General features: G+C 40.4%; 1 protein-coding gene across 3 annotated transcripts; it reads left to right on the top strand.

Annotated features, from left to right (window-relative positions):
- Nucleotides 1-8,353: 8,353 nt before the first annotated feature.
- angpt2b (angiopoietin 2b) lies at nucleotides 8,354-35,990 on the top strand. 3 transcript variants are annotated; one of them, XM_072674829.1, is made up of 10 exons: nucleotides 8,354-8,632; nucleotides 17,325-17,480; nucleotides 18,368-18,489; nucleotides 21,941-22,167; nucleotides 22,409-22,533; nucleotides 27,717-27,818; nucleotides 28,875-29,041; nucleotides 32,742-32,872; nucleotides 33,226-33,365; nucleotides 35,988-35,990. In XM_072674829.1, the coding sequence occupies exons 1-10, from the start codon at nucleotides 8,354-8,356 to the stop codon at nucleotides 35,988-35,990; spliced, it is 1,452 nt and encodes a 483-aa protein (XP_072530930.1). The 3 variants fall into 3 exon arrangements, with proteins under 3 accessions (XP_072530930.1, XP_072530929.1, XP_072530928.1); XM_072674828.1 differs by lacking the exon at nucleotides 35,988-35,990 and having other exon boundaries at nucleotides 33,226-33,747; XM_072674827.1 differs by lacking the exon at nucleotides 35,988-35,990 and having other exon boundaries at nucleotides 22,379-22,533; nucleotides 33,226-33,747.
- Nucleotides 35,991-60,948: the final 24,958 nt, after the last annotated feature.

Here is a 60,948-nt window from a genome sequence, read left to right as displayed (position 1 = left end):
CCCAGAAGGACTTCAAGACAGACACAAAAGTTGCTAATTGTCTCCTGAGCTGGTTAATAATGTGAACTATAAAAACATTTCAAAGGCATACATTTGCTGGTTAACTTGGAGTACGACTTATTGCTTGCCATTGTAAAAGCTCGTCTTGTGCTCCTTCCTGCAGGTTCAGTGACCTCAACCTGGCAACCCGCTTGAACTGTGCGTGTGGGGAGGCGGGGCAGGGGCAGACAACTCTCTGCAGTGTTTTGAAATTTGACTGCGGGAGCAATTTTAAATGATTGCTGTCATTTAGTACTTATTGTACCTTTAATTGATGAATTTCTCTTTCATAATACACAAAGGCATAGATATAGGGGGCTCCAATAAATCCTTCAACTGTAATATGCTTTGTATTACTTAACGACACAGAACTGGTCGTTTGCCCCCCAACTGTGCAACACAGGGAGCATGTTAAAACTCATTAAGTCTGACACACAAAACATGTTCAGGCCCACAGCATGTCTTCAGTAGGAAACATGCTGTACCCATGCTAGATGAACATGCTAAGAGACTTAATATGACAGAAAGCAGGGTTGTGTTTAGCTGCCTACCTTCCCAATAGCTGTGCTTACATAGTTAGTGTAATTATTCACAGAAGGTTTACTGACCTTAGTGGAGGCAACTCTAATCTGTACTTAGAGTAATCCAGCACCATAAATGAGGATGATGATGATGAATGACTAACATTTTGAGTTAATCCTCCCAAATAGCTTGGAGGTCAGTTAGCCAAGGCATGCCTACATGTGCAATCATTGAATTACTACAATTATATTTCACCTATTACTGGAATTGCTAACAAATCGCTTTGAAATGGTTCAGAGGCCAAGTTTATTATGAGCAGCGTTGTGACTAATGAGGGTCATTAGGGGTTTAAAATGGAATAAACAGGGTTATTGGTACAATGAGACAATTCGAAAAGTTACTGGCCATAAAGTAAGGGATGAGAAACAAATGTGGACACCATTTATCCTAATGGGAAGGAGTGAAGGAGAGAGCATCAAGTGTCTGAAAAATCTGGAGCTCTTTTTCTTAATGCCTTGTTTTATGAGCTCTATTAAACTGTCTATTTACAGCTGGCTGATCTAAACACTGAGAGAGTTACGATCTTGGTCTTGGGTCAATATAGGCTTTCAGTGTGGTGCAGGGGGCTTTAACATCACCTCGCTGTGGAAGGTTCACTCCCATATGGTTATTGTGTCTAATAGAGAAGACAAAGAAAAGAGACACGCTTTTAATGAATAACAATAACCTGACTCCTAAAATCAGATTATGTTCTCTGAATATCCAGAGCAATGTCCCTTCCGCTGATCGGAAAAACCTACATGGACAAAAGTATTGGGACACATGCTCATTACTCAATGCTCAATACTCAAGGGTATTAAAAAGAGTTTATCCTGCCTTTGTTTTTGAATAACTGTCTCTGCTGTCCAGGGAAGGGTTTCTACTAGATTTTGGGCAGTTCTTTGAAGATTTGATTGCATTCAGCAATAAGGGTCAGTTAGTAAGGTCAGGATGCTGAATGAGCACCACCCCACCTCATCCCCAACTCCTCAAATCATCCCAAAAGTATTGAATTGAGCACCATTATTCCAGAACACAATTCCATTGCTCCACAGCTCAATGCTTGGGGGCTTTATACCCCTCTAGCACACAGTAGGCATTAGACATGGAGGCAGAAGGTTCATGTTTATCTGCTCCAAAGAGTCCTGTTCTATTGGCAGTACTTCTCTACAATGACTAGAAAGAACCCAGTGAGTGTGTCGGCTGCCTTTGAAAAGAGGCGGTGGCTGGCATCGCATTTGTTGGAAGAGACATGTGTCCTTACTCTTCTAGTGTCGGGAGCATTGCTGGTGCTAGGTGGAGCTAAGAATGGGTCGGTAAATTGTCAGTTCCAAATTATAAAATGATAAACAAATGATATATATATATATATATATATATATATATATATATATATACATATATATACACAAACATTCATATGTGAAACAATATGTTATATTTGTATATTTATTCATGTATTTACTTATTTATTTATGTATTCATTCATTCCTTAAGTCCATGCTACTGAGGTGAGCATCAGCCCTGTTAGAGAGTAGCCATTACTATTTCTTCAACCAATTACCAATGTAATTCAAGAAGGCTAGAATAGGCTGAATGCCTCTCTTACTTGAATACTAAGTAGGCAGCATTTGTTTCAGACGCAGCCATATTGGTCAACATCTTACACTAACACAGCTAAATGCTAACAACTAGCGGTGAGCCGACAATATCTTGGCAGCATTAGGATGTATTACTGCCTTCGTGATTCAGTTACAGTCTTCGTCTTCTTAGGCACAGAATTAGGAGACAGCATGGGCAACAAGGCACTGAAGTCTACTTTACCAATACATTGTCAGACCCTCTGATAAAGCAATAGCAGAGAATTTAAAACGTGAAACGTTTTTCAAACACATTGAAAAAGATGCCCTAAAACTGATGTATCGTGCTTCATGGCTCTTACCGGGTGAAGCCTTATGGAAATCCACTTTGTGAAGATTTTATTGGTAGATGAGCTCAACAGAGCAGCACTGATAGCAGTACAGTAAACAGCAGATATACAGGCTGCTCTGCTGCATTCAGAGATGCTGGACTCACATCATTTTCAGAGTGTTAACAGCTGCAGAAATGGCTGGTCCTGGCACGCATTTAATTTTTCTCATCATTGGACATCACTGGATCGTAGCGGTGTTCTGATAAACTGCCTAGCTAATGGATTTAACCCAGAGATGGCACAAGCCAGCCAACAGTGACTTAAATCAGAGGTCAGGAGGAGAGCAGATTGATTTCTGAAATTTCTTTGACTTCCTCTTCTTTCCACACTTTGAGAGCGTACTGGTTTTTAGTTCCAGTGTGGAGTGATAGGTCCACTGAAAAAGACATTATCTGGCAATTGAAGGGTCATTTTCCTCAATGTTGAAACAACAAAGGTGTCTCTGCTCTCCTGCAAAACTGAGCTAAGAGCCAAGAGAATAGCCAAGTCCCTGCTTGCCCTGTAAGACAGGCCAGTCCGTGTCACTTAGTGAAAGGACCAGCTGGACAAATTTAGGGTCTTTGGGGAACTAGAGAAATATAAACCCTTCTAAAGCAGGCTTAACTAAATAAAAGTGTTCATAGGGGACTGGACCCCTGGTATCAGTCTTAGTCCACGAAACTAGAGAGGACTTGGACTTGGCCTGCTAAATAACAGCTAGAGTAATACACTATGAGACCTTGGACTGTCTCAATAAATGAGTTGGATAATTGACAAATCTGACACTTTTGAAGTACTGAAGTAAAAAGTTGCAGACTTTCGAATGGGAATACTGTCAATACTGACTCAATGTATTCCCATTAGGAGAGTTTTTTTGTGGGAAAAAATCAGTTAGTAACAGTGGAAGGTCCTTAGTGACCAGTTACATTTATTCAGTCATGTGTACTTAGTATTTACAAATGCTAATAGGTATGGGGTATGTAATTCTTACTGTAAAAAGTAAGTAAAAAAGATCAAGTAACAGATTTTAGAGCATTGTTAAAATAACATCAACCTTTCAAAACTTGTCAACCTTTCTCTTAACTCACCATTTTCATTTCTGCGTCTCAGCTTGATCAACAATACGTTTTAAGTTGATCCTATACATTAGTAGTAGAACTCCCCCAATGATGTCCAGTGACGTCCATGTCCAAATGTCCAAAAATATGACTTTTTTTTTTTTTCACCCGTCCACAGGTAGTGCTGTTGAACTACACATAAATATAAACACACAACCTGTCTGTCGTGTACTTTAAGAAGAATTTAAAAAACAGCACCAGGAGATAATAGCTGTGTTCCAAAGTCTAGGCTGCAGCTAAAGGTAAGGCGGGTGCTTGGTAGGACTGTCCTATGAAAACTGCCTCTTAGTAGCCTCTTGGTCACGTAAATGGAAAAGTCTAACCAGGCTGCTTAGTGACGTCACCGGAAAGTTGCTTTTTAATTTGTTCACAGAAAGGAATTGTAATTATAAAAATGAATTCTAATTTTTTAACAAACTCTGCTCTGGAAGCTTCATTTTCTGTCATTTCGTTGTGCTGTTTTTTCATTTTTTGCCGTGTTGTATGTATGCAGAGAACTGTGGAAAACCGAGGGCCTGAAGGATACATCAGTTGCATCCTCAAATCCTGCTGTTTATGAACTCTTTGGAGTTTATAAAAAAAAAGAAATGAATGAGCCGACATTAATAGAGAAACAGTAAGGATTCTTCATTTTACTAGGGTTAGGGTTAGAATAAGTGTTAAGATTAAGTTAGGGTGTATATTAAGGGGAAGGGGAAGGTTAGGGTGTAGATTTAGGTTTTTTAGTTTTGATTATAGTGTAGTATTTTCTTCACACTTCCTCTAAACGTAGCAGTGAGTTGTTTTACAGGAGACCGTCTTTATGAGACATGTAAACTCGGAAAATGGCTAAAAATGTTCTCACTGGTAGCCTTCATGTTGTTGAAAGGAAGTGGAGGCTGGGGGATTTGACATTTTAGTCTCTGGGTCTCAAGGAGACAGGACATCTGTTAAATATTGCAGTGTTTTCCTGTTCAACTGTGGTTTGGCTTGTTTCAGCAGCCTTCTCGCCTGGAACACACTTCTTAGGATAGAGATATCACCCTACAAGCACATAAGACTAAAGCATTTCAATGAGAACAGTTAGGCCTCGAACACGTTTTGCACACACAGCACATACTTTTGTGTGCTTTTTTCTGTCTTTGATAATTACAGTAAATCGTTTGACTAATCCTACTGAGAAAAGATACACAAGTGTTTCTTGTGGAGTAGAGCCATGGCCATGAGCTGTTACATGAACGAACTCAGTGCTCCACATGCTGCATTATGCTGTAGTTTATAACAGTGGTTTACAGGTTTTGACACACAGTGCACACTCATAAAATAGTGTAATGTGTTATATTGTTCTGGTCCATACTTTGCAGCAGGATGTCATTAGGAAAGCACAAAGCTCAGCATAAGACTTCATATATTTAGGCTACAATGCTTAGTTCAGTCTTACCCTCAAAGCAAATGGTCAGTAAGTACAGCCAGGTTGTTCTTGCAGGAACAAAAGCAATGAGCAGACTTCAGAATGGCCCCTGAAGTCTCGCTGCAAGTCAGAGTACAAAAACGATTCTGCTCTATATCTCTGGAACTGTCAACTATTAAAGTGAAACGAACCATGTCACATTCTCAAGTCTTACCACACACGCTCTGCAGAATTTATCATAGCCTTTAGCTGTATTAATCTTTTAGTCATAACATTTCCCCACTTGCGATCATGCCAAAGAGCTAGCGAGCTTTGATCTCACTCAATGATGGATCATATGATGATAAAAGTTCAAACTTCCAAAAGTTGCAAAACATTTGAAACACATTCGTTGCAGTACCTTCACCCACCAGGCAAGGGATCATTAACCAACTCTAGAAAACTGTTTTCATTAACTGACGAGGTAAAGGATGTAATCAGACAAATGGGCCTTCATGACCCTGGTGAAGACATGTGAGAAAAGGGCAAGTAAAAAAAACATGAGATGGGAGAGGGGCATGAGAGGGTTATGTTATGGTACTGAGGGGAGGAAGGGTGTAGGAGAATGAATCCTTGCTTGAGTTGGCAACGGTTAGTTTGTATATGTGCCCAGATGATTACACTGGCTAGCAACGTTTTGGCTTGTGGAAACCATTCATGAAATACACAGATCAGCCATAACAGTAACACAGTCTGTATCACATTATGTAGGACCCCTTGTTCTGACAAAGCAGCTCTGGTTCATTGATGCATGGACTCCACAAGACCTCTGAAATTGTCCTGTGGTATCTGGCACCTAAACGTTAGTAGTAAATCCTTTAGGTCCTGTAAGAAGTAAGGGGGGCTCTCTATTTCATCAATGAGCCTGGGGTGCCCATGACCCTGTCACTGGTTTACCGGTTGTCCTTCCTAACAGCACTTTTGGTAGGTACTGACCACTGCATACAAAGAACACCCCCACAAGATCTGGGATTTTTGGGGATGTTCTGACCTGGTCGTCTTGCCATCACAATCTGGCCTATGTCACAGTAGCTCACATTTTTCATGGTTCCAACTTCATCAGCTTCGAGAACTAAGTGTTCACTTGTTTACTTGATGCCTAATATGAATATCCGCCTCTTGCCAGGTGCCATTGCATCCAGATGATCAGTGTTTATCATGTCATCTTTCAGTGGTTTTAATGTTATGGCTGATTGGTGTATATGGCAGAGTAATTTGGGAAAGTGGTATTCGCACTTTAAGCCTCCCCTAAATGACACCTTGTACACAAGCTGAGAGATACAGACCCGTCATCTAACGTGAAAGAAGCATGTGGACTGACACAGTAGAGTAATATTACAGGATTTTGCACAAATATGAGTTGATATTGATAAGTCACAAATATAACTTGAAAATGAGCTTTACACAGTTCTCGTGAGCATTGTTCTGAACGCATTTACTGAAGTTAGCTGTGTGCAGAGTCTGTAGTAGAAATGGAGTATTTAGTGGAGAATTATGACGATTTTGAAGTTGTTACTTTAAGGTAAATATTGCTACATGATGTTGCTTCAAACCCATCCATGGCAGTGAACACACACACAGAGCAGTGGGAAGCCAACTCGGCACCCAGGGAGCAGTTAGGAATGAGGTACCTACTTGGGTACCCTCCCACTCCCCCCCCCCCCCCCCAACACCACTCCCCATTCTCACTTCCTGCAGGCCCCCGGGGGCTGACCCTGCAACCATCTCTAACATTTAGGCCAGAGCTGTCTGATTTTAGTGGAGTAAAAAACTTGATCTTTTCTTTGACAACTCCATATGAATCACGGGGCAGCTTTCAAGCATTTAGAATTAGCTAGACCACAGCAAATGCTTGCTTGAATTGTAGGCCACACACTATGGCTAAGATGTTTGATGACATTTGTTCTCTCTCTCTCTCTCTCTCTCTCTCTCTCTCTCTCACTGAACCCTGTTTCTAACTCAAATGTGTGCTCAACATGATGGTGCATGGCCATGCGCCTGTCTTACACGAGAACACAAGTGAACTATGGAGAAAATTACCCAGTTAACACAGTGTGATGAAAAGATAAGGCTTGATAGGTTTGATTTTCTTTTTATTCAAAGTGCAGCAGTTTCACTGTATACACACTGAATGACTGGATGTCTTCAGTGTGAATCACCTGACTGTTTGGTCTGAAAAGTCGGCATTCTTTAGTTAAACAGCATGACTTATTTGTCAGAGCTTGTCATTTGTTAAGTTAAAATGTAGTCAGAGGGGAGTGGAAGAGGAATTATGACTTTAATGGGATTTGCTATGCAGCAGGTACTGTAAGATATACCTTACATCCATACGTTCAACTGCTTTAACTGATACAGAGATGCAGTGGTATAGGTAAACAATAGCTAGAGGTTTGAGGGGAAGAGGAGGAGGAGAAATGAAAGAATGAATGAGTAAGTGAGTGAGTGAGTCAGTGAGTCAATGGGAAAGTGAAAAAATGGGGGGTTGGGGTGAGGAGGGGCCAGGGGGGTCTAATGAGAAGAGAATGTTCTCCGCTCAGGCTACTGAAGTGGGTGCCGGACGCATTTTTTGTGGCCTCTGCTGCCAACTCCTGAGAAAGGGAGGGTAAGAAAGGAGAATTAGAGAGAGCGAGTGATGGAGGGAGGTTGAGTGATTATGTGTCAGAAGAGGCGATGTTAAGGTAGACTACTACTTAAAGAGCTCTGGCACTCTGGCCAAAAACCCATGGGTTCAGGAATCGACTCCTCAGGCAAGTCGCCCAAGAGCAGCTTCAGCGAAAGAAGGGGGGGAAACTGAAAACAATTCCGAGAGTAAATAAACACAGAGGGTGTTTGCAGCATGTTTCCTGTATTGAGCCGTCCAGAGCACAGAGTGGGTAAAGACTAGGAAGCGATCACCCTGTCCCATCTGTCCTGGCTCTGCCGCACTTTAAACCACTGTAACTTTTTTGGCAGACAGCAATTTGCGAGTGCGAGTGCAATGTCATAAAAGACATCTCCCTGGAGCGCTGCATCAGCTACGGAAAATAGGAAAGAGAAGAAAGGCATGGAGAAAGGAAAAAAGACATAAGTTGAACTCTGAGAACAAGAAGACTTGCTGGAAAACGAAGAAAAAATCCAAGGAAAAGTTCTTTGAGGAGCTTTCTTCTTAACCGACCTGTTCCCAGTGGAGTACATTCTCTCGCTCTCTTTTCTTTCTTTTTACATTTTTTTTCTTTGCAGACGTTCTGTCCGTAACCTCTGTCCACCTTTCCTGGCATGGGCTGGCTGCTGGCTCTGGGGTCGCTGGCAGTAGCGATGGCTGTGGTGGTTGGCTCAGAGAGGAAGAAGCACCAGGTGCAGCATGGCCCCTGCAGCTACACTTTCATCCTGCCAGAGGTGGAGCAGTGCCAGACCCGGGACTTCCAGGTGACCAACTCCCTGCAGAGGGATTCGCCCTTGCCCCCAGAGACAGCCCAAGCTGAGCCCACCTGGCAGGAGAGAAAACTGGAGAACCTGGAGAGCGCCACTGAGAACAACACACAGTGGCTGCAGAAGGTACTACTGACCCACTTATTATCTTGGGTCTCATTTCTTTCGTTTCTTTCTGGATGTAGTTTATTCTTTCTGCTTAGGGTTTGGCTCACTTTCAGCACTCCATAGTAATTCTGATGTTATAATCTACATGTCTCAGGAGTTTTGTCAGGAATGAACTTTGTGTTCTGATTTCAGAAGCTAAATTTAGTTTGTCAGCAGTGCCCTACAACTCAGTTTGGTAGGAATGATCTCCAAATTCTTAGTGTAGAACATTTGATTGGTTGGTAGCACATACCAAAATCTAGAAGCTGTTTGAAGCTTTGTAAGCTGTTAGTCTGGGCTGAATTATAGTTCGCAAGAAATTAACTTCAATTTGATTTTCGATTTTTGAAAATATAGTTTTCAGTAGTGAATTCCAAATTCTGATTTTAGAACATATGTATAGTTTGTTATCAGTAAACTCTAAATTATGATTTTAGAAGCTTACGACTTAGTTTGTTTCTAAATTTAGGCAGTTACTAGTGTCTGGGCTGACTAATCATTTGTAAGAAATGAACTCCAAATTCAGATTTTAGAAGATATAGCTTATTAACAGTAACTCCAAATTCTGATTTGAGAAGATATAGCTCGTTAACAGTAACTCCAAATTCTGATTTAAAAAGATATAGCTCGTTAACAGTAACTCCAAATTCTGATTTGAGAAGATATAGCTCGTTAACAGTAACTCCAAATTCTGATTTAAAAAGATATAGCTCGTTAACAGTAACTCCAAATTCTGATTTGAGAAGATATAGCTCACTAACAGTAACTCCAAATTCTGATTGGAGAAGATATAGCTCACTAACAGTAACTCCAAATTCTGATTTGAGAAGATATAACTCATTAACAGGAACTCCAAATTCTGATTGGAGAAGATATAGCTCACTAACATTAACTCCAAATTCTGGTTTGAAAAGATATAGCTCACTAACAGTAACTCCAAATTCTGATTTGAGAAGATGTAGCTCACTAACAGTAACTCCAAATTCTGATTGGAGAAGATATAACTCATTAACAGGAACTCCAAATTCTGATTGGAGAAGATATAGCTCACTAACAGTAACTCCAAATTCTGATTTGAGAAGATATAACTCATTAACAGGAACTCCAAATTCTGATTGGAGAAGATATAGCTCACTAACATTAACTCCAAATTCTGGTTTGAAAAGATATAGCTCCTTAACCGTAACTCCAAATTCTGATTTGAGAAGATGTAGCTCACTAACAGTAACTCCAAATTCTGATTGGAGAAGATATAACTCATTAACAGGAACTCCAAATTCTGATTGGAGAAGATATAGCTCACTAACAGTAACTCCAAATTCTGATTTGAGAAGATATAGCTTGTTAACAGTAACTCCAAATTCTGATTTAAAAAGATATAACTTGTTAACAGTAACTCCAAATTCTGATTTGACAAGATATAGCTCACTAACAGTAACTCCAAATTCTTTGGAGTTTGGATTGTAGAAACTAACTTTACTCAAACAGTGAACTTCACATTGTAATTTTGGAAGCTAAATCTAGTTTGTTAGCAGTGAAGACCAAACTCTATTTCTCTGAGTTGAATTTGTGTTAGCAGCAGAATCCATATTCCAGTTCTAAGAAACTGAAATGTTTAGCGAAACATTACAAATGTAATTCATTCCATCGGCACTTACGTCATATGATTCTGTGGCTCTGTGATATCAGTGTGTGTTACGCTCTTGTCAGTGTTTACAACCACTTTCCTGAATGTATGAATCTTCCTCAGCACGCCAACAGTGTTGTCAGTGTCTGAAATGATCTTTTAAGACCATTGGGAAGTGCTGATCCCCAGTGGCTTGAATAGCTTGAAAGCCGGCAAGGATTTTGAGCCAAATGCATTTCTATCAGAGCAGCCGCACTTCAACCCCCCCTCCCCACCCCTCCCATAAATACAGCAACAATAACCCTTGCTCTGACCTACATGGTCCACACTTATCTTTGAAATACACATTTCAGTCTGGCTGTTTAATGAGGGTGTTTTGATTGTTCTCTGTAAACACACCAATAGTTAAATCCCGCTAATGATAGTGTGGATCATTGAGATTAGTCTCTGAGGTACAGGGGTGTTTTTTTATTATTATTTTTTGCTCTGAAGGTCATTTGCAATTTCATCAAAGCTTTTGCTATTCAGTGGCCCTCCACCCAGCTCCCTATTGAGTCTGACCATGTATTTTGAATTTGTTTATGCCTGTGTCTTTCTGCATTGTGTTTTCAATGAGAAGGTCATGTTTAACTGTAGTGTATTTTTAAGTGCATTGTTCCAAAACTCTTTACTCTTATTCAGTGCTCTTGTTCACACGGTTCTGCTGATATCACAGACTAACTCATATATTTGGGGAGCTGCAGCTGGGGATAGGCCTGCGGTCTGTCTGACACCCCGAGCAGGGTATTGGCTTCATTGTGCCACCTCCCTCAGGATTTCGCACACACACAAAATGGGGGGGTGGGGGGGGGGTGCTTTGATGCCAAAGCTCTGTGCACACTCTGTAATGCCAAAGCATGACAAAGGCGTCCAGGTATGCGCACATCCTCCATGTCTGTGAATGCGTGGGTCTGCTTTACGATTTTATTGAAAGGCTTTTAAGTGAAACAATATGGACACAAGCATGAGGAGAAATGAAACCTCCTGCCGTTTATCGGAAACTGTAGGATGGCCCTCAGGACTGGACTACTCATGGACTTCCATCAGCAGGTTAAATGTTCTCCAGACTGTAATTAGTAACTCTCTCTCTTTGCTGAGTACAGACAGTACAGATTGCCTTAGTGAAGTTCAAAGACTGATCTTTTTTGGGAGACAACAAAGGAGATTTAAGACCCAAATAGGGGCAGGGGTGGCTCAGTGGTTAGAGCACTGGGTTATTGATCGCAGAGTTGTGGATTCAAAAGCCAGGTCTGCTAAGCTGCCACTGTTGGGTCCTTAAGCAAGGCCCTTAATTCATGTCATTATAGTATAATGACAATGAATGTAGTTAACAATTTAGGCAAAGCAATGTAAAACACACAGTGAGGTATAGGTCTGTAGTTTCTTCATTGCAATAAACAGTAGGATTCTTCAAATCTGTGCTGCAAAAAGTCCATTATGCATGATGCGTAGGATTTCCAGGCTTCAGCTGTGCTTTGTTGAGTCATGCTGTTGTTTATATTTAGGATTTACAAAGTTAAAGATTTTTCAGAGCCAGCCTTGCACATACTGTGATTTTATGAAGGATCTTATATCTAAAGATCCACATCCAGTCTCTCTTGCTTATGCAAGCCTTTGAGGACACTGAAAAGAAAACATGTGGTCTCCATGCACTAATCAACACAGTTCTTCTGTGGATTCTCACTGAAAGACAAAAAATGTGCAGCATTTTTATTACAGAATGTTTATTATTTCTCTTTGATCTGCTGCGTGAGTCTTGTTGAACCCCATTTATTCCGGGGGTGACAGGAGCCATTGTGACTTTGATTTGATCAATAGATAAATAAAACAATAAACAAATTCCTATTCACATCCAGTCTTCCACTGCACCTTATGTTTCTTATTCATTACTGGGTGTGTTTGTAGGCTGTTTGATGGTGCAACATTTCTATAAACTAATAGTGACCATTACTTTACACATGTACACAGAATGTGCGTTTTGCTCCTTAAAACTAGCATTTCAATCAAATTTGACATTGGAATAAAAAAAAAAAAACGGGAATGTAGAGGACTTATACAGTGAGAAAGATTTGAAATGTTTAGCATAAATGGACAAATCCTAAGCGTCTGTTTTCTCTATTAGTGACTTAACATTATATGTCTAGTCACATTGTGCCTTACCTCGTAACAGTGAATTTGTAAAGAGTTGGTAGCTGTTACTATACAAATCTATACTATACGAGTAGTAGTGTAGAAGTCAAGACCACTAAATTACAGTCTGGAAGACATATCAAGTGAAGACAAAGATATTTAGTGGTCAAGTTTAAGACCGAGATCGGGAGTTGCCGAGACCGAGACAAGACAGAGACCAGATTAAGATTTTTTTCCATTTTACAAAAATAAAAAAAGAAAACTGATCAAGTTAAATGAGCTTGTTATTCATTGTATTTGTTTATTTTCATGCATTACACATGGTATATACTTATATATAATATTTTATTTTATAATATATTTTCTAAAATATACCATTAAATAATATAAACCCTAAATTTATTGTCAGTTAATATTATAGTCTTCTGTATTCTTTAATACTTAATCAGAAGTCACCACATAAAGCCAACTGCATTATTTATTATTAATGTGAAAACAAAATCTAGTTAGGGCAACATGGAAAGGAACAGTTGAATTATTAACATGTTAGAGTTCAGCACTCAACAACTCTGATCACTGCTCAATTTCATAGCACACCACAGTGCTCCAGTCATTATTATGGTAAATTAAAGTCATATCGAGAAGATCAATCAATTAAAGAAAACCACAGTAGATGATATGTGACTTGAAATGTACATGTGCAGATATTTAAACAGACTAATGCTGGAGTACTGTTACATCACCTAGCTTTAGTAGCCTGGTCCTGTTTCACCTCAAACACAGTGAGCTTCAGAAATGGTAATGAACTCATACCAAAAGTGAATATGTGCATGTACCTGACGTTTATGGGCACTCTCATCGCAAGGCATTCTGCGCTATATTATGTTACATGATGCTAAATTGTACTGTGCAGTCTGTTCGCTTTAATGGAGAAAGTAGAGTTGAGCTGGTTAGCATGTTGATTTTTACACCCTACAGCATGACTGTTTTACATTAACATTACTTCAGACAGATGCAGTGGACTCGACTGGTCTTGACAACATCCTGAGACCGAGACAAGTCCGAGTTCAAATGAGGTCCAGACAGATACGAGACTGAGACCACTTGTTTATGAGTACTACAGCACTAACGAGTAGAGCGTTAAATGAACTGGAACTTTCTGTTTGCTTTGCCTCACACCTTGTAAAGCCCACTTCATGCCAGGCAAGGGACATGCAGTTTCTGTTTTTCCTGTGATGGAAATCCAAGCTACAAACTACTCTATCATCCATGTATTGTTTAAATAAACATTATGTTGACAAATTCGAGCATAGCTTATTAAATTAGCATCAATGTAATCTCCCAGCCTACATGGGTAGCCCAACTGGGAACCGTAAAGTTTTGTTCTCAGGTTCCACGTTGGCTCCACATATGGATGGCCACCAGGGTTATTGATGGGACCAGGAGGGGTAAAACATGGGCCCAATCTGGGTTTTACATTGCATACAGGCCTAGATTGGACCCATGTGAGATTAAGGTGTGCTGTAACGATGGGGCCCACTTGAGAATCCCAACTTGAGAGTCCCAGTAAAAACACATGCATAAACCCACTCAGAGCTCATGCTCAACTCACTCCACAGGAGCATGCTTTACAGCGTGCAGTCCCCTGCTAATAGTCATAGAAATGACTATAAAATGTCATAGCGCCTCCTGCAGAACTGGAGCGCTCATTGAAGCAGCCAATATAACTAACACAGCAGAGAGCATGCAAGCTTGTAAACTTGAGAAGGTGGGTTTGACTTTTCACAGCCCTCTCGAGCTTTAATTCTCTAAAAGACCCTAACAAGACACAGGGACTATACTGTCCTCTAGTATAGTATAGATTTTATGTCAATCTGCCCTCTAGTATAGATTTATAAGCTTAGTTAGAGGAAATCTAATTTGCATATTAAAATTATTAAAAATGTATATCCTAATTGATAAAGATTATAAACACTTTTCTCTTGTTCTGGAAGTATAATAGGTATTAACAATTAATTAATTATTAATGAATTAATAAAACACCTTGTGCTTTTGCATTGACCATGCATGCTCTTCCAGGGAAGTGAAAATGAACAGCACACAATGCCTTCATCTTTCTCATCATTTGTCTGCTAGCTCGTCAGCGAGACAGAATGTAAAATATATAAATACAGTAATAAAAGTGCTTTAAAGAGAAAGTGCTTTATCTCTGTTTTGTCCACAGCTGACCACTCTGCTAAGCAGCGGCGTGTTTCTGCTGTAATGGAGATGTTTTGGATGGTGTTTCCAAAATGAAAGGCAGCTAGTAATTGTGATAAAACATCTTCACTGTCTGATGTCTCTGTTTAATGCTGCTTTCTAATCCATTGTAATCTTATCTGACAGAGCTCCTCAGATTGAGTGTCAGCCTCCATCTCCCTCAGTTTAACTGCCAAGATACACAAGCAGAGGGAGAGAGAGAGAGAGAGAGAGAGAGAGAGAGAGAGTAATAGAGAGAGACACACACAATGGGCAGTAATGCTCATTCTATTCATGTTGGACACGGTTTGTTGTCTTCTCATCCGCCAATGCCTCACTGGGCACTGAGTTGCTTTTGTCAGGGCTTGCTTGACTCATTAAACCTGTTCCAATAAAGAAGGCAGTATACGAAAGCAAATGGACAATTGCAGATATTGCTCCATCCTTCTGGCTGGTCACTTAACCTAATTAAGACCTCCTCAATGTTCTCTCTTATCCTCTGGGGGATGTCGCTGTGGCATATGTCTGAGGATGCTCTTCAAATTTAAATGCAAAAAAAGCATGAATATTAATATGTTTGCTGCAATGTACAGCATTCGCTCACTGCATTTCTTGCTTAAACACTGGCTAGAATGCTAAAAAACAATGACCCAGTGGAGAAATGTTGAAGTAAAAGATCAGGACATGTTCAGCATTACTTGGTACTATGGAAATGTATTTGTCTTCCAAATGCCAAAGCTTGAAAAAGGCCACATCAATCTGAAGGTTGCTTATTACTCACAGATGGATGGCGCCCCTACTTTACAGCTTGTCTAAAATTCATTATTTTTCGATTTCCACATGTGACAACAAAGAATTCATTAAATCAGATGAACGATCGGAAATCTCATCCAGAACTCACATGTGGACTTTTAGCGGTTTGAAAATCCTTGCTTATCAGAGCATATTCTACATCGTTGCCTTAATGTGCAGCTGTTGTTTGGTTACAAAGGAACACCATGGAGAAGGCTGATGAAATGTTAGTGCTCCCTCCTGCCCTCATATGAGTGTGTACTGAATTAGACTGTCCATTTTATCAAGGGAAAGCCAAGTTCCAACAGGAAGATGGATAGTTCAGTAGTTGCCATGTCCTAATGCTCAATTCCCTACACGTGTTTACGTTCCAAGACTGTCTATGCTTTCCAAAATCTTTTCCAAAATACTGAGGACATCTAACTTTGAGGCTCGAGACGTATGCATGAATTGCGCTACATCAACAAAAATCAGGGGAGGTGACACACCTCAAAAGTGGTGGGAAAAAATGTGTTTTAAAAAAGCGCTAAAACCTCAAGACAAGAGACAACTGGCCAATGATTGACAGACTAACTGACTGATTACAACTTTCAACACTACATACAGCCTCAGAGGTCATAGAGACCATTTTTAAAATGTGCAAGAATTCATATGTCTTGCTCCTGGGCTCCCCCTACAGCCAGGATGCGTAATGAATGCCTTGTGACATGCCTAAAGAGTGATATTACAGGATTTTACACTAATAAGGGTTACGCAGTTCTCATAAACGCTGTCCTTCCAGCTTCCTCAGAGTAACATAATACAGTTAGCAGCTTGTCAAACCTGGAGTAGCAAGGACAGAGATGCTGTTCTCCTTACTGCAAGTCAGTGGAGCATCCCAATGATTTTGAGTTATTTTAAGGTACAAAACGTCCAAACATACGTTTCTCAACATCAAATTATAATTTACATTACTGTGAAGTTTGCCATGATACATTTTTCCATGTGTTGATGTACTTTTGCTAAAATCTGTATTAACGTAATATATTTTATTACTTTCCATTCGAAAAGTGGTCAATTTTGTTCAGATTATGCATATCCTTTATGGTCATTGCAAAACAGTACAACATCATTTAGCCTATGAACTCATCGTGGCCAGTAAATTCACACACACGGAGCGGTGGGCAGCCACCTCAGCACCCAGGGAGCAATTGGGGGTTAGGTGTCTTGCTCAGGTGATGATTGCTGAGGAAGGAGAATGCACTGTTCCTTAACTCCCCCCACTCCAATTTCTGCTGGTCCAGAGGATCAAACCGGTGACCTTCCAGTCCTAAGCATGCCTCTCCACTGCTGCCCCAATGACTGTATTAACTTCAAGCAATGACTGTATGTATCCTATACATCATATGCTGTTTACAGTCAGTGGTTACAGCTCCTACATTATTGTAGCCTCTTGCCTTCATTTATGCAGCTCCTGGATTCTTTTAACAGTGGAGGCCTCCTGCGAGCACTAACCAGTGTAGTCTGTTAAAGGTTTTGCTTTAAAAGCGATTCGTAAACTATTCATACCATGGATGGCTTAATGGGTCAAACTCAGAGAATGTGTTAAAGGCAACAAAAAAATAGCAGTTCATTTATTGCATTGGCATGTAATTAATGTGCTAACTTTGACATCACTAGACAAGCAACTTATCTTCAAAATATATTTGCTGTCCAATAGAGAAGGGCTTTAAATCAATGCACTTGCTAAAACGTCTCTGGCTCATCCCACTGTAATGGATAATTCTGCTGTGAATAGAAGCAGATGCATATTTGGACTGAGACGGTGGTCTGAGCTCACTGATGTGTCCCCTGTCATATTCGCAGCTGGAGAATTACATCCAGAGGAACGTGCACTCGGAGATGGTGGAGATGCAGAGGAATGTCATTCACACGCAGACGGCCACCATGCTGGAGATAGGAACCAATCTCCTCAGCCAGTCAGCAGAACACACACGCAAGCTGACAGATGTGGAGACACAGGTGCGGCGTATGTAACAAGACCAACGGCATCTGCTGGCACATAAGACATGACAGTCACACATTAAGAGATGTTTTCTGTGTGATTCATATAACATAACTGCCCATGCCTCAGAGTGAGTCCAGGCAGCAGCTTTAACATGCTGCTCACATAACCTAAATCTCCTTATTTCTCTCAGACACTCAACAAATGGATTTGTAATTTGAACGAATTGAGCTTTCAGTATATAGTTGACTGAGAAAGTTTGTCTGAGTCTAGTTAACTGGCAAAATGCAGCAGTTTTAACACAGTTGACTGTAAGCCCGTGTTATTCACATCTACTGCAGCACTAGGTAGGGGGTGGACATGCTGATTGGTGTTGGGTGACAGACAAAAACTGTGAAAACTGCCTAACTAAAACAGACGTAGCATTCATCCTGTCCAAATTGGATTCTTTCACACTGTTGGGTTTTCTACCTCTGTTGTATTTTTGCTCTGTTGTATCTCTTTGTCAGCAGTCCACCATACACTGACTACAGCCTGAAAAAATATTTAGCTGATTTTGTCAGGAGCATATGTTTATTGTATTAGTCTAGCTGTACAAATAAAAAGAGTTGGGCATGTACACATGGTTAAACGATCACTCAGCTAAAACATGAAGCATCTGATAAGACACTAAACATATAAATGAAGGCCTTTTTAACTGCTGTTCTTCGGTCAGTCAGCAAGTTTAATGCATTATAAAACACCAGGGAGTGAATACATCTGGTCATGATAGTTCATAATCTCATTTCCAAATAGTGTCATTGAAATGACTAAAACAATAGCAGTCAGATTTCATGTCTCAGAAGGATTCAAGCAAACAAAAAAAAAAGAGTTTGAACTGGCCATAATCTGCCTGTGTTTGTAGGTTCTGAACCAAACGAGTCGAATGGAGATCCAGCTGTTGGAGTTCTCTCTGTCCACCAACCGCCTGGAGAAGCAGCTCCTGCAGCAGACCCAGGAGGTCTCCCGCCTCAATGATAAAAACAGGTAAGGCCCGCACACATCTATTGAGGTGAAACAGGTTGGGTGGCAGCCATAATTGAACATATGCTGAGTAATACATAAATATTAGAATAAATACAAATATTAATATAAAAATGTATGCTTTTACATCACTGTGTTTATTAAAACGTCTCCAAAGCTCTCCTCATAGGAGCACATAAGCTGTTCTTCAAACTAGCTCGCAATATCTCAACTAGTTTCTTGAGAAATTCTGTTTATTTTGATTGATTTATGTTTATCTGCATCTGGTATTATGTGATCTGATGTTTTTACAAGCAAGAACACTTTTATTGCCAAGATAAATGCTTTCAAGACTGCATTTAGGTGCCTAAAACTCTGCATGATATTGTGTGTGTATATATTGTTGCTGTCTAATGAAAAACATGTATCTCCAGAACAGTGACTTTACAGGGAAAAAAAATGTGAGTCTTGCCCAAGTACTGGTTATTGTGAAGAGTGGTCTCCTTGCCTAGCCAGGGAATCAAATCCCAGTCTTCTACAGCACAATTTTAACTTTTTCATACTTAATGAAATATACCTTTTTAATATTCATACCTAAGCATTTTAATGAAAAATAGACTTAAAGATTAAAGAAACAGAAATTACCAAAAAAAACTATAGATTATTGAGAGACTTGAAGAAACAGTGTACAGTTAAATTCGACCTATGTCTCATTGCTTCCAAGCACTCTAAATAAGAAGGAACTAGACTTAGGACCTCAGGACGAGCCTGATGCCCTGTCATGCTATTTACATCATGGAATCCTATCCATGTGCGATAGGAAACACAGTCTTGTCCACTGCAATGAGTGCACTAACATACATCATGTACGTAACATGCTGGGTTATTAACTGTGCCTTAGAGATGAACTGGATGTAGGGAGGGTGGGCCTTTTCATGCTGGTGAGTCAGAAGAGGGCCCCTTTCAGGGGTCAAAGTATTGAGGACAGGGCACTACTAGTGAAAGAGGAGTGCTTGTTTTTACTATTCTTTCCAGTTGTTTATCATTCCACCTCCCGAACAAAACGTGCCTAGAAAAATAGACCACACACCACCTGTTCCACATCTGCACGTGTTTTTCCTCTGCCATAGATCCCAACTTCGTCATGATCTGCAAATAAACTAAGGCTGTGGCTTCATTATATGCATTCAGCATGACAGATATACTAATGCTATTGCAAGGAATCAGTAAACAACGCTGTGAACAGGAAGAAAGCATTTCATTTAAATATCATTATTACTTTGCACTGTTTGAATATAGCACATGTAGGAATGGGTTTATAGAGTGATGGAGGGTAATAAGAGGATTTTCTTTTCATTCTCCTACAAAGTTACTGTTTTATTCCAAAGCAAATTACAATACTACACATAAACTGTTTTAAAAGCCCAATAAATACAATAAAACACAATAAAAACACACTTTTTGTTCCTTGGTAATGGTGGTTAATGGCCTGGATCTTTATACACTGATATAAAAACAGAGAGCTCTGAGTTTAAACCCGTTGAACTGTGCATGTATTAGTTTTTTTTTAAAGTCTCTTAAAAAAGTGACCAAAAGAATATGCTTGCATTAGCTGGCATGCTATCAAAGAATTCGCTGGAATCTTATCCAAGTTGGACTGTAAAACCTCAAAGCCTGATTGATGTTCCATCACCTTCTGTTCCTGAATGTCCTTAAGCATGAAGCCTGCTGGTAGCGTGAGCACAGTGAGCTGGGAGAGGGAATTAGGGAATGATGTTTCTCAAAGTGCCAAAAGTGGCTTGTTCAATCCATGTGGCTGGATTGTTTCAATAAATAACTGCCACAAAATCGTTAGCAAGAGTCATAAAGATCAGGCTCATAGGATTTATTGTCTTCATTTGCAGCACAATGTGTTGCAAACCCACACAGACTGTCAGAGTGTTGCTTTTGCGTTTGATGGAGAGGGCCAGCCACCGGCACCATCTGTGAATTCTGGGGCTGGCCAGGTGTTTCTAAGAAGTTTAGCTCTACCAGCCACTCAGTGCAGTAACTCTATCTGAGAGGTTTATTCATGGCACTGAGAGGTGAACGAGCAAATAATTAGAGTCATCTTCATGCGGTGTTAACAGAATATGCCAGTGTTTTTCAGGCTCATCTGCTGAATGTGTGCTGTACTATCAGTTACCATGACAATCTGTTGGTTGGAAACTAAATAACTAGTCTCATCTCTGGACCAATGTAGAATGTAGACGCAGCTTTGTTTAAAGACACCTTTGCATTCATGAAAGTGCTCTTTAACATTATTTGCATAAACATTTGCTGCCAGAATTCAGCAACTGCCCAAGGGCTGCTGCTAAAGCCAGTCAACAGCTTTTCAGTTCTTTTCCGAGAATGGAGAAAAGCCTGCCTCGAAATGAGTGTCTGTGACACTCAGCATGCTGTAAACGTGTCAGAGAGTAATTATGTTGATTAGGTCGCTGGGATATTCTTCAGATATGATTAGTGTTATTTTATCCATGCAGAAAATTAATATATGGCTAATAAAGGATTAGACATGTATTTCAAAATATATACACATACCTATATATTGCATACATAAATATTTCACATATATCTAATATATGTACCATACATCCATTTCTGATTGATAGGTAAATGCATGTCAAGTCGTCAAGTCAGATTTATTTGTATAGCGCTTTTTACAACTGTTGTCGTCACAAAGCAGCTTTACATAATTAGTACTTAATAAAGGACAGAGACAGAGAAGAACCCCCCGTGAGCAAGCCAAATGGCGACAGTGGCAAGGAAAAACTTCCTCAAAGCTGGAGGAATATGCATGTATGTGCATATATAGAGTAAACACATAAGTAAGTATCAATTATAGTACATGCACAATATGGACAAAAGTATTGGGACACCTGCTCATTCTTTGTTTCTCTCCTGGAACCAAGGGTATCAAGTGCTGATCCTGCGTTTGTTGAAGTAACTGTCTTTATTGTCCAGGGAAGAAGGCTTTCTACTAGATTTTGGGGCATTGCTGTAAGAACTTGATTGCATTCAGCAACAAGAGTGTTGGATGTTCAACACCCCTTCCTCATCCTCAACTCCCCAACTTATCCCAACCAGTTTTTTGTTTTTTGAGAACATGAGAATGTGGACATTATTATTTATATTGTGTCGAACGTGCATAATGAATGGATCAATCAAAATGCACCAAAATTACATTGGAATACAATCTGAAAGGATTTCCCCTTCTCCTGTGAAGTATATGCTGACATATGGCTTAAATGTATAGCCAATATTGGAAAAAAATGTGACAAATGTATTGCATATTGATGCATTGACTGTATATTCTAATATATTTCAAATATTCCATTTTCCAAATTTTTCATTTTCCCAATGGGCATTTCTGTAGGTGTGAGAAGTTTCTCTCAGAAGTTCCACAAAATGATGCCACTCTGTTTTTGCACCACAGTTACCTGGAGCAGCGCTTTGCTGCCATGGAGGCCAGACACAGCCAGGAGCTGCGGGCCATCCAGCAAGAGAAGCAGCAGCTGCAGGAGCTGCTGGACAGGCAAAGCCGCCTGGTCACCCTGCTCGAGGGACAGCTGGCCAGCTCCACCCGCAACAGCACTCTGCTCCTGCGCCAGCAAGCTACTCTCGCAGACACAGTACAGCGGCTACTGGCCATGGTCACTCACGGTCAGTGCCAAACTCTCATCAGCATGCATGAGGCTGTCTGGAAAGCGTGAGTGTGTTTATGGTAAACCTGACTGAGAGAGTATCGGACAGGAGGCTTTGTCTAGGGATTATGGGCTGTTGCTTCGTTCAACATGGGATTATAGGAAGTTGTTCCATTGCTCAATGTGTCTTCTTTAGTTAACAATGCAGAATCCCATATGTTTTATTGCAGAACCTGATGCATTCATTCTTCCCTTGCCAGATATTGCCATTTCCTCCAAAGAAACGACGGAAGCCTTTAGAGATTGTGCTGACATATACAAGTCTGGGATTACAGAGAATGGAGTATATAGCATTCATCTCACCAACAGTACAAAGACAGTTAAGGTAATGTTAAGGTACCTGTACTCTCTTACAAATAAGGGTGCTTTAAAATGGTCCTTGGGTGAACCCATAGAAGAACCTTTTTTTTTTAAGCCTTCATCAAGTGAAATTTCTTTAAATCTTTACAAGGTGCTTCACCCTCACACATCTCTTTTATTTATGGTTCTTTAGGGAACCAAATGTGATTCTTCTGTGATATCATGCAAAGCTTTGAGGCGCCTTCATTTTTTAAAGAAACCCAACATTTCTTCTGACGTGAAGGACTTCAGTAGAGAGGTTCTTCCCCCCTTTGCTGCAGTAACAGCCTCTACTCTCCTGGGGAGCCTTTGCACTAGACTTTAAACTATTGCTATGAGGATTTGATTGTAGTCAGCCATGAGAGATTTGGTAAGGTCAGGTACTAATATTGTTTGTTTAGTTCTAGATCACAAACGCCACTCCAACTCATTCCAGAGGTTCCAATGCTCCACAGTCAAATGTGAGTCGCTGCTTGACATGGGCATGGTGGATCCACAGCCAGAGCTCCTTTTTCTATTGGAAAAGATTTTATACGGAGATTGCTTGTGTACCCTAGTAAGGGTCTCAAATGAAAATCTGCAGCCACTGAAATACTAGGAAAGTGAATTTGAATTCTTCGCTCAATCTCTAAAGCAGTTGCTGGCATGAATCTTGATTATCTAAGGAACAAAGCGCTCCACAGGCAGTGTTGACATTTAGATTATTTTATTGTTTTCGACGACCACATTAAAAACCTGGCAGGACAAACTGTTTTAATATAATGCAGTTTAGAGCTCTGTTCTGCAAAGGGTGGAATGAAAATGTCATGCTGGGGATGAGAATGCTAAAATAAGAAGCCGGAGAAGCGTTCCCCCGCAGGCTCTAATGTAGGCGAGTCTGATTCTCAATGTAAAAAGCCGAGGGTCCCCAACTATTTCACTTTTGGTTGGAGCATGCTATCAGCTCTCACAATCAAATCTAATTTCTGACAGATTTCTGTGGTGCAGGAAAAAAAAAACATGCAATAAATTGTTTTTGTTATTCATTGCCTTCTCTCATATGCGCGCTGTGCGTTTCCACTGTGTTTCCTGTGGGTATAGGAGCCAGGTGTTTGGCATAGGTTTTGTAGTTGCATGCCAACTTTAGGCCTACAGCAGCTTTGCTATGTGAAAGCCAGTAGACACAGCTTTACCACCTTTTTAATCTATGCCATCTTTCCTTGTAGCAGCGAACTGGGTGGTTTGTTTCGGGTAGAGAAAGCTCACAATTGCTCCGCTTTTTTTCTTACTTACTTTCTTATTGCTATAGAAGTTCACCCACACCGAAGAAGACTGATTAAATAATGAAGACCAGATAAAATGCAACAAATACCAACAGAACTGAATGTAAAGGAATACATCTGTCTTTAGCTTACCACTAGCAAAAACATCTACCTAAGTGTGTACTCTCATATACTGTATGTTTAATCAAGACACATGGACAAAAGTATTGGGACACCTGTTCATTCATTGTTTTTAAAGGATACTAAAAAGAGTTTATCCTGCTTTTGTTTTTGGAACTAGTAGTAAAAACATTGAGATGCAATGTCTGCTCCTGTTCTATCCACCTCCACCATAATGTTTTTTTAGTACATCTCAATCTTTTTTTGCTGTAAGTATTTGATTGCATTCAGCAGCAAGAGTGTCCACCACCTCACATCATCCCCAGCTTCCCAATGCATTCCATAAGTATTGGATGGAGCACCATCCATCATTCCAGAGAACACAGTTCCACTGTTCCAATGCTTAGTGCTGCAGAGCTTTATACTCCCCTAGAACACGCCTGGCATATAGCATGGTGCCAATAGGTTTATGCTTATCTGCTCCAGAGTGCTATTTTTTGGCAGTACTTCTCTACAGGGAGTATGTGTATTTGCACATGTGTGTCAGCAATGGGTGCAAGAAACTTACAGTAGCTGAATGCATTAGAAGGGGTGTCCACAAACATTTGGATAGTGTATGAAAAGCAAAACTACATATGCAGCCTTGTTAGTGGCACAGACTAAAACACTGGCCCCATTGATTACTTGTCCTTATAGGAGTTCTTAAATGTGAAACTTGAACTTGAGAAATGCTTCTGTAATTTTAGTGTAGCGCTGTTTCTGTGTGTCTTTATGGCAACGAGCATGGTTTTCCCAAGAGTGGTGAAGGTAGGCCAGTGCTGAATGATTTGGCATTAGGTTACGTCTGCCATGTTGAAACTTGTGGAGGTGGATAGAACAGGAGCAGACACATTGCATCTCAAGGGATTATGCAAAGAGGAGGTTAAGCCATAGCTGAGGTGGAATAAATTCATCTTGTGAACCCAAAGGTAATTTGAATATGGAACATTGAGAATCAATCTGTTAAGCATCAGTGGAATGGAAAATTCCACCACATGAGTCGAACATTAAAGGCAGTATATTTGAAAACATTAAAGCATGGTTTTCAGCGTTTTCAGATTTCCGAATGCATGGGTCATGGTTTAATGCACTGACCGTGCCAGGGAATGGTAATGTATTAGTGTCCACTTATTTATAAAAAAAAAAAAAAGGAAAATAAAGAGCTGTTGCAATAGCCCGTTAAAGCTCACCCAATTTGTAGTGAAAACTCAGAAACTAGGGAGTATCATTATTACACTGAATACACTGTTTACTCATCTCAGCCATTACATTAAAACCACCTGCTTAATATTGTGTAGTTCTTCCTAATGCCCCCAACACAGCTCTGACCTGTTGAGGTAGGCACTCCGCAAGATGGTGTCACATAGGTGTCCGGCTGTATCTGGCACCCAGACATTAGCAGCAGATCCTTCAAGACCTGTACATTGTGAGGTGGGGTCTCCATGGATTGCATTAATAATGCTTGGGCATCTATGACCCTGAAGTCATTTCACCAGTTATCCTTCCTCTGAGCACCTTTGGCAGGCACTAATCACTGAATACCAGTAACCTGCCTGAAGTTTCAGAGATGCTCTGACCCAGTCGTATAGCCATCCCAGTTCGGCCCTTGTCAAAGCCACTCAGTTCCTTAAGCTTTCACATTGTTCCTGCTTCCAACACATTAAACTTTAAGAACTGACTGTTCACTTGCTGTCTAATATATTCTTGACACTCTTGACAGTTGCTGTTGTAAAAAGATTCACTTCACCTGCCAGTGAGTTTAATGCTGAAGCTGCTCAGTGTACATAAATAAATAGAAAAGAGAGAGAAACAAACTTTTATATGTTTTATAGTTTCTATCAGATGACCGCAGGGTTTCCAGTTCTTTTTTGTGTCATTTGTCAAGTTCTCAGTAAAACTTTGTTTTATTATTGCAGCATATAATGGCCTTTGTTTCAGAAATGGGCAGGAATATTAGCGGTTTCTGGGACAAGGCTAAGGCTCTCTGAAGTTCCCTGCTGTATATGATTCCACAACCTCCCTTACAAAACTCTTAGTAAATTTGATTTTCCTGTGGGTTGTTAACAGACTGAAACAACCTTCATGAGAGTGACTTGGCTTTATGGAAAACAATACTTGTCATGTAGGGGAAAACCAAATTTAATGGAAGAGGAAAATACAATAGTGGGAGTAGACATAGCCATAATAACAGCCTCTTCCCTCCATAAGTGTTCTCACACAGACAAGGGCATTATTTATTTCCTATTTTAACATTTAAAATGGCTTCTGTCAGGAATTATCAGCTTTTTAAAACATTTGTCAGGGCAGTACTGCTTTATTTCAACAGGTTTACAGTATTTAGCTTATCGTGATCCAACTGGAGTGAATGTAGAATGGCATGTAAATTACTTAGTGTTCCAGATGTGCTGATTGAGTGCAATATTTTGATTTATTATGATTAGTTCTAGTGGTATTTACATTATATAGTGGTAGTGGCAGTGTTCTTGGTAGCAGGGAGCAGTAGTGATGGTACTGGTGGTAGCTGCAGTGTTAATAGCATTGTTGGTAGCAGTAGTTGTATTGGTAGTAGTAGTAGTAGACAGAGCAGTGTTAATTGTAATTGTAGCAGCAATGGTGATGGTAGTGGTAGTAGTAGCCGAAATAGTAGGATTGTGTTAGTGGTAGAAGTAGAGGGAGCAGTAATAATAGTAGTAGTAGTGGTAGCAGAAGTGGTAGTGGTAGTAGTAGTATTAGTATCAGAGGTAGTAGAAGTGGTAGTGGTAGTACATGTAGTATTAGTAAAGGTGTTAATAGTAGTATTAGTAGTGGTAGCATTAAAAGTATGTGTTGGTAGTAGTAGTAGTATGGGTAACAATAGTATTAGTAGTGGGAGTAGTAGCAACAGTGGTAGTAAGGGTGTTAGTGATAGTAATAGTAGTAGTGGTGGTGGTAGTAGTGGCAGAAGTAACTGTATTGGTGTTAGTAGTAGTAGTGGTAATTGTGGTATCGGTAGTAGTAATAGAGGGAATAGTGGTAGCAGTAGCAGCAGCAGTAGTGGTTGTGGTGGTGTTAGTAGTAGTGGTAGTATTGATAGCAGTAGTATTAGTATTGGTAGTGGTAGTAGTAGCAGTTGTATTAGTAATGGTGTTAGTAATAGTACCAGTAGTAGTAGTAGTAATAGTGTTAGTAGTAGCAGTAGTATTGGTAGCAGTAGTATTAGTAGTGGTGGTGGTAGTAGTAGCAGTAGTAGTAATGGTGTTAGTAGTTGTGGTAGTGTAGTAGTGGTGATAGCGGTGGTAGTAGCAGAGGTAGTAAAAGTGGAAGTAGCAGTAGTAGTACAGGTAGTATTAGTAATAGTCTTGGTAGTAATAGTAGTAGCAGTGGTAGTGGTGGTAGTAGTAGCAGAAGTAGCTGTATTGGTGTTAGTAATAGTAGTGGTAATTGTGGTATTGGTAGTAGTAATAGAGGCGGTAGTGGTGGTGTTAGTAGTAGTGGTAATGTTAGAAGTAGTAGAGGGAGCAGTAGGAATAGTAGTGGTAGTAGTAGTAATAGTAGTAGAGGGAGCTGTAGTAATAGTAGTAGTAGTAGCAATGGTAGTGGTAATAATAGTAATGGAGGTAGAAGCAGCTGCTTGTTAAATTGAAAGTAGCAAGATATCTAGTAGATAATAAATATAAGACTGTTGTTTTTAACTTCACCATGACCTTAGATCTTCAGGACACCATAACCTTTAAGACATGGAAAACAATCATTTTTATGACTTCTGTACACTGTAACTCTGTCTCTCTAGGTATTTTGTGACATGAAGACCAGAGGAGGAGGCTGGACTGTTCTTCAGCATCGCTTTGATGGCTCGGTGGACTTCCACCGTGGCTGGAAAGAGTACAAAACAGTGAGTGCTGTTGTAAGCAGTGTCCCCCCCCCCCCCCCCCTAACTGGTCAGATTTGATTAATGTATCTCCCTGACCATCCTTTACTCTATTACCAAGGTTACTTGATCTTGGTTGTATTGAAAACACATTTCCATGACAGATTGGGGAGTGTGTGGGTCCTAATTATTTTTGTGTGGCATTTCTGCCACATGGAAAACTGATGGGTTACTGATCCTTGCTGACCCCTTTTTGGAGGGGAATTGTTTGGACTGTGCTCCAGTGTCACTTGCTGTTTTTACACCTGCATTGACTCCCTGTGAGTTGGAGGAGTCTACGCATTGATCTGAGCACCAGCTTTCTTACTCTAGTTATCCCCCAGAAAATCACATCTAGTATACTCAATAAGGCAAGCAGGCATTGAGGAGAGAGCTGAATCCATTATCCTTTTATGCACTGTGTCTGGTGTTAGTGATTCACTGCTGGGCGAAGCTAAATGCAACCCACTGGAAATAAAGCTCTGATTTAATGATACCTACCTGGGTTTAAAGCTCATTTTAAAACCAATGACTTGGACCTATAATATAATGATGCTCTGTCCTTAAGCTCTGCCTTAGATATGGACCCTTATTAGGCTTTTAAATGAGGCAACAGTGGTAATTTGTCTCACCCACTTCAGTAGATAAATTACTATGGCTACTCTGGGAATACCCAGCTCACAACAGGCTGCAAAGAGCAAAACAGTTTTCTTCCTTTTTGCTCTTTATTTATTTTCCAAGAAAATGTTTTTACAAGTGGATGATAAATATTTGGCCCCAGTTAGAGCGTGAGATTAGGGAGGCTCCTGTAGGTGTCTGATAAAGATCTGTGCTGAGGTGTTTGAGTGCCCAGCCACAATATTTAAATAACACTGGACAAATGTTATTCGTTTGCTGACCTAGTCAGACAGAAAGCACGTATGTTAAAGTACTTTGCCGAGGTGCACTTTCCCGGGGCTAAGTGCGGAAATGAACTCTCACAGCAGAAGCAGATGTATTCGGATGGCAGAAAAAAGTCTTGGATGTTCATCTATTATGCAGGGATTTGGAGACCCCTCAGGAGAACACTGGTTAGGAAATGATGTCATCCACCTGCTCACCACATCGCAAGACTACACTCTGCAGGTCCAGCTCAAAGATACGGAGGGGAACCCGGCCTACTCTCAGTACGACCGCTTCTACATCGATGGAGAGGAAAAGAAGTACAGGTACTACTACGCTTTTTAGGCTCATCAGTGTGAGGTGAGGGAAAATGACCCTTTTTCTGCTGTTTTTTTTTTGCAAACATCTAAACAGAATAGGGACGCCTAAATGGAAAAGCGTAGCATTACAATGAACACTTTCTCTACCAGTTTAGATCATTTTAACACTAATGGGTCTAAAGCAATTCAATTTAATGCCATTTTATATTTACTGTATTTTAAAAAATCTGTAACCCCATGTAAGCAAAAGATGCTCTTTATTATCATAGACAATTCAAATGTTATATATGAACATCATGTGTTAATATACATTAGAAATATGAAATCAGGGCTTTGTGATTTTATGCTTCAGTGTTAATAAAGATTAGATCAATGTCCAGCATACAATCAAATGCTTAGTTAAAAATAAAGCACTATAAAGAAAGGATGAAAACATGATTTGAAGAAATCATACAGTGTTTATTGAAGTTTCATCTTTCAGTATTATAAATATTTTAGTCTTGTGTGTGTGAACATAACAGTACCATATTCAGTTGCAAATCTCTGTTTTAAGTGTTGTTAAGTTGTTTTTATAACAACCATAAAAGACCACTGACCAAGTTGACATTGTGGTTGTTATAAATAAGGTGTGGCCACAAGAAAAAAATATTAAGGCAAGTTTTGTAGTGGCCAGAATATTAAATACAGAGACTACAAAACAATATATTGAGGCCACAAAATGATTTATTATCTCATGGCCTCAATATAATATCTTGTGACTCTCAATATATTATTTTTTGGCCTCAATATATAAGCTCATGACCTCAATATATTATCCTGTGACCTCAATATATATTATCTTGTGGCCTTAATATATTATCTCATGACTTCAATATATTATCTTGTGGCCTCAATATGTTGTCATTGCGTGCTACGCCAGACCAAGATGGTACGAACACTCACAGAGATGGTTCCAAAGCAAGGACGTTTATTCAAACAAACGAACATAAAACACCAAGAGTACGAAAAACATGAGCAGCAATGAGAGGGGAATAACGTGAACAAAACCGAAACGTGACAACACAAAGAGCAAACATAACAAACCTGGGACTGGGAGAAGTTGGGAGCTGAGCGGACACTAGAGCGACGCTCATTAACAAGACAAGGAGAGCTGGGGAACCAGCAGCTAGACAAAACGGCAAGGCCGACTTAACCTGAAATGCCTGCTGTGAGCGCGGGTCGCCTTGCTGGGACGTGGGTAGCCAGTGAATCCTGACAGTGAGCGAGCAAGCCTCGCTGATAACGTGGTTAGCAGGGTGACCTGCTCCTGAATCGTGGATACCCAGCCAAAGCTGACCGTCACACACCTCTAGTCGTATGGGGAACCTCTCGAGCGACCTCAAGGTTCCAAATGATACAATTCTTGGCATTGAACCATGGAGTTGAGGCTCCTTAAGTACCCCCAGTCCCAGGTGAAACACATGAACCAAACAAACAGGAATCAACACACTGAACACATAACCGAAAACGAGGCGGAAGTCCTTATTTGGACTGTGGGCGGCGGCTCGGAATCGGGGCGCGATACCAAGAGGCTGACATATGTTCTCTTTTGGCTACAGTGTATTATCTTGTGGCCTGAATACATTGTGTGCTTTGTAACTTTTTAGTCCACAATATTTAAATGATTTTCTTGCCTTAAAATGTTATGATATGGCACAAATATGCTCCTCTCATCTGGGAACATAAAACACATTTCATCCCAAAGAACCATGATATTTTGGAGGGCATATTTACATGGTTTGTACCTTGAGAGACAAACATGTACCTGTGCAGTGTATAAATAAGAGGCCTTCTAGCACAACTGTGTTCAGTTTAATTGTACTATGTTGTGTAGAATAAGGACTTCTTTATACAATGACGTCCCTCTTTTTTTTTTTTAGATGTTTCTCTTTGCCTTTATGCAAAAAAGGCTCTACTTATAGAACATCAGTCAAAACAATGAGCTCACTGCAGGGCACACTGCCACTGTTTGCCTTCAATTCCTCTCCCCATCACAGCTGCTGCTGGCCCACCAATCCCAAGGGTAGACTTGCCTACTGGAGAGAACCCAAACAAACGCTTTCGAGCACCTGGCTTTGCCAGAAAACTGCCAAGTCAAACAAATCTTGCTCTCTCCCTCTCTCCCTCCCTAAGTGCTGCAGCTAAAATACCAGGCATTACCTGTGGGCATGATTATACCGCAAGTGAACCAGAACCAGAAAAATGAAATTGAACTCAAAGCTGATGAACTGCAATCTGATTCTGGTGTGTATTGAACTGAGCGGGGCTCACTGCGTGGCAGGAGTGTATTAAATTTGGGCTCGTTGAAAAACAGTGTGTGTGGCTCACCACTTAAATAACCTGGAGAGGCACTCCAGCCGAAGCCCCTCGCCAAATCCCACTGTGCTCGGTTCCCATTTCACCTCTTACCGTATGTGTGAGTTTTATTTGCATGCTGAGAATGTTGGCACTGTCTCTGGTGTGTTGTGTTCACATGGGAACGACCAGCCAAATGACCTGTTGTGTAAGGATGTCTCCCAGCCAAAATGCTCCCCTGCAGTCCCTTGCTGTGTGGTCCTTGCTCTGGCACTTTCCATGCTGAATGTGCACAATCATACCTTGTGAGTCATTGCAGACAATAGATTACGGATAATGGAGGTCACATACCGCAGCTGAGCTGAATGCATGCAAATGAGACTTGGCAGAACGAAAGATGTCTTTGTGATACGTATGTCTAAACAAATTGCTTAAAGGGGTTCTTTAAAGTGATGCCACAGGAGAACCCCTAAATATATTTATATATGGCATATGTAAGCAGTCTCTGTTCTGATTGGCTGCCCTATGGTTTGCATTATTCAAAAAGCAGTTGAGGCTGAAAGATTCCTTTAAACTTCTAAGTGAATAGGTGGATATACACTGATTAGCCATAACATTAATACCTCCTCCTTAATATTGTGTAGGTTGTGCCACCAAAACAGCTCGGACCCATCAAGGCATAGCTAGCACAAACATTTTTAGCAGTTAGTGCCACAGTAGCTCTTCTGTGGGATCGGAGTAGACAGGATAGCCTAGTAGATACTGAGCGCTGCATGATGGTAAACATCCCACAAGTCCTGCCTGATGTTTTGTCCTCTAGCCATCATAATTTGGCCCTTGTCAAGTTTCCTGAGATCCTTGACCATTTGTCCTGCCTTCAAGAACGGACTGTGCGCATGCTGCCTAATATGTATATCCCACCCTTGTTCCCTAGAGGTTTTAATGTTATGGCTGATATGTGTATATGTGTATATTCAGATGTGCTGCTTTAATTGAAACAACAGGCTGTTTTTGGAGCTGTTCTGTAACCGGACTGTATGGATTGGACTGGGAGTGATTGGAACATTTTGAAACAATCGGGTTGTCCGTGGGTGTACGTGCAGCTTGTTCATATACAAATGCTCCAGTATTAAATGCTGATGGTGTTTTAATGAATGTGGAGTTCAGCTGGGAGAAGAGTTTCACAATAGCCTTAGTTCCCTTTCCAGACATTTCTGTATACCAGAGCCATTCAAAGAAATCAAGCCTTTTCTTAGTTTGATGTGTGAAGCAGTGAAACCAAATAGCGTTAGGTTGTAAGTTGGCAGAGGTCTTCAGCAACTACTCTACAACAACACGTGAGTGTATTTTGTTTTCTTTCTCTTTTTTTTAGTGTTCATGCTCAAGGTTTCAGTGGTACAGCTGGACGCATCAGCAGCCTGACCCACTCTGGCACCATGTTTAGCACTAAAGACCAGGACAACGACCACTGCAGCTGCAAGTGTGCCCAGATGGCCTCAGGGGGTAAAGATTCGGCCTTGAGTCTCTTTCTGCCATTTGAGTTTCCTCAGCCTGTAATAAGCCTCTCATTACCTACATTATGCAAAAGAATTTCCCTGGATCCCTTCATTACCAAAAATCACCACATTACCATAAAATTACTGTATTGCAACACAATCTCTTGTTTCCATGGTAACCAGGGAGACAGAGTGAATGCTGAAAAAGCCATTTGTTTGGATGTACAGTAATCATGCTGACCTGAATTAAAATGGCCTACAAATTTTGGTTGAGGCTCTTTAGTAGTTGGATTGTCTGGCACCAATTGGAACATTCATGTGTAGGAATGAAGTCTAACTACTGACCTTGTCTTTTTGTAGGATGGTGGTTTGAAGCCTGTGGGCCTTCCAATTTGAACGGGATCTACTATGCTGGAGTCTCCAATGTAATGCGCTACAATGGCATCAAATGGTATTACTGGAAAGGACCGAGCTTGATGCCAACCATGACAACTATGATGGTGCGTCCTGTGGATTTCTAAGAGCGGGATGGGAATTTGATGGGAACGTTTGATCCCAGAGTGCCAGCGAGCCGTTGCTGTGGATGAAACTCTGACTTTTTTTGCATTGTTGGAAACTACGGAGACATTTTATTATTTCTGCCTCAGTCTGTTTTCATTTCACTTGCTCTGGTTTGGCAAAAAGGACACAGCTGTGCAATCAGTGCGTTATTTTTCCCCGTATATAAAAGCACATGCTGTGCAGAATGCAAAAGACTGGAATTGCTGATCAGTGTTCGCTTGTGTACTCTCTGGTGAATTGTGCTGTGAGCCCTAGCTATAATGTGAACCATTCGTCCTCCCCTTCTAGAGACCACCCCCGCCTGTCCACTACACGTCTCTGCTCCCTTCAGGTATTTCTTTCTGAAATGCTCGTAAAGAGGTTTAGGAGAAAATGCCCCCATAAAAGTGCATGAGATACTAAAGCAGGTGTACATTTTACAAGCATATTATTTACTATCAAAATATATATTTGTAATAAAAGAACACGTAAAAAGGGCTTTGGATGTCAACGGCTGTAGGAAATGAGAAAACCCAAAGCGGACTACGCTGGCGGCTATGAATGCGGCCTCTGTCCGTTGTGTTTTGCAGATACGTCAGCAGCGGCAGCAGGCTTGCTCTAATGGAGGGCTGTGGTTGACTGACCATCCATGCAGGGTGTTAAGAGGGTCAATATTAGCCCAGCTAACATGCCAATCCCTTGATGAATCATCCAATAAAGGCTCGTCCCGCTGCTCCCATTAAATACATCATAGAGGCTGGCCCTCTCGCACTGCTGACCTGTGTTCACACATAGCACTTAGCCATGCATCTGTGGTCATGATTTAACACTCTGCTCAATAATCCCATTCATCCAGGGCCACTGGGCTCGCGAGAGAGGAGAAATACTCTCAATACGCCGCTGTGTAAGATTCCCACCACAAGCATCACATGCCACCCACTTCTCCATAAGCACATCACCCTGGCATGAATGTGCTCAGGGCTGAAAACATGCAGGTCATCACAATCATTTGCCAGTAATATACTGCTGCCAGCGCAGATGAACAGAAATGAAGATGTAGTGCATTGCAGAGCTTGGAAGTACATTTATATGCACACCACACCAAGCAGCACAAACAACTTTATTATGAGTCCAGCAGCTGCCTGTGATAGATCACGACTCAGGAGGAGGGATCCATCAAGTTGGGTTTTATGAAGAGGGCACTGACAGGCACCTCCTGCTGACCGGCCTTGTAGAGGCCTTGCCAAACTGACCTGAGCTCAGCGTCTCCTCCTACGGACTGCGCGTTTACGTGTTGCATCCGCTATCTGAGCCTGTTTCCATGTGCAAATGAGATGCTCTACGTCAACAGGGCAGTTCTGCTCTACTAGAGCTTTAGAATGCATCCGTGGATTTATCATCTCTTTGAGCAACGTGGAAGGAGAAATTGAGAGGGGTTGAGGGAGGGGTGCGCAAGCAGATACACATAAATCTCTATCCCACCTCTGTTCCACATGGTAGGCTTCTTGGGAGGGCAGAGAGGACAGGTGAAGTCAGGGATGGCCCATAATGAATCTAGGAGACAGCATGTTCCTGGTGATCCAGCAGAGTGGAACCCATTGACGACTCCGGAGGGTTGAGTAAAGGACAAATGGGAGTAGAAATGCCTGAAAATGTTCTGTGACCCTTGAGTTCTCTATGTATTTTCCTTTCTGTTCGTCAGTGTGAAGGACAGCTTGCTGCTTGCTGTCTCTTTAATGAAGTCTGGGCTGCTAACTGATTTTATTTTAAACAGCAGGGGGCACTCTAGCCACAACGAAGACACACCAAACCAGCAAGTGGTTAAAGCTCTTTTTTTCTCTTCTAATTCAGAAGCCAGAGTGAAGCTGCAAATTTGGAATTCACCATTGATGGTAATTTTGTCTGTGCCCAGCACCCTCCCCTGTCTTTCTCATTTCTCCTCTCCCTCTGCAGGTCCTCAATGTGCAATTATGGCAAATCATTACTGCTACCGTGAGACAACTCTTGTGTACTACTCTGCTTAAAAGATGACTAACTGAAGGGTACAACAGACAGGGCTAGTGGTAGTGCTGTTGGGGAAAGGGGGGGCCCGTTATGTGCTCATGAAGTTTCTTCAGTCAGTTAATGATATGTGTGCTTATAAGTGAGAGGCGCTGAGACCGAGAGACAGACAAACAGAGCTCATTAATGCCTCCGAAACACAGCAAGCATATTGTTGCAAATACATGGCTACATCAGTAAACCCAGTCATCTGTCAAGACTGCAGTGCTGGCTGAGTAATGATCTAACCCATTAGCACTTCAAAACACAGGGTGTTTCCCACACGCTGACATGGGTGTTGTCTGATCTTGAGCCTGCAGTGAAAGTATCACCTCATATTTTTACATTTACTGTGCGGATGATTATGATTTGTTGGGCTGCTTAACATCTCACCAAATGAACTGCATCCATCAATCCATCCATCCATCCATCCATCGACCTTCTTTTTCTTTCATTTTTTGATTTTTTTTTTAAATAAAATTTCAACACCAACATATATTGGGGGTTGCTAACTTTCATCACGTCTTTTCCCTTCAACTCAGTAGCACACCTGCCCAGAACGGCACCAGTCACCTACATGAGCTCCCTCTATACCGTGGTGTGCAATGCATATTCATTAACAGCTCATTTGTGACAGAGTACACAGAGAGAAGAGCATTGCCATGCCCATACCTATTCTCATTACAGAACAGTTAGACAGGAGCATGCTGTCACACCAATGACAGCAGCTTCCCACAGAGGATGCTTACAGAACATTGACGCTTTCTATGCGTCCCTTCCAGTGGCAGCATTTCTCTTCCTTCACACTGTTTTTCCTTTTCACCTTTTATTGCAACCAAAACTAGGGGAGGGGAAAAAAATGGAATTATGGAATTGCAGAATCTATTATAGGAACAGTGCAGCCTTGACCCAGGCCTCACAATAAAGCTTATTTTCTGAAGGGAGATGCCAGACCATACGTTAATAGCATTATTTATACACTCCCCCAGTCAAATTTAAATACCTCTCACTTCATGTGACCCATGACATGAAATTAACCCGTCGTAACATTCAGTATACTCCCTATGTCCTAAGGGTCAAAATTGACCTGAAGGCAATCAATGTACTATGCTGGTGTATAGCTTTAATGGAAATACGAACAAAGGTGATGTGTCTCTAAGGTTGGGGTCACTTTAGCAGAAGCCATTAAATTGGCCTCAGAAAGCTGAAAAAAGATCATTTAGGATGCCTTCTCTGCTATTAAACATAGTGGTGGGTCATTTTACACCCTTAGGACAACATAAGGGTTAAGAAGGCTAAATAAAAGTTGTTGGAATGACCTCTGGAACTTGCTTCCCGACCACACCAGACAGAGATGGAAAGAGAATCTGGAAGCAGGATAAACAAAAGTATTGGTGAACAAAAGTTATTTTCCCTGTCTTGCTCAGTCATCTGTGTTGCTTGCAGAGTGCAGAAAGATGACAAAACTCAGAGTCTTCGGCTCGCCAGCTTGTCAATCTAAAAGACAGGGAGGTAAAGTGAACCATACATTTGGTCTGTGTACAGTACAGGAGTTGGAAAATGAACAGAGCTGCTACCGAACATTGTGAACCCATCAGCGCATGGTGGGTCACACAGACCGTGCTAATTAAAATGCATGAAATAGCACATCTCAAACAGAGGCTGCTGGTTAGCATCGATGCTGCCATTTCTAATTCCAGCAAAGAGCACCAATAATAATTACAATTTATTAAGAAATGAATTTTAATTACTATTATTTCATTAAGCTTTGCACACAACCCACCCCGTATCTCCTCCCTCTCTTTCTCTCTCCTTCTCTCCACAAACCACATTAGGATTTCATCAGGAAGGCTCAATTAGGACTAATTACTGCTTTGACATTTACAGGTTTTATTTTCTCTGTGCCTCTGGGGATCAGGAAGGTATGGGGATGAAGTTGAACATTTTTCCATGCGGAGAACAAAGATTCCGTATCTTGCCACGCCACAATACAAGCCAAAAGTTATATGGTCTCTGTACAAATGGAAACAAACTTAAACAGACTTCCATATGGTAAAATTCTGGGCTCCCATACAGTCACGAGAAAACCAGAAAAGGGCAGAGTGTGCACCATGCAGTCACTTTAGACTCCAGAATTTGAGAAACTGACCTGGTCAAATGTGACAGCTCATTCAGTGTTGTTAGAAATAGAGTTTAAAATGTGAAGATAAAGCCCACTGACTTTAAAACCATCAGATAGATGTTTCTGCTGTCTGAATTGTTTTGATAGTTTCATTGCCACTCAATAAATGATTTTTTAATAATGAATGGATGTAATACTTGTCGATGACTGTTTGTCAATAAAAAAAGAATAAACCCTTTCTCTTTTCCTCCAGGTGATAGTGCTGAAATATCTGTACTTACAAGGTGTTTTGAAGGGTTCTTTGAGAGAAGGCATAGAAGAACAACAAAGAATCATAAGCCTCATTCACCAGTATCTTCCTAAGAATTGTCTTAAATTTGTTCTTGAGAGAGGTCCTAACAAAGAATCAAAAATCAGATTCTTTATGTGTTTTAAACCACAGAATTGTTCTTGGCTCTGCCCTTATAATGATGAATCCCATTAAAATTGAATTGGAACAAGTCCCAGATTGTTGGTGAATGTCAGAATGAAAGTAGGTTTTAAGAAGAAATTTCTTCTTAAGAACTGATGGCGAATAATCATTTGAGGCACCATTACTTTTTAAGAGTAAATATATAATATTAATGCTAATAATATGCAATAATAATAATTGCACTCAACCGTTATAAAGTGTAATCCTTATGTTCATTCCCTGTTGTTCTGTTCTTTTCCTGCTTCAGGAACAAAAAGGCCAAAAGACATACATGTTTGTTAATGGCTTCAGCCATTCCAGTCCAATTGGGAAAAAATCCAATTCAATTTATGCCAATTCTGAGCAAGTTCCTGCAAAGGCAGCTGTTCTCAGGGCCATGAACTGGATCTAATTCAGTGCTCTAACACATCTGATTCAACTCACCAGGTAATGATTAATCCTTAAGTCAGGCAGAGCAAACACGAAAATGTGCAGAGCATGGGGTTCTCTGGACCAGGGGTTGAAAATGCCTGCACATATTAGATGCACGATTACCAAAAAAGGACATTTAATATACTAGTACCTGGCTGGTTTCAATGGTTTCCATCATATGTCTGTTATTACTGGTCTGCCTAACCTTTATCACTGTCCAGACAGATCGGCAGACAATATTTAATCATAACAAACTGAAGACAGCTAATGAATACTAAAAGATGTGCTTTGTTCTGTGGCAGGCCAGATGTATTCACTCAGGCCCAGTGCCTTAAAATTGCTGATTTCCAAATGAGGCTTGACTTTTACCAGTGATGATGTGAAATGATTACATTTTCACTCCTACACAAGTGGATTTGTGAGAAAATTAAGTAACTTTTTTTTCTCTGTTACTCTTTACTCATTTCCATTTAGTTGCTAATTCACTTTCCTGTTCAATTTTCTTATGCCCAGCTGGTTCAGCATCTGTACTGCTTTTCAACTGGTTACAAGACTGACTTAAGCATGGAGCTCTGTACTTCAATAGTTCAAGAAGTTTTTTAGGTTGCATATATATGCATAAAATATACAAACCTTTGTCTGTTTGCAGTAAATTAACAGAACAAGACAAATTTAAAAAGCTCAGCACAACTAATGTAAGTGCTTTCTCCAACTTCATTCAAAAGTCTCGGATTCTTTCAACAAAACAAGTCCACCAACCTTTGTTTCAGAAGAAGTCATAAAAGATTCTGTAGTGGCCATTGAAGTCATCTAACTTGAACTCCATATATATATCAGCATATATATCCGTATATATAACAGCATCTCTTGTAGTTGTTAATTAGCTTTACATGTGTTGTCCGTACAACTATGATGGTGTTTTGTGTTTTGGATGGATGGATGCAGTTTCATAGTCACTTTACTTGGAGGGTTCATTGTAGATGCCTCGTAGATGCTCACCTGACATTCAACTAACATTAAACTGAACGTCTCTTAAGTTCAACTACACTGATTGTAAATGATTCACTATTGAACCCTGTACCTAACCTTTACCTTAACACTACCCTTTCAGGGTTAGATTTAAGGTTTAGGTTAAGATTGGGGTTAGGGTTAGGATATAGGGTTCATTTAGGATTAGGGTTAGGCGCAGGGTTATATTCAATAGACAATCATTTACTTTCATCTTCGTTTCAGTTCGTTCAGGTGAATGTTAGTTGAATGTGAGGTAAGCATCTACAAAACATCTAAAATGGACCAAGTAAAGTAACATCGTATTTTCTTCTTTTAGTGTTATGTTTTTCTAATTTGTGTTGCATTCAGAAAACAAAGGGTTACTGTCTGCTTTACATCTTTGATCTTGAAGATCAGCATAATTGCATGTCATGTATAATGTTTATAATATATTATTTAACAGCATTGTCATATTAATGACAAAAATCATTTTATACCTAATACCTTTCTGTAACTTTTGCTTAACAGTGAGGTAGTTGTAAATGTACAGTACATGGCTGGTAACTCTATTTCCAGTATTTTACTGACAAAATGTTTTTTAGTTTGGGTTAACTGCAGTTCAGATTTTATAATACACAAAATGTGAAAATAATTGGTACTTTTTATCATTGCTTTTCAGTGTCATTTAAGAAAAACATACAGGTATTTGATGATTGATTGATGCATTGAAACAGGTTATACTTCCAAATACAATATAATTCAATAGTCTACAGCCAGTATTCTGTTGTTTATTCGAATATCAGTGCTCAGTGGCAGGAATCTGGTTAGTGTTTATCAGAAAGCCCCTGCTGCTCAAACACGACACACTGTAAAGAGCTAATGAGGTCTTGCACACCATTACTACTAGACAGCTCCTACACATGGCTGGCACATGTAGCAGGGCGAGCATCTCTCACGCATTGGCCCTGAGACTCCTGCAATTGATTGTAATTCACGCTCTTAATGCCACACTTACCATTTCTCACACATTTTAATGACCCCTCATTCCCCTTCAAAACAACTCCCAGACTACTGATAATGTTTACAACAGCTGCTGCCTTGGGTTCCATGGATTAAACACAATCTTGTCTTCTGATATTAAGAGTTAAGGAGAATTTTAAAAACCACAATATTGGATTTGCCATGCTTTAGGTTGTGAACTGTTGTGTAATGAGACATATACAGCTGCTTATGAAACTTGCTCTTTACTGTGCCAGCTTGCTAAGTGGCAAGCAAAAAGCTACATGGCTAAAATAAGCAGTTGCTAAGCATCACCTAGGTACAGTATGGTTGCATGGTTGCTCCAGTCATGCACCCCATTTGTCATCTGAGGCCAGGTGGATTGCTTATTACAACCCTCTTCAACTGAGCACTGGAGAGGCTGCCAACTCTCACACAGTGGTTGTGAGACTCCTCGATAGAGCAACCTCTCAATCTCCCCCAAAACAACAGCCAGGTGAATTTGACTACAGCTGCTGCTCCAGATTTCACTGATTAAACACACTCTGGACTGGCACCTGTGGCCTTCTGAAGATGTTAAGGAGAGCACCAATCTTGGTTGTCATCCATCTAAATAACTAGCTATCTGAAGTGGTTTGCGGCAGAACAGTGGTCCTCATTAGTCATTTATTCTTGTTTGTCTTTTGCTACCGTTACAGACTCATCAAACAAAGGGTAGGCCTGTTGAGCCAATCACAATGTCTGTAAACACAGAATGGCAGTACGCCTGGGTGCATAACTCACTTTCTTTCAGGTTACGCTATTACATTATGTAGCAGTGAAGGAATTGAAGAAGTGAAAGAATGGATTAGGTTTAAGTTTTCTTGTTTTCACCCTTTGTTAAGATTTGTTTGTGGTGATCGGACAGTGTTCGGATTTTACTTGACCACATGAAAGGCGGGGCGGGGGTTAACATGCCCAGAAAGTATCGGTTCACTCAACCCACTTTCGGTATGGGTCAGAAATGCTTCTCGATCACATTTAACACATTTAAAGACCCTGAGAACAGATTTAGATATACTGAATTATTTTGATTAATACTAAACAGAAAACAGCAAAAATAAGATGAAAAACTCCTCAAAAATTGGTCTTAACCCCTAAACACAGTAAGGCTTATTACACACTAAGATGTATTACTCAGTAACTACAGGGATGTCTGTGCAAACTGATGTGGCAATTCTTAGGTAATAGAAGTTTAAAATAACACTGTCTAATATTAGAAGTTTTTTTGGAGATTCACAGACTCCATAGGGTTTGCTGAAGTTTTTATATCTGGAACCAAGCTACCAGCCCATACATAGGTGCAGGTTTGAGCTCAACAGGCTGCTCAGACTCAAAGAGAGGGCAGAGCCATATTAGCCTTATGATTAGTCAGGGTTATGCTGATGTAACTAGACCTGTGTTTAGGACCGCCCATTCTACACTGAGAGGAGAGCAATACTGAAACACAACAGACATTTTTTAGACTTTGGGAAGATAATCATAAAACACACTTTGTAAATTTACACTGGAGGCCCTGAGAAGCCAGATTATCTTAATTAGAAGGAAAACTAAAAATGAAGATTCCCAGGAGCTTTAAGTGTAAACGAAATGTGTTTTCCACATCTGAATGCAGTTAGTCAAGTGTCAAACCAGTTATTATGTAATAGATACTGTTACTCTCTCTCTCTCTCTCTCTCACTTTGTCTTTGTGTGTGTATGCGTGTGTGTGTGTGTGTAGTAGATGATCGACCACAGCTGGCAATAGTATAGAGGGCATTCCCTTGCTGTTTAAATAGTCTTTAGCATTTTAGAGAAAAGTGTAGAATCTGGCACAAGTAGATCCAAATACTATCCAGATATCCAGAACATATGTTACCAGGTGTAAACAGGCTAAAAATAAATATAGAAGTACACACAATCTCAGTATTTTAATATTTACTCATACAATCACAGAAAATTTCTTCAAAGCCTTGGTTAATAATCACAAACACTCCTGTTATACAAATGCAGCAATATTAATAATAATAAGCCACATTTGATCAAAAATGTATTCATAAATGCAGCTCAGAGTAGAGAAAACAAAATGAGTAGGGAATGCATTAGTGCTATTAGCATTTTAGCATTTCCTATAGGAAGTATATTAATGTATGGTAAAACATGGTGGTTTGTTAATGTCCACAAAATGGTCATGCCTATATATGTGACAATGCTCATGCTTGTGAAAAGTAGGGACATTGACTACTTTTGGCTCAGTCCAGAAAAATGTACATTTCATAATAGGATTGTTTATAGGTTATAGGGTGTTCGTAGATGATAAACAGTTCAAATATGTTTGGTTTGGTCAAATAATTTTGCTTAAATTCCACATTTGAAATCTAATTTTGTAGCAGCCTAGGGCTGTATGGCTGGATCTGCCATATGGGTGACCTAGGTGAGGGCACCACAGGGTTGCCAAAAAAACTGAAAAGGTTTTAAAATATTATCACAACATAAAACTCACATTCGCTTTGCTTTAAATATATTCACACACCAGACTAGTCAGTCTCCAGTCTTCCAGCTGTAAATATGCAGTAATCAACATCATTATGTGTGCCATGAATTTGATGGACAGCAGCATCTATGTATAAAACATGGACAAAATAAATGAGCATGTTGACATCTATTTAGTGTGCACTGTGACATTATTAGTGATCTTAATGAGTGAGCTGCCCTCTCATTGGCATTTCGAGCTGATCTGTAAGACTTTGGCTGAAGAGCTAATGTCAGTTCAGTTTTTATATCTTTACTAGAAAATGAACAGAATGAACTGCAGCATGTTCTTAGGTTGTTCTCAATGGATTTGTAGTGTGCAAGGGGGAGAGTGTGTTTGAAGAGTTAGTGAGGACAGGCAGCACACAGGGGTACCAGAGGACCTCATTCACATGAACCAGATGGGTCTGAGACCAGGCCCAAAAGAAGAAGCAGCTCGTTCAAAACTGCCTGCAGGCAGGTGTCAAGTACAAGTCCCTGTTAGCCATACTGAAGTTATTGTACTAAAATGGATCAGAGTGTAGAACTAGAGTTTTGGATCAGAGTTTTCTACATGCTACTTTGTTTTCGGTCACTATAGAAAATATGCAGACTTCCTTTCTTGTTGGATGCTCTGTGTTTTTATCTGAGACCGCTGTGTAATATATATTTGCAATGTGTCATCCTGTTCAACACAGTGGCTTGGGATTCAAGCTAAATAAAAATGTGAATATCATAAGCAGTCTAAACATTAACCTAATCATTGATCCATCCATGTCTGATTGAGTAGGGTGAGCCTCCATTGGTCATTGCATTCTCCTCCTCTATCAGTTACCATTCTACTTTTAGCATGTTCAGCTGCCCGATGATGTGTTAGTGGCAGTGGTTGGCAGTCTTTGCTCTATGTCGTACTGAATGTGAGATCAATGCAAAAATTTAAAGGGAAATATGTAAAATATTGAATTTCTAAAAGCTAAATCACATTATTTACTGTATGTATTAAACAAATGCAGCAACAGCGTGGTTTATTTTGGGCTTCAGGGGTTAAAGTTGCTGTATACGATTCTGGAGAATGACTGTTGATATCTGAACTTCAGTTCTAACACCAAAGTGGATTGAGCGAACTTCCCCTGGGTGTCCAAACAGCGGAGTTGCTCGCTGTCTTCAAACGCAGACTGAAGACCCATCTCTTTCCTTGGGTAAAGTGTAGTGCTGAGTGTTGTAGTCTCCATACTGACTTTTGTATTTAGTAGCGTCTAGGTTTAGAGGTTTCTTTTGGATCCTAGCCAATACAAACTAAGATTTTTTTTCTGACTAAATAGTGAAGCACCTTTGTTTCTGAATAAGAGCAGCTATTAAATGCCTTAAATGTAAATGTAACCCAACAGCGAAACAAACACACCCATCCCTTCAGCGCTCCGTCAGAATGTTTTGCAGTTTAGTTTTTTTTTTTCTGTTGTTTTGACTTTTTTATGATGAATGGACCAATAGAAACGCTCTTAAATTATTTGGAATAAAATCTTCTACATTGACTTTTTACATTTTTCTTTATCCTGTAAAGTTGGCATTTTGGAGATTTGGGCATTTTTTGTGTGAAAGCGATGATATATCAATAACAAGATGATGGCTAATAAGAAAGCTTACATTAACAGTAGCAATTCTGGTTGCCTGCACTGGTTACATGAACGCAGGATCTTGCAACACCTCTTTCTTCTCCATTGTATAGGTGAACTGATCAAGGGTGGATGATAAAGGTAATGTTAAGGAGGAGAAGAAGATATATCTCTCTAAATATAGTTGGAGGTCACAGGAGCGAGATGGCCTCCAGGTACAAAAGCCAAGGAGAAGATGAACCTGAGTAGTCTGATCAATGTTTTATTCAAGCACCTTCAGGCCTGGCATTTAGCAAGCAGAGCAGGTGCCAGATGTATGGAGGCATGAATGCAGAGACGCACTGTAATACCACCACTGACTGCTTCCAAGTCCCCTTTACTTCCCCAGTGGCATGCCTCTGCTTTGACTGTGTTCATTGCCTTGACAAGGCAAAGTGTTTCAGGCTTGGGTCGCAATGACCTTGAGTACTTACAGAAAAGCAGACAGGATAGATTTTTGTTTCTATTCAGAACCTTTGCCACAGCGTCTTAAAATGGCCATTTCAAATGAACAGACATGCTTTTTTTTTTTTTTAACAACCAAGGCTAACACACTGTACTCTGCACTTGATTCTTATTCAGAATCAATGCCTGTGCTGCAGTGGAGGTTGCTCTATACTTAGCTGCTTGTTCCCACTTGAATTAAATTAACATTTTTGCTTCATACCAAGGTGGAACCGAATGAAATCGGACATAATGTCTTTATTGACAAGCAGCCATGTAGTGGTACTATCAGTAGGTAGAGGCAAGAATACAAATTTAAGTCCATTAATACATGCTCTTTCTGAATGAGACCAAAGTGTCTTACTGGTGCCGGTGCTATAAAAGCAATGGCATGTAAAAGCAGAGTGGGACTTTTTAATAGCACATAAAATAAGCACTCTGCATTACATTATTAATCTGCCTGAAACAGATAGACGAGTCTGAGATGGGAGCCATGCTTTCCTGACCTGAAAATACACATGAACTAAAGAATCAGAACAATTTATTTAACTAAACATTCCTGGTCTGAGACGGCAAGGTGGTGCCACAGGTAATGTTTGTATGCCGCCGCTCCAGGGGAATAGGGTTGTAGGTTCAATTCTGACTCTGTCTGACGGTCACTGCCTGCGAGGAGTTTGGCTTTTGGTGTGTGTGGGTTTCCTGCCCCATATGAGCAGGCTTGCTTGGTGACCAGGAAGAAGCGGATAAGAACGTTCTCTTTTCCCTCAAGCTAGTCAAAACACCTATTCCTCATTTGATAGAAAACCAATCAAAACATTTTATTGTTCTCAGGAGCTGGGAGACTGAATGTCTTTAATTAGTTTGGTCTAGACTGTTTTGTACTTGAACAAAGCACATGTTCCAAAGGGGAGAGGATGTTTAGTGATGCAGCAAATTCAGCTGTCTGAATGTTATCACTCAGAAATCAAGGTCAGAAATATGTCAGTCTTGTTTTTCCCCCCACCTTGAGCCACAGTAAAATGCACTCTTTGCCACAGTAAAATGCAATTACATTGGTTAGAATTGTCCCTGCGTCCTGTTAGTGTTGGTCCTGAGCAAGCCGATCTCTCTAAGAATTCAGAGGAATTATTACAAGTAGAGCAAATTTGTTGGACACCCTTATCAGTTACTTGGGAGAAAGAAATGAAAGAAAAGACAAATGCTGTGGAAATGTTTAGACTGGAAGGGAAATTGGGAGAGCAATTGCATTTTATGGCCTACTCTTAAAGCCTTTGACAGAGTATTTTGAAAACTAAAGTGGATTACAATTGTTCATAGTCTTGCTTTTCATTTGTTCTCTGTCTGAATGGCAGCAAAGTAACTTCTATTCAATTCAGACTCCTTCAAGACCTCATAAAAAAGTTGCAAAGGAGTTATTTGAAATATCGCCATAGGAGAACCAGTTTTTACGTTCTTAAATACCTCTTCACAATGTGTGAGTTGAAAAAGAACCTTTCAAAAGTTTAGAGTTTAAAGTTTCTTCACCAATTCAAGACTTTTCCTAGAACCATTCACCCAAGCCATGAACTTTTCAACCCTGTAGCTGACAGGTTAGTGAAATGGTTTTTGGGACCGGAAAATCACTGGTTTGATCCCCTAGTCTGGTAGGAAGTGAAGGAGTGAAGGGACTGCACCTTCTCCTCAATCAATATCATGGCAGAGGTGCCCTTGAGGAAGGCATCTAACCCTCAGCTACTCCCTAGACACTGAGCTGGCACCCGTAATCACTAATGTCCATTGTACTACTGTGCAATGGCTGATTCTCAATTGGGGACCTTCATATGTAAGAATGCAGCACAGGTTTGAGACTGGAGAACTAATGTAACCCTAGTGGTTTTACTATGTTGTTTATTTAAGAAGCATCACAACCCAGCCCGATATACAATTTATTAAACAGGACTTTAACTGAAAACGGGGCATCGCTTTCCAAATGCAGGTGAGGCAAACACTAAAGCTTAAAATCCCTGGGAAATATGCAAGTGTCATCGACTGGGCTCTGCTGAGGCTCTCCTGAAAATGCTGTAAAACCCTGGAATAAAAGGAGCTCTAAATGAAACTGCCCAGTCAGCACAAGCTTGTATTTATTCCATCTCTCTCTCTCTCTCTGTCTATCTCACGCTCACCCTCCAGCTCTTCTCAGGATGGAGATGATCTCTAATGTAGCTGAGCAGCGGTGCTGAATGTGGTCTCGCACTCTCCCCAAATGAGTTTTAGAGCAGCTCCCTCAGGGCTTTGGTCCCATCACAAGCCCCATTCTCTGACAGCCCTCTGGCACAAGCCTGTGAGAGCCAGAGACAAAGCAACAAGAGAGCAGAGCAGGATGAGTGCCAGAAAATCCCTCATTTCTCCCCCAGCCCCAATCCCCCACCCCTTGTTTCTCTCCTCCAGTCCCCTACTCTATCTCCTGCTCTTCTCAATGTCCTCTCAGTGCTTCCAATGACTCTTAAACTGAGAAAATAAGCTATGCTGTCCTGGTACATCTAATGCCTGGCAGAATTAAATCAGCCCTATTGATTTTTTTTTCTTCTGATGATATTTTCAGCTCCCTCACTGTGCTTTTGCAGTTCATTGCCATCGCTGCACCTTTGCCTCTGCTGCTCCTGTGGTAAACACCACCCTAGAATTGATTCCCCAAACCCCTGATCCCTTCCCTCTGTCCACTCAGTATACAGCTCCTCTGAGGATGCAGTGAGAAAGAGAAGAGGGTGAGCTGAAGCCTGGACAGACCTGTGTTCTTTACAACATTTTAGAAAAGGGTCATTCTTAGCAAGACAACCTTTAGCAGAGGCGTATAGCATGTTCATGCAAAGCTGGATAAGGTTGAAACAGTGTTAGTGCTGCTTCAGTTTATGCTCATATTTGTACTCCTTTCCACTTGGCGCTGTATAATTGTTTGGTGGCATTTCTTCCCAACGCAAAATCAGACAAAAGTCTTATATGCTGCTACAACAAACCTTTTGATTGTTGGTAGGCTTTTTCCTTATTTTCATAATTTATTTAAATATTTTCATAATTTATCAAATATTATTAATAATTGATATTGTCATTGTTATTGTAACGGTTCTTGTTGTTGTGTTAATGTTATTATTTTGTTATTACTTTAATTTGTTAATTTTCTTGTTACTGCTGTTATCATTGGGTTTACTGTTATTGTGATTGTTTTGTTTTAAGGTGCTTGTGCGTCGCACAAGTTTTGCTGTGTTATGCCTTCAAATCTTTGCCCAGTGTACAAACCACCTTATTGTTGTTTTGTGCTCATTTCAGGTTCTCACATAATTTTGATGCCTTGGGTTTTGGAAACTTTTGAAAACGTCTTCCGGATTCTGCTGCAGCTCCAACTGTTTTTTAAAACTGTGGCTTTGAATGGAGTCGACCAGACTGGAGACAGAAATTACTGACCTGATGAAGCAGTTACGTAGTGGTACTGAGGAAAAATGTTTGTTATTTGAACTGAAGTGTTTCAGAGGCCTAAAAAGTTATAGTCATGAACAAAAAACTAAAATCATTTTAAAACATCATCGACTATGGTGACTGAACGTGGCAGCTCTATTGTTATTACTGTTATTGTTATTTTTGTTGTTATTGATAGTATTGTTAATACTGCTATTGGGATCTTTTTGTTGTGATTACTATTCTTGGGTTTCTTAATACTGCTATTACTGTTATTGTTATTTTTGGTGTTATTGTTAATACGGGTCTTATTATTGTTCTTTTTGTTGTCATTATCATTATTGTTGCGCTTAATGTTATTACTGTTATTATTTTTGTTGTTCTTTTTGTGATTGTTGTTTTTATTGTTATTACTGTGGGTGGCGGCTGAAATGATCTGTCTAAATGAGAAAGCATCGTTGTGAAACTCACCTCTAGTTTTGTTATTTTTATTGTGCTGAGGAGCTGTGAGAGTTAATAAACATGAGTCACCACCCTCAAACTGGCTTTCAGTTTTGTTATAGAGTACCAAGATTCAGCCCCTTTCACTGAATATATGCTCTTATATATTTTATGATTTTCAGCCAAGGGCTTTGTGAATATAATAGAGAATCCAGTCAGTGGTATAAAAAGAGTAAGGACACAGGGACCCTCTCAGTGGAGGTCCTAGATGTTTTATAACCCACAGATGGGCTGATTTGCAAATCATGTTGGAACTGAGCAACACCCCAAAGGAATGTTCTGTTCATGGATTCAACACATGGGCCAGCATTCTGACAAATCCTAGGATTGATGGTTACTGAGTTGATGAGTGGTGTTTCGGGCCTTAGTCTGTATTTACCAACCAACTGTGCAAGAAATCAACACAGCTTTCTTTGCAGAACTCTCTGGTGTGGTTCAGTGCCTTCACAACAAGAAGTACCAATCAAAAGATATTTTAATAAATGGATTGTGACTATGAGACAGATTTTGAGGCAACAGAAGTAACACTTGTGCTGTAGCTGAGTAATGCATTGTGCTTTAAATATGAATTTTTAAGACTTCTTGTAATCTTGTAAAGTTATAATGTACCCAAACACAGGGTTAGGGGATCATATGTAGACAGGCAGTTGACTGATTAACCCCTTAACACTCCAAGGCTTATTACACACTAAGGTGTATTACTCAGTAACTACAGGGATTTCTGTCAAACTGGCAGGGCTGTTTTTCTGGTAATAGAAGTTTCCAAAACACCTTCGGCCTGCCAGCAGGCCATAGACTTAGAGGGTTAAAGGGTTAAGAAAAAGAAATGTTTCTAAACAGAACCATTAGGTCAGTTAGAATCGCAAAGCTGAAGTTCAAATTCAAGAGGCTTTATTGGTGTTTCAATCATATTTAACTACACAGGGAAGTGAAATAATGACCGTGGTGCAGTAGTAGTCTAATGGTCTGGGGGAAGAAGCTGTTGAGTCAGCAAGGAAAAGGGTCTGTGTAAGCGATGGATGGGGTTATCCACAATGCTGGTGGTGGTGCAAATGCAGTGTGTGGTGTAAACGTTCAAGATGCAGGTGTCACGATGTGAGGAGCTTGGAGGCAGAGGTGGATGTAAATGTAGGTTTTTAATGCAATGAAAACTAAACAGAACACAAAGAAATACAAACAAGGGACTGAAACTAACAAAAGAAACAAACAGAAACTGAACAGAACAAAACAGGCCAAGCTAACACACTGTGAACCGCCATGAACACGAATCAACATGATCACTTCCAAGACCAGACCAGAAAGGAAGGCTGAAACAAAGGGGTACTTATACACAGGGACAAACGAGGAACACCTGGGACTAACAAGGGGGCGTGGCTAGGGAGGAGGCTCAGAGAGAGAGAGAGAGAGAGAGAGAGAGGCCCTTCTCAGACGACCTTTCTATTAGCTGTGGAGCCTTGCAGTCAGAAACACTGCAATTTCCAAACCAGAAAATAATGAGTCTGCCCAAGATGCTCTCTTCAGTTCCTCTAAAGAACATGCTTTCCACTGAAAGTAGAAACACTGTTGGGCTTTCTGGGCTATTGAGCTAATGTGGAGAGACCAGGTGAGGTTGTTCACAATGTGAACAACAAGGAATCAAACAATCTTAACTATCTCCATTTTGATGTTCAAAGGGATGGTGAGCCACTCATACTCTCCTGAAGTCAACAACCATCTCCTTGGTTTTGACCACATTAAGAGATATTAAAGATATCTAAAGATATTCATTAGATTTCACAAGGATATGCATCAGAATTACCTACACTGGCAGCAAAATCCTTTTAGGTATTTGTCAAAGACCTCAATTATAACAGTATTCAATATCTGCAGTGCAGCTGTTTGCTGTATATATCTGCCTTGCTAAAAATACATAATATGCTTACAAGACATTGGGAAGTATATTTTTTATGACATGCAAAAACCTCCCCCATAGTATCATTTTTGTCAGGTTCTCAGTAAGGTAAGGTAAAGCCTACTTCGATTACAATCATAAAGTATTTATGAATATCAACAATGCCCTTCATCTGTGACTTTCTTCTTGTACTTGCTCTTGACAGAGTTGGCCCTCATTTCCTCTACATGTCTGTCCATCTTTCTGCATGCAAGAGGGAAGTAGTTATAGTCAAGGCCCTCAGGCGTGTGTCACCTGATCTGGCTAGTCCAGTAAAAGGGGTCTAATGCATGCAAGAAAGGTCCAGAAGGAGGGAGCTGAAGACGGGGAGAAATAAATGAAGCAGAGTACGATGTTTTTATATAGCAGGTGGGCGACACATCTGCTCGGCGGCGCCCGGTGGCCACGCTTCAGGTCCGTCATGCGCTGAATGGGCCTGAGTGGAGGAGAGAGAAGGGAGAGAAGGAGGAAAACAAATTCGCAGTCAAGCAAGTCCAAACTCTTGAACTCATCTTGAGAGACTCAAGTGGAGGAGCATGTGCACTTACCCCTGCTGGTTTTAGGAGGATGGCGGCATGATAAAATGTGCCTGTGAGGTGTTTAAAACCTCATTTGACCCAAACAGCAGATGTGAGGAGAGAGGGTTCAAACACGGCCATTCCAGAACCTACCCACCCATGTCAAATATCCTGAAAGCAGTACTTTGCTTTTTCAGCCGGGACTTCTGAAAGCCGCCTTACTTCAGTGTTGGCGTATGTGTGTGTGTCAACCTTTTAAGTGAGGTGTGTCTCAATATCAAAAGCATGGCAGTATATTTACAAGCTAGACTGAAGCAGTGAGACAGAAAGCACACACATTTAATGACTTCTGCTGTATGACGTGTCTGAAACCTCTCATTTACTTTGGACCTCCATGTAACCCCTGTGCGTGGGCACATGTAAAGGGTTTGCAGAGGTAAGAGTGGCTTCTTCTTTAAGGGGTAATAAAACTTGTCAGACTCTAGAAGGGAATCTCCAGAGGCCTGAGCATAGGATTTAAACTGTCAGAGTGGCAAGTGGCATGGAAATAAGAGGAAACTGTCTGGGAAAGCCACAACACTATCCAAACCACCAAAGCATTTCACTTGCCACAGCCTTTCGCCTGCTACACAAGGCATATCCAGTGAACTTCTTTGATATCAAGTGTCAAATTCATGCTGCTCTAATATGATGAATGTGGAAAGTGCTGTTTATTATAACTATGTTCTGATATGCTCTTATTGGCTCTTCTTGGTCATGTTTGCTATGACTTTTTCATATCCAGGAATAAGACTTCACTTCATGTGTGAAATCTGTGATGTCCGGATGCGAGATATATTTACAAGTGGTTTACTGCACAGTTGGAAGGAGTTTATTTTATTGTAATGGTGATGAGTGGGACTGCCGCATGCATTACCAACACATTGGTATATACAGGCTTCAGACCAAGGGGAAAGTTAAAAGGGGCTATGTTGTTTACATGTTACTAGATGGGAATCAAAAGATGGGTATGCTTGCTTTCTTTGTCATTAGAAAGCTCATTTTTTTGGTAGTTTACACCATGCCTTCAACACATGCTTGTATTTGTAAGAGACTGTATGGCTGTCAGAGGGAATTCTGAGAACTTGGGCCAGGGTTCTGAGCAGCTTCTGCTAGAAAACCAGATGCTTTGTTGAACAGAGGTGCACTATTACAAATAAAGGGTTTTGAGCGATGCCATAGAGAAGAACTCCTTTTCGTACTATAATGAACCATGTTCACGCAAGAGATGTGTGAGATGTGTGTAGAACCTGTACATCAAGAGATGGTTCTTTAAACCTTCACACATCTCTTTTACAAACATGGTTCATTATGTTTATCACCTGTACGAGTGTAGGAATGAGGAATGAGCACGATATGGGGTGGTGGTGAGGTGAGAAAACAGAAGGTAGAAACCAGAATTTATTTGAATTAATTTATTTATTTAACTTAGAAGTGGAAGGAGATTCAGGCACGGTCCTCCTGCTGACTTTTAGCTATTGCATGGCTCCATTTAACAACACCTTCATAAATCCTGCTGTGAAATTTTGACTGATTGTTGATTGATGTTCTCTCAACATCTCTCAACAATCCTTGAATACTGAAACATTTGAAGCATCAGATAGTTTGATGATGAGTTTCTCCTGAGAAAAAAAGGAGGTGCTAGTGTACAAGGTCCACTTACCTTGTTTCTATTATTACTGGCCATTTTATTGGTATGGGTGCACTTTGAATGTTTACAGTTACAGACTGGAGCCCATCTGTTGCTGCACAATTTATCAGCTCCCCTCTACCTTTCTACCACTGATAGAAAAAGCACTACCACAGGACCACCGTGCATATTAGCTGGGTTGTGGATCTCAGCACAGGAATAACACCAACAGTGTAGCAACACGCTATGCTGGTATGAAAGTATCAGATCAAGCATTGTTACTGTTTTTCTTAACACACATCAGTAACAATGATGAGTTAAGAATAGCTTGGAAAACAAAAATGTCAAGTCAACAGTGGTCCTATGGTCAGAATCTGACCTAACTTAACCTAAGAGGCTATGGTTATGCATGATTTATTAGTAACACTACCGAAGTGTACAGGAAGTGCATATTGGTACTTACAGACATCCCACTTCTCCTTTTGCTCTGTTAAGTTTAGTGTTCTGCAGAGTGTTCACAGAAAATAACACGCTACCCCTGTCTATAGGGTCAAAATAATGGCAGTGTTGCTGCTGCTTTGTTTACAACAGTGACTTTTCTATTGCACATGGGGGTTAAATGACAGTTTTATTAGCAAACCTATTGTTCTATACAAACTAGCTAGTTGTGCTGCAGCATTGATGTATTTCATAAGTTTGATTAACACCCTGTACGCCTTCTTAAAGTTATCATGGAATAAATACAATTCTATGAAGAGGGTGAAGGACCCTGCGCAAAGACTCAACAGTGGCAGCTGGCCAAGCCTAGGAATCGAACCCACAACCCACATCAATAGCGCTGAGCTTGGTTGCTTGGTGAAATCATTTTATTTGACACAAAAATAAATGCAGTTAAAGCAGCATTATGTGATAATTGTTTTTTCTTGATCCTGGGCTCCCCCTTCAGTCGGGAAGTGCAATTCACACTTTGAGCAACTCCCAAAAGACACACTTTACAAACGTATTTCCGGACAAACTGGGGGATACAGAACTGGCACCGAAAGTGAAAGAATCATCGAGTTGACTATAAGGATACAGTGTTTTCTGTATTTCAGGATGGCAAAATGTCATAGCGATTACAAAGCCTTAATTATGAAATGAAATCTCATGCTGATGTAACTCAACATGCTTTGAACATTATTCTTTAAAAGAAGAAAATATACATTTTCCTGAATTTTCTATTTCAAACTGAAGGAACTATAGTCTTTAAATATATGTAGGATTTCAGTGTTCCACATGGCTGTGTTCACAAAACTGGCCCCCTCTCCCTGGTACTCAGTAGATCACTCATCACAGATATAGGTCAGCTATTCAATCCCAGCTAGTCAAATGCAATTAAAGCAGTATTATGAGATAATTGTTTTTTTCTTGACCCAGGGCTCCCCCTTCAGTCAGGAAGTGCAATTTACACTTTGAGACACTCCCAAAAGACACACATTACAAATGATTTTTCTGGACATGCTGAGAGACAGAACTGGCACTGAAAAAATATCATATGGACCTAAGCTGTATAATATTACAGCACTTTACATGAATATGAATCAGGTTATGCAGTGTTACACAGTTCTCATGAGCACTGTCCAGCCCACTTCACCAAAGTTACATTGTGCAGTAGGCATGCCAAGCCTAGAGTGGAAATGAAAGATGCCTTATTACAGATCAGTGGAGCAATACAATTATTTTAGATTTTAGATTCTATTATTTTAAAGTAAAAACGCTAAATAATGTTGCTTTACATAAAACTTGAAAAAACATTGAATGTATTCCAGAGCTCTCTAGCTGTGCTGGGCTGCTGTGAGACCTCCCATATTGATATTTCTCCTCATCACAGTGCACAGAGAGGCTGCGACTGTTTCTAAAGCTTGTAGATCCCCCTCTTCCTAGCCACCTCAGTACGCACTTGATCCAGGTTCAGAGACAGCCCCAGTTTGCACACATGTGACGGAGGAGCTCTGACAGGGCTTCTGTGTTTGCTGACCCACTTTCTCACTCCGAGACAGAACGCTGTACAGTTCCAGTGTGCCTCCTTATGCCCAGTGCTGGTTTGACGACTCTTTGGTAGAAGAGAAAAGAAGATGCCTGCCTCTGATGAGAGGGATTTCCGCCTGTCCTCATAACACACTGGTTTCTGTGTGCTTCAAACCAAGAGGAAAGAAAAGAAGCTATGATCCTGTTTATAAGTGTGAAATTAAGAATATAGTGTTTTCTGTATTTAATAACGGTTACATTTCATAGCAATTACAAAGCCCACCACTTAAAAATGACTTCATGAATTCTGAAATAAAATCTCATGCGATCTGACGTGACTCGACATGCTTTGAACATTATCCTTTTGAAAAGAGAAATATACATTTTCATGAATTTCTCAAGAAATTCATAATTCAGGCACTGAAGAAACTATCGTCAGGATTATGCAGGATTTCTGTACTTCACATGGCTGTGTTCACAAAACTGGGTCCCTGCCCCTGGTACCCAGTAGATCATTCAGATACAGGTCAACTAGTTGATCCCAGCAAGTCAAAAACTAAACATGAGCAGCATTTAAGCTACTATTCTATACACAACTGGAACTCCTACAAAATCTTAAAGATTCACTGGAACCAAACCCCCACCACCCAGCTCACCAACAAAAGGCTTTCGAGCCTGTTTGAAAAGTTGACAATGCAGTAAAGGGCAACAACTGGTAGATATGGTGCTGTTGATAGTGGAGAGCAGTACATCACCCCCAGACTCTCCAGGCTGCTACTTACAGAAACTTGGGTTGTTACGAGAACCAGGCTCCACAGCTTTTCCTCTGCCAGTGCCCACAGAAGAGGAGCTTAAATCCGACACATGACAAAATGGAAGCCAAGGAAGTGAACAGGTATCCTTGGTAGGCTAAAAGCGAGTGGCTTCTACCATCTCTTTTCTCCAATGTCTGCTCCTTTGAAAACAAACTGGACTACATGGGGCTAATCACACATTGGAAAATAAAGCCCTGGTTTGGAATTAGTTTGCTGGTAAAACTTGAGAAAGCCTAACGCAGGGAAGCGAGCAGGTGCTAGGCTAAAAGACAAACCGGCTACAATATCTTCAGCTAGCTAACAACACATTACAGAGAACATTGAGAGATTAGCAACACTACCTGAAGATTCAGGAATAATGAAACATATCATTAGAAATAATAATAAAATTAACAATAATTACAAAAAATTAAGTGGTTTTGTTACGGTGTTAAAAGCTAAGCAATGCTATGTGGCTCCTGTCCGCTGTCACACTACCATGAACCAGCCAGTAAAAGCAGAGCTTATCATTTTTTCATGAAGCCAGCCTGCTTGGAAAAGCAGTGTATTTTATTCTAGAGAAAATAACAGTTTATAATTACAGCAGTTTTTAAAATCCAGGTTAAAGTAGTTGTATTTTTTCTTATAATGTGAACAGAAGTGTATTAGATGTGTTATACAAATGAATTTGCCCTGTCTTGCCTTGCCTTGCCTCTTATTCTGTACAGCAACTGAACCGTTCATCCCATGTCTTTCCCTTTACTGTTCTGGGCCAAGCTCAAAGCAGAGGTGTCCTCGGGTATACTCAGGAGCTTTAGGGAAGCCATGCTGGATGAATTTTTCATTTTCTTTTCACACAGACATACATTCTTCCCCTGCCAAAGTCACAGCGCAAACATATGTTGCCAAAAAAAAGTAATAATAATAATAAAAAAAAAAACACATGGCATTAAGATGAAACGAAGAAAGCGGATTTTTAATCTACACATTCCAAGCGTATGAATATTTAAAAAAAGTTTATGTCTGAACTTGAACAAAAATACACATGCATTTCCATGTATTCATTTTTTAATAGTTCCATTAATTTCATAAATTGTAGTTTGCTACTTTATCTTAAAGTAACCCATTCTATGAACAAAACAAACACCAGTATACCCTTTGATGTTCTGCTGGAAGCATCCAATCAGACCTAAGATATTTCACTGCACTGAACAGACTAATCTAAACATTTACAGAAGATATGCTTTGATATTACACTCATTCCTGTCAAACTGACTGCATCAGCATCTGCACCTGACATTACCTGAACACCTACAACACTTACAACACATCCATTTCCAATCCTCTCCTGACATACAGAACACGGTAATGCACTCAATCCTGAAAAGACCATGTGACAAGCAAGGTCATTTATCCAGTCCTTTAATTGAAATTAAAAGATGTCATATGATTTTACACTGTAATTACCTGCATGAGTCATGGTAGTAATGGAGAGAACTCAGATGTTGAAGGATACGTGGGATATGAGGAGCTAATAAAAATGTCAAGAGGGATGTGAATATTGATTCCCTAATCTGGACTCCAAAGAGGGACAGATCCGCCCTGCCTTCACTGAGCGGGGACTGTATTAAGACCTTGCTGAGCTGCGGAAGCAGCTTTAAAAGTAGAGTGATCGTGGAGCTGCAGCGAGTTTGAGAACAGGTACCATCTCCGAGATGGAGAGAGGAGGGAAAACTGCTGCAAAATATGAGCTTTGCCTCATAAGATAAAATATAGTGGTCTGACCTCATTCCTTTTCCTCTGAATTTAATTTTAGCGTTTCGTAAACGGGCAGGAATATAACCAGAGAAGACTACTCTTCGGACCTGAAAGTGTCTTTTAAAACGTACTTCGCAGAATTGAATTTCAATAGGATGGAGGGAGGAGAAAGAATGGGAAAAAGATTTATGTGACAGAGCCAGAGGAGAAGGCCTTAAATAACCGCACAGCAGAATCAGCCATTTTAAACAATGTCACTTGCACAAAGGAGGCATTAGCGTTTCGACTCATTTCGCACAGAGGCTGGAAGACGGTGCCAGTCCAGCCTAAAGCCAGTCACTGATAACATACAGCATATGCCAGATTGAGCATACAAATACAAATGCCATCAAGCCAATGTGAAAATATCAAGATTCAACCAAGAGTCTGGAAGCCATTGAGAGATACCTGCTTTTATCAGGCAGTGTGTTGGAGTCCCACAAAGGCCAGTGCAGAATACTTCATTATTTACACACTCTGTGAGGTTGATGCTATAAATCTTTTACATTTACATTTACCGATGTAGAGCCAGTATCAGAAACAGCCCTAACCGTAAACGTATGCAGCTTAGCTTGTTAGCTGCAGACAAGGGCTTGTCTACTCTTTTGCACATGGCCACTGATACCATCATCAGTCAGTTGTGTATTTTCCAGAGCAGAGACCAGACCTCCAGGGGCCTTTTAAAGCACAAAGTGATGGTTTAAAGGTTCAATTGCTCTGCATTGCCTGACACCAGACTGATATATTCCCAATCCACTGCGCCTCACTGTCAGCAACAGCTAATGGAATCAACATGGGTGACGGATATACCAAGGAAAATAAGTTGTCAAAGAGCGCCCAGCCTTTCATCAACAAGGCTGCCATATTTGAAGCTGCCATGACCCTCCCAAAGTTTGAGTGAAGGTTTATCATCTACAGACTGAAATTGTACCTCAAGTTCTTTGACATAAAGAATTGGGTGGGCTTGTTTGTGAAGGTCGGCGAGATGGATGCAGGAGCATCCTTCCCATGTTCTCAGAACGTAATATGTGGCATGCAGGGAAATGTGTTGTAGGAATTACAAACAGCATTCTGGAAATGTCAGATAGATTTAGATGAAACATAACGTGTTTGATTAAATTAACCTAAAGAATCTTCAGCAAATGCAACAAACACCTCAGGTGCTGCTGGATGAGCTTCAGTGGAATTTGCATAGTAACACTACATTTAAGCCCAGATGATTCATCACAAAAAAAAACAAACAAACAAAAAAAAAAACCACAAGCAAACAAACAAACATAACGGGGCTACATATTGCTGCTATACCAGAATGCAATGTGTGGGTTGAACCTTCTTAGAGGTTATTCAAGCTGTAATGGAGACAGGCCAAGATAGTTCAGTTTGGAGGAAGATCTAGGTCAAAAGAGTGTAAAGTCAGAAGTCTACAGAAGTCAAAAGGAGTGAGAATGTGGACCAGGAGAGGTTAAATCCCTGGCTCAGGTACCTTGTCCTTGAAGCGAGAGGCTGAGAGGTCAGCAAAAAGGGTGAGTTATGGTGACGAGAGCCACAGAGCTTCAGCATGGACACGGTAGAGTCGCTCTGTGGATTGAGAATCAAACCCACAGAATCTAATACAGATAATAAAACAGAGCTACTCCAAAGCCAGTACCTTGGGCAGTTCCACTCTGTCTCTCTGTGTGTGTGATACAGGAGAAAAGATCTGTGTTTGACTTGAGAAAGAAGGAAACAAAAAAAGTAGATTACATGGGAATCATATAGGAAATATGGGGAAGAAGCTTGGAGGCTGCTGTAGTTTTACCAATCATGCACTCGAGATGGCATTCCATTTTTTTACATCGTCTCCTCCATTTATACATTAATCCAGAAAAATCACAAATTTCCTTTTCCACATGTGGAACTTCCACACTTGTATTTCCTAATGCTTCACATCTTAATTCCTTTTTTTTACACTTGCCACATGTGTAATTCTTCAAGGGTTCTTTGAGCAATTCTAGTGCTAATAAATATATCCATGGCAACTTGACAATTTAAATGACTCTTTGTGTCTAAAAGGACCTAATTTAGATGGCCCTTCAAACATTGAGTGATCTCAAGGGAGGTACACTATATGGACAAAAGTATTGGGACACTTGCGTATTCATTGTTTCTTCTAAAATAAGTATTAACAAACAGTCAATCCTGCTTTTGTTGGAGTAAATGTCTCAACTGTCCAGGCTTTCTACTACATTAATACATGGAGCATTGCTCTGACTGCATTAAGTGACAAGAGCATTAGTGAGCTCAGGATGTTGGACCACTTCACCTCGTCCTTAACTCCCTAACTTATTGCGAAAGTATTGGATGGAGAACCATCATTCCAGAGGACATGGTTCCACTGCTCCACAACTCAATGCTGGGAGGCTTTATACCCCTCTAGCCTCAGAGAGTCCTATTCTATTTGCAGTCCATCTCTACAGCGATTAGACAAGCGGTGTCAGCAATGGGTGCATCCTAAAGTAGCTGAATGCATTCATTTGAAGGGGTGTCCACAAACATTTGAACATATAGTGTATCTTTTACAAATTGTGCTTCTACTAACTGTGGAATTGTTATCGTCAATGTTGCATTCCGATGTGAAAGAATATCTCCTGCTGTTGTGTTGGTGAACCTAAAAGTCAGAGTGACAGAAGGCTTTAAAGGTCCAGCAGAATTGAGGCTATACCTCATTATTGTCAAACCCAGCACCAGATCAGAGACGTCTAGACTGGATGGTGCTGTATCTTCCAAATTCTGACAGGACATGTCTTGCCAAGAACTAGTGAGTAGCAGTGGCAATAATACATGGACATCCATCCACACTTCTATTCTCATGGGCAGGGAGGCTCTAACTCCATCAGAATAATCTTCCTCTCAAGTGCAGTTTGAGGTGTTAGTCTTGAGGTGCAGAATTTGGAAATAGGTGGCTTTCATTTTCCAGTAGTGCAAAGAAAAAATAGACTACATTTCTATGGTTAATTCTTTTTGTCCCAACTACAGCATAGTGCTAATAATATGTAGCATTTAGAAATAGAAGGATGTTAATCTACCCAATACCTGGAGTTTAATGACAGCAGGCCACAAGAGAAGTCTTTGGTTTGGAAGACCTATTGAAGGATGAAGTGGTTATATAATGGACGTTGCATTTGCATCTTAACATTACGAGAAGCTGTCCATGAAGTTGAAAATAAAAAACACACTGCCAGTACATTAGATGCATTAAA

The sequence above is a fragment of the Salminus brasiliensis genome, chromosome 3 (assembly GCF_030463535.1).
Source record: "Salminus brasiliensis chromosome 3, fSalBra1.hap2, whole genome shotgun sequence".
NCBI classification, from domain to species: Eukaryota; Metazoa; Chordata; class Actinopteri; order Characiformes; family Bryconidae; genus Salminus; species Salminus brasiliensis.
The sequence above is the reverse complement of the archived record's forward strand: the minus strand, read 5'-3'. Positions and strand labels throughout refer to the sequence as shown.

Coding starts and splice junctions, on each gene's coding strand:
- angpt2b (XM_072674827.1), top strand. CDS start 8,354: ATGGGCTGGCTGCTGGCTCTGGGGTCGCTGGCAGTAGCGATGGCTGTG. Junction 8,633..17,324: donor ACACACAGTGGCTGCAGAAG/GTACTACTGACC, acceptor TCATATTCGCAG/CTGGAGAATTACATCCAGAG. Junction 22,534..27,716: donor ACAGTACAAAGACAGTTAAG/GTAATGTTAAGG, acceptor CTGTCTCTCTAG/GTATTTTGTGACATGAAGAC.